Source organism: Solanum dulcamara, chromosome 5 (genome assembly GCF_947179165.1).
Source record: "Solanum dulcamara chromosome 5, daSolDulc1.2, whole genome shotgun sequence".
NCBI lineage: Eukaryota > Viridiplantae > Streptophyta > Magnoliopsida > Solanales > Solanaceae > Solanum > Solanum dulcamara.
Genome location: NC_077241.1, coordinates 71,743,470 through 71,815,558, shown reverse-complemented (window position 1 = coordinate 71,815,558; position 72,089 = coordinate 71,743,470). Strand labels below are relative to the sequence as shown.

The following is a 72,089-nucleotide window of genomic DNA, read 5'->3' as shown; positions in this document are numbered from 1 at the left end:
TCTATATTAAAACGTTAAGCACTATGATTAAGCTATGGACAAGAATAAAATATACTCTATCGTTAGTAGGTTATTTCTATAAAAAAAAAATTGGACAGCACCTTCCCTATACCGCTCACTTTTCTTACTTTCAAACCAGCAATATAATTATCAAGCAACATCAACAATCCAAAATATTGACATAAAATAAGATTTATTATTGATAATAAGCCTAAAATGTTTCCACCCGACTCATGTTACCAAATCAGTAAATTCGCAAAGCCGAGTACCTCAAGTTGTATCTAAATTTTGAAAATGAAAACGGGAAAATTGGACTTTATGACCTTAATGAAACTTTTAGATATCTGTCTTAAGTTTCTAATGAAAAAGAAATCAACTCAAAACTCATTTTTTACAAAGAGATATCATTAAAACACTAACAGCTATACATGAGGGATTTTTCAATTCAGAATCTGGACAGAATTTGTCTTATGATTCATCCTCTATTTTCGACATAATAACAGCAGATATAGACTACAACGTAAACATAAGAGTTGTAGGTACGTGTATTAGCTTTTCAAAACATATTTAATATTTAAAATCAAAGGTCCACACAATGAGATATTCCAGAATTACCACCACCTACACAATCGCAAAAACGGATTTGAACACTCACAATCTTCATACACCTTATTCCTCCAAATTCAAGAACAACAACTAATCAACAACATCAAAACAATATCAAACATGTTGTAAAATAGACTAGATTAATAATTTAAGAAGGAAAAAATAATAACAAGAGAGATAATGAGGGAAAGAGGAAAAGAGAGGAGTAGTGCGTATTTTTCTGTATGTATTCACTCGTTCATTTGCACAGAATGTGCATATTATATAGGCATTACAAGGAGTCAATTTTCTTGCCTAACTTGCCCAACTATCCAAGTGGGCGGGTACCACTTGGATAGATACATCCATACATAACACTCCCCCTTGGATGTCCATGTGTAATGTGCCTCCATAGATGTTGTGTCTCGTTGAAACCTTACTAGTAAAAACCCATTGAAAAAAAATCTAGCGAAGGAAAAAGAGTACACATAACTGGTAATACGCCTTAAATGCTGCCTCATTAAAAACCTTACCAGGAAAACCCACTGGGACAAAACCTTGGTTAAGGAAAAAAGAGTGCAGTGCGTATTTACTCCCCCTGATGAAAGCTTCATTTGATATTTTGGAGATGGCGCATTCCAACCTTATACCTTAGCTTCTCAAAAGTTGATATTGGTAATGCCTTTGTGAATAAATCTGCAAGATTATCACTTGAACGAACTTGTTGTACATCAATTTCACCATTCTTCTGAAGATCATGTGTGAAGAATAATTTTGGTGAAATGTGTTTCGTTCTGTCTCCTTTTATGAAGTCACCTTTCAATTGAGCTATGCACGCGGCATTGTCTTCGAATATAATTGTGGGTATTTTAATATTATTTATTAGACCACATCTTTCTTTGATGAACTGTATCAGCGATCTCAATCACACACATTCTCTACTTGCTTCATGAATTGCTATTATTTCAGCATGATTTGAAGAAGTAGCAACAATGGACTGTTTTGTAGATCGCCATGATATAGCAGTCCCTCCATGTGTAAACAGATAACTTGTCTGAGATCGAGCTTTATGTGGGTCTGATAAATAACCTGCATCTGCATAACCAATAAGGTCTGCGCAACCTTTGTTAGTATAAAACAAACCTATATCAATGGTACCCTTTAGGTATCGCAAAATATACTTAATACTGTTCCAATGTCTTCGCGTTGGAGATGAACTATACCTTACTAGCAAATTAACAGAAAATGTTATATCAGGCCTGGTTGCATTAGCAAGATACATAAGTGCACCAATATCATTGAGATATGGTACTTCGGGACCAAGAAGTTCTTCATTCTCTTCTTGAGGTCGAAATGGATCTTTATCCACTTCAAGTGATCGAACAACCATTCGAGTACTTAATGAATGTGCTTTGTCTATGTAAAATCGTTTTAAGATTTTTCTCAATGTAGGGTGATTGGTGGACAAAGACCCCGTCTGCTAAATGTTTAATTTGCGGACTCAGACAAAGTTTTGTCTTTCCAAGATCTTTCATCTCAATTTTTTTTTAGTTATTCAATTGCCTTTTGTACCTCTTCAGGGGTTCCAATGAGATTTATGTCATCAACATAAACGGCGAGTATAATAAACTCTGATTCTGTTTTCTTAATAAAAACACATGGACAAATAACATCATTAATATAACCTTCATTTATTAAGTACTCACTTAGGCGATTATACCACATACGCCCTAATTGTTTCAGACCATATAATGATCTTTGCAGTTTTATTGAGTATATCTCCCGAGACTTATTACATGCTTCAGGCAATTTTAATCCATCTAGAATTTTCATGTAAATTTCATTATCAAGTGAACCATAAAGGTAAGCTGTAACTGCATCCATTAGATGTATTTCAAGATTTTTATGTACAGCTAAACTGATGAGATATCGAAATGTTATTCCATCCATAACCGGTGAATATGTTTCTTCATAGTTGACTCTGGGTCTTTGAGAGAATCCTTGTGCAACAAGGCGTGCCTTATATCTTACAATTTCATTTCTCTCATTTCGTTTTCTAACAAAAACCCATTTATAACCAACTGGTTTTACACCTTCAGGGGTTTGGACTACATGTCCAAAAACCTCACGTTTAGCAAGTGAGTCTAATTCTGATTGAATTGCCTTTTGCCATTCTAGCCAATCACATCTACGTCGACAATCTTTGACGGATTTAGGTTCAAGACTTTCACTATCTTGCATGAGGTTAATTGCAACATTATATGCAAAAATATTATCCATCATAATTTTTGATCGATCTAAATTTATCTCATCACCGGTAGAACTTATTGAAAGTTCTTCATTCACTTGAGTCTCGGGTTCACTGATTTCTTCAGGAATATTAGGATTACTCAAACCTTGACCTTCTTCAGAAAGTTCGTGTGTAGTATCATCTTTATTATTTGTTACGCTTCTTTTTCTAGGATTTTTATCTTTTGAACCCAACGGTCTACCACGCTTCTGGCGTGTTTGGGATTCAGAAGCTATGATACTTGTAGATGGTCCTTTTGGGACATCAATTCGGATAGGTACATTCACTGCAGGGATATGTGACTTAGTTATCCGTTTCAAATCAGTAAATGCATCTGACATTTGATTTGCTATTTTCTGTAAGTGGATGATCTTCTGGACCTCCTGCTCACATGTGCGGGTGCGTGGATCAAAATGTGATAGTGATGAAACTTTCCACGCAATTTCTTTTTCTTTTTCGGGTTCTTTTTTCTCTCCCCCTAATGGCGGGAAAATTGTTTCATCAAACCGACAATCTGCAAATCGAGCAGTGAATAAATCTCCAGTCCACGGTTCAAGGTATCGAATTATGGAGGGTGAGTCAAACCCAACATATATGCCCAACCTTCGTTGAGGGCCCATTTTTGTACGTTGTGGTGGTGCTACAGGCACGTATACTGCACAACCAAAAATTCTTAAATGGGCTATATTTGGTTCATGACCAAATACTAATTGTGATGGAGAGTATTTATTATAATGTGTCGGTCTTAGACGTACAAGTGCTGCATCATGTAAAATAGCATGACCCCAAACAGTAATTGGCAATTTTGTTTTCATTACTAGAGGTCTTGCTATCAATTGTAAGCGCTTTATAAATGACTCTGCAAGGCCATTTTGAGTATGAATATGAGCAACAGGATGTTCAATTTTTATCCCAATTGATAAGCAATAATCATTAAATGCTTGGGATGTAAATTCTCCAGCATTATCAAGGCGAATGGCCTTAATTGGATAATCTGGTAATTGCGCTCTCAATCTTATTATTTGTGCTAACAACTTCGCAAACGCCAGGTTGCGAGATGATAACAGGCACACATGAGACCATCTAGATGATGCATCTATTAGGACCATAAAATATCTAAACAATCCACTTGATGGATGAATAGGTCCACATATATCTCCATGTATATGCTCTAAAAATCCAAGAGATTCGATGCCAACCTTCAGGGTCGATGGCCTGGCAATTAATTTGCCTTGATAACAAGCAGCACATGAAAATTCATCATTCGTAAGAATCTTCTGGTTCTTTAACGGATGTCCAGTTGAATTTTCAAGAATTTGTCTCATCATTATTGATCCAGGATGACCTATTCAATCATGCCATAGCACAAATGTATTTGGATCAGTAAACTTCTGGTTTACGATCATATTTGCTTCAATTGCACTAATTTTTGCATAATATAGGCCAGATGACAAAGTTGGTAATTTTTTCAAAATATATTTCTGGCCTGAGACACTCTTGGTTATACCAAAATATTCAATATTTATTTCATTTAATGTCTCAACATGATATCCATTTCTGCGGATATCTTTAAAACTTAACAAGTTTCTTGGGGATTTAGAAGAAAATAGTGCATCTTCTATAACAATTTTTGTCCCTTTAGGCAGAATTATAGTAGCTCTTCCGGAGCCTTCAATCATTTTGGACTTGCCAGATATCGTAGTAACATTAGCTTTTCTTCTAAGCAAGTTGGAAAAATATTTCTCGTCTTTAAAAATAGCATGAGTTGTTCCACTATCAATTACACAAATATCTTCTTGATTTATCATTGATCCAAATAAGATTTGAGGCATTTTCATATTTTCTTCACAAAGAAAGAAAGTAAATATTATAATTAATACATAATTTATTATATAAAATTTTATTTTATTACATGGATCTAGAAAAATATAAACATAATATTTAATACATACAACAACAAAGATAATTGTTTAAATATTATCGGGCTTATCAACATTCATATTTACTTCTGGAAAAATTAAAGAAATCAGCTACATCTAGATGCATGGGCTCAATATTGTCCTCAGAGATAAAATTTGTCTCTGGATTATTTTCTGCCCTCTTTAACGATGCCTGATATAGCTGAACCAAGCGTTTTGATGACCGGCAAATTCGCGACCAGTGCCCCACACCTCCACATCTATGACATATTATTTCTGAATTATTCTTCGGTAAAGCTTCTAGCTTTTTACCCTGCCTTTTATATTGCTGATTATTTCTCGGTGTCAGCCGAGCATCATGATTAAAATTTCTTCTTTGACTACGACCACGACCACGACTGGGGCCATGGCCTCTTTCTCGTTGGTTAGAATTTGCCTGATTCACTTCAGGGAGTGGCAAATAACCAACTGGCCGACTATCATGATTTTCATTAATAGTTCATTATGTCTTTCAGCAATAAGAAGGTGAGAAAATAATTCAGAATATTTTTTAAAGCCTTTTTCGCGATATTGCTGCTGCAGGAACATATTCGCGGGTGGAAATGTGGAATATGTTTTTTTCAACTTTATCTTATTCCGTGATTTCATCTCCGCATAAAATTAACTGAGCTATAATTCTAAATAAAGCAGAATTATATTCAGTTATATTTTTAAATTCCATCAGTCTCAGATTTAACCAGTCATAACGTGCTTGTAGAAGCATGACCAACTTCAGGTGGTCATACCTTTCTTTTAAATTTTTCCACAATTTCAAGGGATCTTTTAATGTAAGATATTGTAATTTAAGACCCTCGTCAAGATGGTGGCGGAGGAAAATCATAGCTTTTGCACGTTTTGACTAGATGCCGTGTTATCATCTTTGATGGTGTTTGCCAGATCCATCGATTCAAGATGAATTTCGGCATTTAGTGCCCATGAGGAGTAATCTTTTCGAGAGATATCCAAAGCAACAAATTCAATTTTGGAAATATTTGCCATTTTATAAAAATAAAATTAAATAAAACTCTTACCACTTTTGTTACCTTAAAAATTAGCCGGAGCCTCGTGCTGATAACGTGTTGTAAAATAGACTAGATTAATAATTTAAGAAGGAAAAAATAATAACAAGAGAGATAATGAGGGAAAGAGGAAAAGAGAAGAGTTGTGCGTGTTTTTCTGTATGTATTCACTCATTCATTTGCACAGAATGTGCATATTATATAGGCATTACAAGGAGTCAATTTTCTTGCCTAACTTGCCCAACTATCCAAGTGGGTGGGTACCACTTGGATAGTTACATCCATACATAACAAAACATTATTATACATCATCACTAAGCAAATTTCATCCATTTAAGCTACATAAAACAACCCTTTAACCCATAAATCTCAACAAATCATCAAATAAGTTTATAACGCTGTTTTCTCCGTTCTAATCCGTTAAAACTCTAACTAAACTTGTTAACAATGAAAAAAAGACTTTAATACTACCTTAAATGTGCAACAAACACATTAAATCTTCTCCTTATTGGTTGATTTTTAGCTCAAATTGAAGGCAACACGACGTACAACACTTTTCTCTTCAAGAGCTTTGAGATTCAGGGCCTTAATTGTGGTACATGTTGGTGTTTCTCTCTAGGTTTCTCTTCTCTTACTCTCTCTGGAAATTTCCAGATATGTCTTGGTCTAAAATATGAAGGAAGAGATAAAAAACTTAGATTTAATTTTGTGGGCATTGGGCTTGACTCGAGTTAGAATTGGGTTGGGCCGAATCCACTATTTAGTTTGGACTGTCAGACTTAAAACATCTATATCTTATTATTTCGGTATCACATTTCGTCCAATGACCTATGATTGAAAAGATATTTCAATTATCTACAATTTTTATTTTGAGAGTTTTCTCAAATTTCCAAATTCTAAAGAGGTTATGGCCTCCCGAAGTTAGCTTACCCGAAAACGTGACTTTAATGAAAAAAAATATTGGATGACTTCTACTTTGATTTGGCTCAAGGGTCTTTCTTGAGATGTATTTTAATTCACATAAATTATCCATATAACTTGACATCTACAACAAATCATGTTATTTTAAAATTCAAAATTAAAAGTCATTGAATTTATAACCGTTAGCTTACGAATAATCCAAGATACAAAAATACGGACTGTAACAGTTTACATATGGTATCAGAGCCTAAATATTCGAATAATTAATTTTCATAAATAAATTATATATATTACTAGATATTGAAGTCAATGCTAGCACGAGTCTAATATATGTTATTTATTTCGTATTAATTTGTGTAACAAAAATGAAATTGGCGAGTCATTTTTTTTAATGTTTTTTAGAAATATTTGAATTTATTAATTATTTTGATTTATAATAATTATCAGAGAAACTTATATAAATAGCTACATTTAAGGGGTTGTTGAAATTGAATAGTTATAAGTATCATATTTACTAATAATGACTATACTTTCTATCAAGAAATGGCTGAATGTGTGTGTGTATATATATATATATATATATATATATATTCGTTCATTTATACATTCATACAATCATTAATATTTTATAAATTAAATGAGGTAATATCAGTTATAATAACTAACTTTGGTTTCATATGGATCATGCCAAAAGAAGAAAATGTTAACTTTATATACCTTTAGCGTTTATACGTATATAATGTCCAATATTATCTCAATCTATATTAAAACGTTAGGCACTATGATTAAGCTATGGACAAGAATAAAACCTACTCTATCGTTAGTAGGTTATTTCTAAAAAAAATTGGACAGCACCTCCCCTATACCGCTCACTTTTCTTACTTTCAAACCAGCCATATAATTATCAAGCAACATCAACAATCCAAAATATTGACATAAAATAAGATTTATTATTGATAATAAGCCTAAAATGTTTTCACCCGACTCATGTTACCAAATCAGTAAATTCACAAAGCCGAGTACCTCAAGTTGTATCTAAATTTTGAAAATGAAAACGGGAAAATTGGACTTTATGACCTTAATGAAACTTTTAGATCTCTGTCTTAAGTTTCTAATGAAAAATAAATCAACTCAAAACTCATTTTTTACAAAGAGATATCATTAAAACACTAACAGCTATACATGAGGGATTTTTCAATTCAGAATTTGGATAGAATTTGTCTTATGATTCATCCTCTATTTTCGACATAATAACAGCAGATATAGACTACAACGTAAACATAAGAGTTGTAGGTACGTGTATTAGCTTTTCAAAACATATTTAATATTTAAAATCAAAGGTCCACACAATGAGATATTCCAGAATTACCACCACCTACACAATCCCAAAAATGGATTTGAACACTCACAATCTTTATACACATTATTCCTCCAAATTCAAGAACAACAACTAATCAACAACATCAAAACAATATCAAACATTATTATACATCATCACTAAGCAAATTCCATCCATTTAAGCTACATAAAACAACTCTTTAACCCATAAATCTCAACAAATCATCAAATAAGTTTATAACGCTGTTTTCTCCGTTCTAATCCGTTAAAACTCTAACTAAACTTGTTAACAATGAAAAAAAGACTTTAATATTATCTTAAATGTGCAGCAAACACATTAAATCTTCTCCGTATTGGTTGATTTTTAGCTCAAATTGAAGGCAACACGACGTACAACACTTTTTTCTTCAAGAGCTTTGAGATTCAGGGCCTTAATTGTGGTACATGTTGGTGTTTCTCTCTAGGTTTCTCTTCTCTTACTCTCTCTGGAAATTTCCAGATATGTCTTGGTCTAAAATATGAAGGAAGAGATAAAAAACTTAGATTTAATTTTGTGGGCATTGGGCTTGACTCGAGTTAGAATTGGATTGGGCCGAATCCACTATTTAGTTTGGCCTGTCAGACTTAAAACATCTATATCTTATTATTTCGATATCACATTTCGTCCAACGACTTATGATTGAAAAGATACTTCAATTATCTACAACTTTTATTTTGAGAGTTTTCCCAAATTTCCAAATTCTAAAGAGGTTATGGCCTCCCGAAGTTAGTTTACCCGAAAACGTGACTTTAAGGAAAAAAAATATTGGATGGCTTCTACTTTGATTTGGCTTAAGGGTCTTTCTTGAGATGTATTTTACTTCACATAAATTATCCATATAACTTGACATCTACAACAAATCATGTTATTTAAAAATTCAAAATTAAAAGTTATTGAATTTATAACCGTTAGCTTACGAATAATCCAAGATGCAAAAATATGGACTGTAACAGTTTACATATGATATCAGAGCCTAAATATTCGAATAATTAATTTTCATAAATAAATTATATATATATTACTAGATATTGAAGTCAATGCTAGCACGAGTCTAATATATGATATTCGTTTCGTATCAATTTGTGTGACACAAATGAAATTGGCGAGTCATTTTTTTAAATATTTTTTAGAAATATTTGAATTTATTAATTATTTTAATTTATAATAATTATCAGAGAAACTTATATAAATAGCTACATTTAAGGGGTTGTTGAAATTAAATAGTTATAAGTATCATATTTACTAATAATGACTATACTTTCTATCAAGAAATGGCCGAGTGTGTGTGTGTGTGTATATATATATATTTTCGTTCATTTATACATTCATACAATCATTAATATTTTATAAATTAAATGAGGTAATATCAGTTATAATAACCGTCTTTCCTATAATTATGACCCTAAATCTCTCAACTTTCAATTGTTAATAACAACTACAAATTTAGAAAAATACGTCATATCCCATTAGATTTAAAATCAGATGTCACGATTCAATCCACCGAGCTGTGCAGGCACCTACTCTAACACCTAGATAGGAGATTCCTTATAGAAATAACATGCGAAAGTTTAACAAAATATCAATGATAGTCTTAAGAGTCAGAAATACATCACAATTGAATTATCAAAATTCTAGAGTTTATTATAAAACACTTTAGCACCCCAAGGATACTAGTCTAAACAGGTACAAGAGCTTCTAAAGATACAGAGTATAAATAAAAAATAAGACACAACTTTCACTATAAGGAATGAAGAGTAGAACCTGTCGGAGACACATCTTCGTCTTCACATATGAAACATCATTGACCATGTAACAGACTATGCCAAGTGGCATAGCAAAAGTAGTATCAGTACAAACAACACGTACTGCTATGCATCATCGGTCACTACTATCAGAATCAACATTATTGACCTTTCTTTTTTTTCGAGATTATTTTGCATGTCTAAAGGATTTGAATCTTCTTTCCTCTTTGTGGATTTTGCCGGTTTAGTTTCATCCATAATATTCAAGGGTATAGGATCATTAGCTTTCTTTGTTCTTTTTTCATTCTCCAAATAAATGTACACCTCTTGTAACTCTCTTAGAAGAGTTGATTTCCGCCATTTTCATGAATACAACAGTGGTTGAATCAAAATCCCAAAATCTTATAAAACTAGAAGAAACATGAATATGTATACAATAATAAGCTTGGTAAAAACTAGCAGAAATCAGGATTAGAATATATCTACAGAATCAGAAGATACCTGATGAATATGAATCACTAAAATCACTCCTAAATTTGTGCACGAGAATCCTAACGATTTGGAGAAAAATCTAAAGAAGATCGGAGTTAAGTTTCTCTATTCTATTCTGAAAGGCGAGAGAGAAAGCATTAAAAAGAGTATAGCCAACATAGGGAACAACATGCGTGTAAAAAGGAAGAATAATTATTAGGCGTGTAAATAACTACATTTTTATTTTAATATTTAATTATCAATATATAAAATTAAAATAAAAAGTTATTATTGAATATTAATTAGTTTTGCTATTTATATTATAAATGTATCCATATAATTTTAAAAGGTAAACTATAGCTATTTAATTTAAATATGTTTTAAGGTTTGTTGGATCTTGTAGTTTTTCCTAATTTTTACGTTATTTTCAAAAATTATATGTTAGTCCTTTTGTTTCAATTTATATGGCATATATGGAATTTGGAGAGCCAACCAAACTTTTTATATGATTTGTTTTTAGATTTTTATTATTATGATTTATAGTACTTGCTACATAACCTCTAAATAATATTTGTTCTCTCTGTCCCAATTTATGTGGTACTGATAGAATTTATAGAGTCGATAATTTATATATATATATATTTATATATATTAAATTATTAATTATTATGATTTATAATATTTCTTACATAATTTTTAAATATATAACTAAATATTTAAAGTTGTTAATTATTGTGATTTATAATATTTTAAATGTAATTTTTAAATATATAACATATTAAGAAAAAAAGTATGACAACAAAATTAAAACGACGAAGAGAGTATTAAAGTGGGCTCCATACTTTTAGCTACAAGCACACAACTCAAGCACATGCATCATCTCTTAATTCAACGCTTGTAGCCTCTTATTTTATATAGCAATAATTATGTGTTAGTTGCAACGGAAGAATGATGTAAAAATTTCAATATATTTCCCCTTTACATAATATAAAAATGGAATACATAATTTACTTTTAAAAACTTGAGACCAAATTAAAATGACATATCCGTGTACTCCGAATAAATTTTTGTACACTCAATTTTTTAAAATGTATCTAACACATTCATTTTTTCAAACACATGCATAATATCAAAAGCCTATAAAATCATGATACCTGTCATCAACATAAAAATATATCAAAAAACAACACTTAAAAAATACAACAATTTTTTCTAATTACCCAAAAAATTAACTAATTTCTCAATCGTATTCATCTTTTTTCCTTCCCCAACCCCAATCCCCACCCCAAATAATTTATATATTTATAATTTTTAAAATCAAAATTCAATTTTTTTGATAAATGATTTGACATGAATATTATGAAGATGAAGATTTTGATGAAAAAAGGTGTTGTTGGATTGACACATTGAAGTATAGAGCCCGTTTGGATTGACTTTAAGTTGGTCAAAATCAACTTAAAGCCTCTTTTTAGCTTTTGGACGTGTTTGTCTAATGCTGACTTTAAGCCATAAAATTCTTAAAGTCAGTCAAAAATGAAAAGTTAGGATTCCTAACTTTTTTTTCCAAAGTGCTTAAAGTCATTTTCTTTGACCATGGAAATTACTTTTATATCCCTTATATTTTAACTAAATTCTCAAACTACCTTTTTTTTATTCTTTTAACCCTAAAATTCACATCATAAGCACTTTTATCAAAACACTCAACTGCTTATTTATAAAAAATAACTTTCAGCACTTCAAAGTATTAAAAACACTTCATACATAAAAACTATTTTTTTTAAGCGCATCCAAACGGGCTCATAGATTGATAAGGAATGATTATGCCAGAATGAGCAATGCTGCAATAGTGTTTTTTGAATCTTACACAATTAAATGATGATAATAAAGATCAATATCAATAATGAAATAAATTAAAAAATTAATTAATATATATATAGCTGCATTCTAATGAACGATAGCAGAACTACAGTAAGGTAGTGAAAAATAATAAAAAATAAAAAATAATTAAAATGAAACAAATAACAAAATAAAAATAATTTAGGCCATCAAAACAGTTTTATCAAATCCAAATCATTATATAAAGCTATAAATATATATATTTATACCTTTTCACATATTTATTAAACTTTTAAAACACACACTAGCCAAATAAATAAAATAGTATATTTTCTTACATGTGTTGTGCCAACAAAAAAGTGAAAAGGACCATATCTGTTAACCTATATATACACCAAGGACCATAATGAACCAAACCCCAATAACTTAGGGACCATTTTGATCAGTTTTCTGATTGTAATTTCACTAAAAATCAGAGGTGAATTTGGGAAAACTGGAAATAGCGAATATCTATAAATAGAACATCCATTTGTTTCCTTAAACCTTAGGGTTTTGCGAATTCGCCATAGATTGAGCAGCCATGGTAGCAAAGCAGTTAGATGACGAACCACAAACCCTCACCAATTCAGCAAACTATGAATCCAAATCTCATAAGAAACATAAGAGAAAGCTTGAAGACCCTGAGGCTGAAGAAGTTGTTGTAGAGTCGAAAAAAGAGAAAAAGAAGAAGAAGAAGCAGAAACAGAAGCAAGAACAAGAAGGGTCTAATGGGAATACAGAAACTCTTAATGGTTCAGATGGAAACGCTGAAATATTTGATGGGTCAGCTGAGTTATATGAAAAGAAGGAGAAGGAGAAGAAGATGAGGGAGAACACGGTAGAGGAACAGAGTTTGAATAATGGGTCTGTTGTTAATGGGGAGGTTAAAGAAAGTAGTACAAATGTGGTGGTTACTGGTAAAGGTGCTAATGAGTCAAAGTACAAAGCTTTAACAAAGTTTGTGGAGTCAGGGCTTCCAAGTGAGGTATTGGAATGTTGCAAGAATTTCGAGAAACCATCACCAATTCAATCTCATTCATGGCCTTTTCTTTTAGATGGGCGTGATTTCATTGGAATTGCTAAAACTGGATCAGGTATAACATTTGAATTGAGGTTTTTTAGTGCAATCGTGGGCTATGGTTTGTGGGTTTTTTAGTTTTATTATATTTTTGTATGATCAGGTAAGACATTGGCTTTTGGTATTCCGGCTATTATGCACATCATGAGTAAGCGGAAGAGTAAAAAGTCTAAGAATCCTGTTTGCCTTGTACTTTCGCCTACAAGGGAGCTAGCTCAACAAGTATGTTCCTGAAATCTACACCTGGAGTGTATAAACTTGTTTACTTTCTTGCATTATTGGTATTTTTGCTGATTCCGTTGTGTGAAGTTGGTTTCACTTGAACTAATGCTTCAGTTACTGAATAATGTTGTCACTCATCAAAGCTTGAGCCTGTAGTTCTTTTTCTATTTAGCATGGCAAAAGGCAAATGAATGTGTTGTTTCAAGCTTTCCATACTTGTTAAGAATGTTCCATAATTGAGTAAACTAGTGATCTTCTACTGAGGCATCATGGGTATTTACTTTTCAGGAAATGATAGGAAACTAATCTTTTAAGAGTGTATGTCCCAACCATCTTCCTTTCCAAAATAAAGTTTTCTACCACCACATATTATAATGGAATGTGTTCTTAGAATATATTCACTAAGTTCCTGATATATTCTGTTACCAATTGCGTACGAATGCATTGGTGTTCATGTGTTCCAAGAATTTTCCATCTTGTACTTCTCTATAATCTAGTGCCTCCTCAACCCGGTGCACTAAAGTTCCCGCTATGCGCAGGGTCCGGGGAAGGGCCCGACCACAAGGGTCTATTGTACGCAGTCTTACCTTACATTACATTTCTGCTAGAGGCTGTTTCCAAGCTTGAACCCGTGATCTCCTGGTCATATGACAACAACTTTATCAGTTACTCCAAGGCTTCCCTTCCAATTCAGTGCCTCCTCATCCTCATTGTAAAATCTCCACAGCCATTTCAAGCCACAAAATATTCCTCTTAAATTTGTTGAAATGGAGACATAGTATAAGTAGGGGGTGCATCCAAAACACTATTGATTAGAAACCTTCTTACCTAGGACAAGTGCATTTGTTAGTCTCTTTTCACACTTTCAGTCATTCCTTTCAAGTATTTTTCTGTGATTGACATCCAAAGGTTATACCTAAATATTTAGTTGGTAATCGTCCCACATTGGATCCTAGTGAATCTACCAACTGTTGAATGTTGGAAACCTTGTCACAGAAAAAATATGTCTCTTAGCATAATTTATGTTTATACCTAATGTTTACTGCTTCAAAGAGCAATATAAAAGCAAGAAAACTGTCTTCAGATATTTGTTCTCCGCTTGCATTGCTCATATGATAGTTTCATATGCGTAAAGCAAGTGAGATCATCATTGCTCCCTGTCCTCTGACTTCTGCACGCTGTGCATCCTTCTTAATCATTCTATTAGACATTCCTTGATAGAAAATAAAATAAAAAGTGAGATACGAGGTCACCTTGCCTTATAATACTCCTTTGAGGAGGAACCCATTTATCAAGATAGAGCCTTATACTGTGCATAATGAAGGTGCAAATTGTAAAAGGCTAATTTATGTGGATTTTAGTTCTAGATGTCTTGTAGTATCTGTCCTCAAATGTCTTCTAAATCCTTTTGTTTTCTTTTATAAAATCAATATGCATGTTTTGCCTTGTGTTCTCAAATACAAAATGCCAATGCGGATTTTATGCTTTATTGATAAATCTTTCTCATTCTAATAGATATCAGATGTTCTCTGTGAGGCTGGGAAGCCTACTGGTGTGCAGTCAGTTTGTCTATATGGCGGAGTTGATAAGCACCATCAAAAGGCTTCTCTTAGATCTGGTGTGGTAAGATTCTTTTTGTTACTCGTTCTGTATTTATTATTGCAACAAGTCTTGACTGATGATATTCTCGGTATCATATAATTAATATCTAAGTCAATTTAAGGTCTTGTGGTTGCTTTCTTGGACTTTTTAATGGATGTTACACGTGCTTCACACTTGTCATACTTTAAGTTAGAGTTTCTTGTCAGTACCTGAGATCATATCCTCTGCTGGCAGGATATTGTTATTGGAACCCCAGGTCGTTTGCAAGATATGATGGAAATGGGAGCTTGCAACCTAAAAGAGGTTTCTTTTGTGGTGAGTGCTTTTGTGCCTTTCATTATGTTTGCACTTTTAGGATCTTTGATGAAGTCTGAGTAAGCATGATGTCATGGAAGTTTGTTTGGTCAATAATTATAGTTAGTTTGGATGCTTTTGTTCTGTATTTGTGGTCATCGAATGTGTATAAGCACTATTTTGATTTTATTTTATTACTAGAATTTAGGAGTAGTGTTTTTTTCCTGTGATCTCTTTTCAAGTTGCTGAACATGGATTTTGTGAGGTATGCAAATGTAGGTCTTGTTTGAAATACAAGCTGTAAATATGCTTGCGAATCATTTTTTGTTGTTTAACATTCTATTTAGCATCTATGTACTATCACTTGACTATTTGTGGAGTTTATCCATGGGGTTACTGAAATGTTATGGTGGTTGATGCTAGAAGTTTTACAGATGTACATATTTCTGTAGCCAACTTACAAATGATATGGTTCTCATGGCCCAATGCTTTGCCATTCTTATTCTGGATTGTCATAAACTACACCAATTTCCTTTATTTTCAGTTTATTCAGAGACAAAGTGGCACTTGATAAGAGCCTTCAAATTAGCTCCATGTAATAGATCTTGCAAAGTTACCATAAGTGAGTGATTATTGTAATGCAACTGAAGCAAACAAAGAGATTGTATTATTCTTTAATTTTAGTAATGTGATCAGAAATTAAGAAATAGAACTGTTTCCATTTCTCTTAGTTTCCCTGACATGATCACGAGATAACTTCTTAAATATGATTCAATTGTTTTTTTCCTGTAGTATGAACTTAATATAAATGGGGTGCACGTGAACTGTCACGCTCCGTTGACTGATATTACTAATATTGCTATAGGTGCTAGATGAAGCTGATCGCATGCTTGATTTAGGTTTTGAACCAGCAGTCCGTGCCATATTGAGCCAAACATGCTCTGGTATGAATATTGCTCTCTGCATTTGATTCCATCACTTGAATTCCTAGAGCTGGAGCTTTGAGGGACATCTCATTAGATTGATTTAGCCTGATGAATAGCTATTTCTTTTCTTTATAATGAAATGTTTGCATCTGAATGCCTTCAGCTTATTGTATTTGCTCCATGTACCATTTTTTCCCTCTGTCAAAATATGCACGTCCCAACGAGACAATTTGTGATTCCATTTTTTATCCCCTTTTCAAATGAAGTACAGCCATATGTTAAAGTTTATTTTTGGTTTCATTTTATCAGTATATAGTTAAGACCAAAAAAGGGATTTTGAAAATGGGAAAAAGCATAAATTCCCCTCTGAAATGGTACCGAAAAGTCAGTTACACACATAAACTATCATGGCGACCTATTACACACCTAAACTATCTAAAAGTGAAACTATTACCCCCCTACAACTGACGTGGCAAAAAAAAGCGTGTCAGATTCTATAAAGTAAAAAAAATTAAAAAAACAAAATCACCCCACATCCCTTCTTCTTCACACCCACTTACCCTCTTCTTCTTCACACTCACCTCCATTTACTCCCATTTTGAATCTTGATTTTTTTTTTCAAAACCCATTAAAGTAAAAAAAATTAAAAAACAAAATCACCCCACCCCCACATCCTTTCTTCTTTCACACCCACGTACCCTCTTCTTCTTTACACCCACCTCTATTTATTTCCCATTTTGAAACTTGATTTTTTTTCTTTCAAAATCCATTAAGAAGAAGAAGAATTCTTCTTCCCATTTTGGTGGAGAAGACGATTGGGGTTTGGAGGGATGGGTGGTTAATAATTAATTAGGAGTTAATTAGTATAAAATATAATTAATAAACGAAAAGTTAATTAATAAAGAAAAGAAAAGAAAAGAAATATAAAAAATCGGATGGGTAGTTAATAATTAATTAGGAATTAATTAGTATAAAATATAGTCAATAAAAGAAAAGTTAATTAATAAAGAAAAGAAATATAAAAAATCGGATGGATGGTTAATAATTGATGGGTAGTTAATAATTAATTAGGATTTAATTAGTATAAAATATAGTTAATTAATAAAGAAAACAAAAGAAAAATATAAAAAATCAGATGGGTGGTTAATAATTAATTAGGAGCTAATTAGTAGAAAATATAGTTAATAAAAGAAAAGTTAATTAATAAAGAAAAGAAAAGAAAAAAAATAGAAAAAATTATAATTTCTGATGTGGCGATGATGTGGCACTGACACGTGGCAGCGAGTGTAATACACCACATATTATGAATGGTGTTATGCGTTCAGGTGTGTAATAGTTTCACTTTAAGGTAGTTTAGGTGTGTAATAGGTCGCCATGATAGTTTAAGTGTGTAACTGACTTTTCGATACAATTTTTGGAGGGAATTTATGCCTTTTCCCTTTTGAAAATTGAATCTTGTAAATATTTAAAACCTTGTATTTTTTTGATTCATATCCTCGTCCTCCCATGTTACATGGTAGGCCTTTGCTCCTCATTTTTTTCACTTCAGATATAGCTAGATGAAGTTTAAATTTTGTGAACATGTATTTAATTATCCACCATTCAAGTCCCATCAAATTGTGCAGTTCGGCAGATGGTTATGTTCAGTGCTACATGGCCTCCGGCTGTTCATCAATTAGCTCAAGAATTCATGGATCCCAATCCAATCAAGGTCTGTATTACCATTCAGAATATATTCTCAAATTTGTGGTGGTTCCTGTCTTGGCTTAAAACTGAAGTCTATTCAGGTAGTTGTAGGTTCCGAAGATTTGGCTGCCAACCATGATGTCATGCAAATTGTTGAGGTAACTCCGTTATAGAAATTCTAAAGACTAATTAGATGTGCAGTTTTATTTATATTTTTCCAGCTTTTTCATATGAGTAACTTATTGTTACTTTCCTTCCTAGCCAATTGACCAATAGAGAGAGCCAAAAACTAAAATTAAATAGGATAAGATTTACAAGTTCATCTCCATTTTCCTACTGAATTGCTTGTTCACTTCCTTTTACATTATAGGTCTTGGAGGATCGAGCACGTGATGAGCGTTTACAATGCTTGCTGGAAAAATACCACAAGTCTAGAAGGTATCTTAGTAGAAATCTCTTCTGACACATTTCTGATCTCATTTCCAGCTCCCAAGCCTGCATTCGTTGTATCTTAGTAGAAATCTTTACTGACATTTCTGATCTCATTTCCATCTCTCAAGCCTGCATTTAGTGCCTCTTGCTGACATTGATAAATCCCACTATATTATAGTATATTAATAATGATATTCATGTATTAAGTCTTTGCGTGTAATTTTAATATCCTGATTTCTTCCCTGTGTACAAAATAGGCTTGATATTCTCTTGTACTTGTAGGAATTAAATGGATTGCTTCCTTCCTGTTAAGCTAACTAGAAGAGTTCTCCTTATTTTTAAATCACTCTAAAGTGCAAAAAGACCAGACCAGCACCGCCTTTGTGCTCTGATGTTTAATATAATGTTACCTTTCTCATAAAAAGTTTGAAATGATTAATCTGCCCATGTGTGATTGCTAATTTAGATTGGTTGCTAATGTTTTCTAAATACAGTTGTCTGGTGTCACCCTCTGTTTATTTTTAGATGGTTGACCAAGTGAAGGGGGTATCCTAAAAGTAGTGATTCCATTTTTGTACCATGAGGTAGTGAGTACTTTCCCCCATGCCTCATGGGGGAAAGTGCATCTCTCTCTCTCTCTCACATGCACACACTATTATCTCCTTTTTTTTTTCAAAAAATAATAATTGTGGATGAGTTCATTGTACTTCCCCTGTGGATTTTTGTTGTCGTATCATTCTTCTATAGTTCTTTATCCACTGTCCAGCACAATTGTTCTTCGTGGCAATTTTTTTAGACATTCCTCAATCATCAGTTAATGTGGATAGTGTTTGCATTATTTGTATCCTTTTTTTGTGTTTAACCTGGGTATTGGATTTTTTAATCTCTCTTTATAATGGAGATGCTTACAAGAGGTTGCAAACTTTGAACAGGAATAGAGTATTGGTTTTTGTTTTATACAAGAAGGAAGCATCTCGTGTTGAAATGATGCTACAGAAAAGGTAATTTTATCGACTTTTCTGTTTAGTTGTGAGAAAAACATTAGATTCCTATGCCTAGCTTCCAATTACCTGCTGATAATACGTCTCAAACTTATTTCACCCTGGCAACATTGATAGTATGCACCATGCTCATTGTATTGTGCTGCAGACATCTCCAATATCTCATCTGGTTTACATTTTGTTTGAATCTTTGATGTGTCTTTGCCTCAGGGGTTGGAAAGCTGTGTCCATTAGTGGTGACAAGCAACAACATGCTCGTACTAAGGCGCTGTCACTCTTCAAGGACGGAAGCTGTCCTCTTATGGTACACACTGTTTTGCCAATTGTCGTCTTTGTTTCCACTTCCAGTGATGTTTATTTGATAGGTAAATAACTAATGGGATAACATCCCAAGAGGATTGCAAACCATATACGGCCAACTAATCAAGTCTATAAGAACCAAAGAGAATGTGCTTTAAGTAAGAAGAACCTCAGATGTGTTTAATACTCTTGACTAAAACCACTGATACAAATTCTTAATCAAGGTAGGAAGCAGAATCGCTGTATTTCTGGTTTTCTTTAATCATCCTAATTAACGTCAGTTTTACTCCCTCTTTATCTTAACTTCTAATGGTAGGTTTGCTCCAATTGTTATTGTACAAATTTGTTGTTTTAACATTGTGGTTAACTCACCTTTTCTCTTCATTATCACATATATTCAAGCCAAGAATCCTTGATGCTTTGGAATACTTAATTGTAAATCCAACATTTGATATTTGATCTATCGTTCTGTTTATCTGTGCCATTGTATGAGGTATGATGGCATTCCACATCTGGCAACATTTTTGCAAGCACCACCGGTGTTGATTATACAGACTCTGCATTAGAGTCACGGTTCAGATATAGGTGGCTCATCTTTTGGAGCATCCTTGTGAAATTGTTTTTGTTTATCTGATTTTTCCATGTTGGTTGATTCATTGATGACCTTTTGATAATGCAAGGACTTCATGGTAGTTTGACTTACCAGCTAGGATTCCTCCGCTGAATCTTGGAGTACGGGTTTCTAGCCAATCCTCTTCCGTCCAAGAGCAATAGGATGCTTAATTTTTTTTTCACATCAAAATGCCTTGCCATATTGTAGTTCTTCCTCATTCCTGCAAGATCGATTTCCCATACTTTCTGTGACTTCTAGTTGTGTTGCTCTGGTGCTGGGTGAGAATTGTGTTGCGATGTCCAGTTGAATTTGAATTGACTGTTCATGAATGATCTTGCTGTGTTTGGTTGGTTTTCTTTGTGAATGTTGAAACATGCTAAAGCCTCATTAACATAATTGTTTATGCTTCTGCAGATAGCTACTGATGTAGCTGCTCGAGGACTGGATATACCTGATGTTGAAGTTGTGATAAATTATAGTTTCCCTTTGACAACAGAGGATTATGTTCACAGAATAGGAAGAACTGGAAGGGCTGGTAAAAAAGGTGTAGCTCATACATTCTTCACTAAGGATAACAAGGTACTGTTTGACTGATCCTTTTAATGGAGATCTCACTTTTATTTTTTCTTGTACTATTGTCTGCTTTGCTAGTTTGATTCTTACGTTGAGCTTGTATATCACAGGGGCTTTCTGGGGAGTTGATAAATGTCCTCAGAGAAGCTGGACAGACTGTTCCAGCTGCCCTTCTTAACTTTGGAACCCATGTAAAGAAAAAGGTAAGCTTTTTGTTTGCATATTGCGAGTATGTGACCTTTTACCTAATGGCACCATTGATGATGTGCGCTTGTGGGGTAGTCAAGCGTGCCCAGAAGGGATTGTGCAGGCTTAGTTGCTAGCAATACATGCTTGTGGAGTTTTAGGCATGTTCATAGGGACACTGGTGTGAGGTCAAGCTGTAGAGGCTTAAGTTGTAGCTTGCTTCCTGCCACTGACACCCTTTTTGGATTGGATGGCCGTGGCTTAGGAGGACTTTGAGCAAGATTGTCTTCTCCATGGGGATATATAGAGATGATGCAAACGTCAGATGGCAGAGTATGTTATTGCTATGGGGACAGTTAGAGGAAGTACTCAGATCTTCTTCCCATAGGTTTCGAATAGCCTTTTTTTACACGGACCCGGGATGTGTGGAGTTGGTGGAAGTCCATGATAGTAGTAATGCTGAGGGCGCCTCAAACCCTTTGATGTGACAAGGGCTCTTCATCTGTTCATCAGTATGCTGGCTTATGATTTGAAATGCAAATGTATTAGTCTCCTAAATTTCAGTATCTCATTTTGGAAAAAATTATTGTGCCCCACACAACTGACACTTGTTTTGTGAGGCTCCTTTTTGTGAGATAAAAAAGTAGACCTAGAATTTGTGGGCCCAAAAGTGTAAGATGTGGGTCCACTTGTTTGTTCTTACAAAAGGAGCCTCACACAACTAACGTCAGTTGTGTCAGGCACATAGTAGAAGTTTTCCTCAATCTGTGGTACACTTGGTAACTCTGTCCTATCCACTAATTATTTCCTCACTTTGACACGGAGTGCCTTGTGCGCTTCATGCCTTATTAGGCATTGGTGATGGGTCCAATACAAGTATTGGGTGGTTCTGCCTCCCAAGTCTGAGGATTTGAATCTTGGTCCCCGTGGTGGCATGTAGGATTCAGAACTTTTAAGAGTAGAATGTATATTTATGTTGGGAAATATGCTACATAAGAAATCTTTGATGCTTCTTCGGATTAAGCCAAAAAAGAGGACGAGCTTTCATGAGTTGAGGTTTTGTATCTGGGGAACAAAACGGAAACTATTTTAATGAAAATTGTTTCCAGGGAGTGGAAGGGCGATAGCAGTGTATTTTGTGCTGGATGAACTTGAGAACCCTCTCTCTGATTTTGACCAAGGAGCTTGAAAACACAAGATGTTGCCTAGTTATTGATATACTAGTAACTGCATATGTGTTTACTTACCGTGCTCACAGTGTAAATAGAATCTGTTAAAAACGAAGAATCATTGTTTGACTTGGCCCAAATTAAGAAAACAAAGAATCATGTTGTGTTATGTTCTTGGGAAGGAAGTCAGGATCTTATGTTATTATCGACTGCTTGTGCATAGTCTTAACAACATAGTATCTATGGTCCATAGGGGTGTCAAATAAATGGGTCAAAATGAGTTGTTAATAAATGTGACTCGCCCAAGATTTACATGGGCTGAAATGAGTTGGGCAGGAATGGGCTATAAACCATTTCCATTAACTCGTACAAAAGTAACTTGGGCTGAATGAGTTGGGCTGAAATGGACTAACAAACGAATCTTGACCCAATCCGCCTATTTCTTACCAAGTTCTAGTCTATTTGTTTAAGTACCTAACAGAATTTGTCTTTATTATGGCTAATTGGCTATATATAACGTATCAAACATAATATTTTTTTTTAAAAAAACACTTTCACAAGATTCCTTATTGATCAATCAACACCTACATATCAACCCAATTTTTAGATGGACCGAATTGGGCTGGTCAAAATCGTCCGAGTTAATAAATGGTCTGGTAAAAAATTGAGCGAGTTGAGGAGTCATGTTTTCTTGGGCTAATTTTGCCACCCCTACCCTTAGGAAGATTACAATATCAACTTGAGAAGATGGTGAAGCAACAATGTTTTGTTAAGAGTTATACTTTGTGATCGCCTGTTTTCTTGCTTGCCTAATTAGTTTGATTGAGAAGTGATGAATAGATAGATACACATGCCTTTCTGTTAGTAATTGCCAACTGAATCTTGTTTCTCCACCCTTCCCTTGCTACAGCATTGCTAGTTTCTATCTCTGCACATGTTCTCTGTTACATCATTGAGTTGCTATTTGCAGGAGTCCAAGCTCTATGGTGCTCATTTTAGAGAAATTGATGCAAATGCTCCCAAGGCTACCAAAATAAAATTTGGCGATTCTGATAACGAAGATTGAGAAACCAATATCAATGGTGTCAATTTCTCATCGAGTTGTAGCAGCACAGCTTCTTTGAATTGGTTCCCAAGTGTTAACATCCTGACACTATATAATCATTTGTTGGATACATCGAGAAGTGGATCATTGTGAGAAGAATGCAAGAGATGATGTCTCACGGCTATCCGCACATGTATGTGAACGGATGCCTAATTGTATCGTGCTGCAATGTCATAGATAATAGTGTTTTAGAATCTTAATATTCTTTTATGTAATTTGTTTCATTTCCAGGATGCAAATGTAACTCTTAAATAATGCTGACTGATTGTTAATTTTCTCTTTGTGATATTTGATTGTACTTTACAAATGCTGGAGATGGGATTCCGTGCTATAAGTATAATATTTTAGATATGTTATTTGGAGAAACATGTCTGGATAATTAATTACCTTATATTCTACTCTAAAAAAAATAGCTGGAGAAGTAAAACCCCAACTTGTTTTAATTTCCAATGATGCACGTTCCAGAATTTAGTGGATAATAGACTCCCACCCCTCTATTCACTAAATTGCCAAACTTGTCTGCAACTGCGTTCAAACTTACGAGGAAGATAATACTAAAGGGGGTTAATGGCCAATGCCAGTAGCAAGATCTGTAGTAACATTGTTCTCACTTTTGACAATCAAAGGCAAAATTCAGCCACATTTCTGCTTCCAGCAGAGACCATTGTATTCCAATTCAATCTTAATCCATCAGGAAAATTGCATCCTGCAAGATATCCTTTTGAGGGGGGGATGAGAAGAACCAAGCTGATCTGGGTATGTGTTTGCACCATAAAGAAAGATCAAATAATTTAGTATGCCACTAGTTGGATATGACTCATGGAAAGACTGCTCCATCTCTCCGAAGCCCGAACATTGTACATTTAATGCGATTGCTAACATTATTCTTCAGCCACTGACAAAACATACATTAATAATATCTACAGTAAAAAAAAAACGATACAACTACACCACCTTATACATCAGGGTGATCAGAAATGCAGCTTTTGCTGAAAATCTATTCAAAAGGATCTCAGCACAGAAGCTGCAACATTGCTCCATGCCCATTCCTGTCAAATATCATAACTCGATAGCTCCATGGGCAGTTCTCTTCAAGCATGTATGCACTTCTTGGAACAACGAGGTTTTCATGCTTCTTTCATTGGTTGCTACCTCCAAGAAACGTGAAGACTCTTCTTCTCAACACCTGAGCTAAATCTATGATTTCGGATTCCCTAATCTGCCGAGTCATGCTAACATCCTGCCAAAAGAACGTGCGCTTACTGGATAATCTGCTTGTTACATCAACAGTCAAAGTGGCCTTCTCTCGATTGTTTGTTAATGCGCGCAGAGCGTGGCTGGAGTACTTGGGATGTGAAACTAGTCTATTCAAGAGTATGAGTACCTCTCGAATCAGCAAGGTCCTGGCAATTAAAACATATAGAAAAGATTGAGAAAATGAAATTTCAATACAATCAAATTGAAAAATTACTTGGGAAACGCAAAGGTCTTTTCCCAAGAAAAAAAAGACAACAAAAAGGACAGCTAATAATGAGAAACTTCATGAATTAAGGAGGACTCACACTCAACGTGGTGAACAAATGGGTTGTCAAACTAAAAAGTATAAAAATAAAGGCATTGTGATGTTCAATTCTAGATAATTATTGTACTTCAGCGCATGGAAACTCAAATAAACTAATTCCATTTCATGCATAAGTTTGGAAGACTAAAATACACCTCAAACACATCTAAGCGCCCAAAGATACCTCTCTTTGAATACTTCAGGCTGCTGAGCAGTATCCGATTCTTCTAGATCCAAATCACATACCAAGCTTTGCAAAATAATTGCAGGAAAATCCTTTCCTTTTGGAAGCCCATAATTTAATAGAATTTCAACACCACATTTTCCGGATGATGCGAAGAAAGCTAGCAAAATAATAGTGTGCCTCCGAAGCTGTAGTTCCTGAATAATTAGAGAATGAAGGGTAACAAAAAGCAGGAAGGGGCTGATTCCATTCTTGGAAAATTCAAGGCAAAATCAGTGTAAATACAATAGCAATAATTCAGAGGAGTTTCGAAGGACAAATTGAAAATACGAAATGAGGAAAGGTGAGAAGATATGATAATTGAAGTTAAATACTAGGCTTACCTCGGCGTTACTTCCAGTGCAGGTGATACACTCTGCCAAACTCTCAAAGATCATACTGATTACGGCAAAAGTTGAACTTTTATTAGAATTGGTATCAACCACGCCACTGCCATCTCCCTCCATGAAACAGCTGCAGAATGAGGCCATTACTCTTGGACCTTTATTGAATAGTATAGTCAGGAAAACCATTACACAAAGCAAAAACAAACTGATAGTGATTCGGAGATGGATTTGATCTCAGCAATAACCTTTACATCTTCAGAGTATATCTTACAATTAGCAGCAATCTACCACAACTACCACTGTGGTGCATGAGTAAAATACAGTAAAATTTAATGAAGTATTCTTCCTTCATAATAAACTGAAGGTGCATCAATCTTTAACTTGGATCAGAAAGAATATATTGGCTAATTCTCCATAAGATAGTATAGACATAGTTGGAAGAGAAAATATGATATAAATAACTAGACGTGGTAGTCCAAGTAGTAAAAGCTACATATTGAACATTGAGGTGCAGTAAGCTAGTACAAGAACAAACTTCCAGGAGACAGATAACATCAAATTGATATATGAACATGTACCCAACACGTGACCAAACAGATATGCGTGCTTACAATTTAGTAGCATATGAAGAAGACGCACAGCTTTCTTCTTTACATGCAAGCGGGCTCCCTTCTTCAATAATTTTACAATGCTTTGGAATAGTATATCTGTTCCATATCTATATAAAAGAGGAAATAGCATAAGCACATTACAGAGCTCTAAAAATATTCGTGAACTAATTAGAAAAGGATATGAACTTACTTGTCCCTCTCCAAGTAGGCATTACTTCTTGCAACAATCAAATTCATGACTGAAACTGCTTCGAGTCTTACATGTTCTATGTCATGAATCATGACAATTTCGCACATTAATTCAAACAGAGGAATGTAGTTGAAACAAGATGATATCAAACAGCTCGATCCATAATTGATAAATCCTATTCTGGTGCAACTTTCAAGAGTATCCAGTCTCAGGCCATCAGCATGATCTTGATCAAATATCTTCTCAGCATGGACATGGGGCAATCCTCTATTTCCAGGATATCCAAATTCATACAATTCTGACGCATTCTTCCAACAAACAGCTCCGCCAACCACAATATTGTCCCTAGTAGAGCACACTGGGAAGATCAAATCAAAGCATATAAGGAAATTACTGGATCAGATGATAGGGACCATTTTTTCTCCTTTTCCTTTCCTTTATTTATTTGTTTTAGCCTATTGAGGTTATGGAAGCATAGATTTGACCCCACTAAGGAAATAAACAACTAGCGCTAGCAAGAGAATAACAAAGCGCCTGAAGATCTATCTTGAAATGTGAAGAATAGAAGACCGGAGAGACTAGTTTGCATGATAATCAGTAGGTTCTAACTCTTGCTTCTGTTTTTTACTTGAGCTTTCTTATGAATCCAGACGAATGCAAGCTTCTTACACAAAGGGAATGGTTAAACAGTTGTCAAACACTTAATCGAATAATTCTTCTCCATTGATACTAAAAGAATCCACGACAATAGCTCAGAAACAGAATAGAGAAAGAAGAGCATGCATTTGAGTAAGTAATATATACCTTTTACCAAATTTTCTTTCCATATTGAAAGTGAAAATCAAAACCTCTTGCAGTATATGCAAAGACCTATGAATAATAGAAACCTGTATGGAATGAATAACGTTATGAAGCAAGTGACAAGAAACTTCTATGGAATGATATAAAAATGAAGCCTTTATGAATCCCCTTTTACTTCAACATAACATACAGGAATCATTCAAAAGAATTATATAGCCGACCCCAACTTGATTGGAATTGAGACATAGTTGTTGTAATCATTCAAAGGAATTATAAAAATAAAACCAAAAAAAAGTACTTTTATTAAGGAAAAGCCTTAGTACTTAATTAATTTTTATAAAGGTAGTATATGGAAAACCTTAGTAATTGATGCATGCTTATATTTATATACTTCCCTTATTCTTAGGATTTTTGTTGTTTGCATAGTTTTCTGCTCCTTGGCCAATCAGTCACCTCCCATCCTACTCTGATTTCCGTAGTACTCTCTTGGTCTTGCCACAGGTCACTTGTTATGTGGAAATTTTGGGGAAGGGCTTGAACCTCAATTCTAGATTATCAAGTTCTAACTTTTTTATGGAAGGCAGGGTGAGGATCTTCATGGTGGGGGGGATCTTACCCAAATCGCCCTTATCTATCCTCTTGTGGAGGGTAGGGTTCTGTCGGTATGTAGCAGTCGCATAGAGAGCAGGTGCAAAATGAAGATTAGAATTGAAGTGATAGAACAAAGAAGGTGAACTCCAACGGACCAGTCTGCCAATTGATGCAAACCGGTATAATAGGTGTGCAAGGCATATTTCAATGTGAAAAATGGGCCCAACAAGGATGTCCTTATCTTTCACTTGAAAGAAGAAAAGCAAATAGGCATAGTACCGGAAAGTATGGATTTGGGGTTCATCCTCAATCAAGAGCTACTTGAAAGTAAGTTAGATTTCACACACCTAGTACGCTAAGGATCACGTCACATACTAACAAGATTTTCAGAAATATTCACATAACTTTCAAAAATTAAACGAAGATTTTTCACTTTTTAAGTTCACAAGGAAATTGTGTATATTGAAAAACGATTTTCAAAATCATTGCTAGAACTGTTGGCCTTCAATCAATAATTCCTAAATCCAAAGTTCATCAGAGTACTTAGTAAGATACCAGCTTTCCCAACTTTCTCCTTTTCTTTTCAGGAATATGAGATGGATACAGCTTTGAAGGACTAGACACTTTTTTTCTTTGAGAATGGTAACAATATCATTTATCATCAGCACAAAGGCTATGCTCGAAGCCATATTTACCATTCAAAAAGGTCTATCCTTGCTCTTATTACAAAAGTCTGCACTATTAATCTGGACATTTTACTTACATAAATGGATATTGCCATTATAAAGTTTTACATGTTTAGAAATGTAAATTCCACATTAACAACTAAAACAGAAGGAAAAATGGTAAATATCTAAGCTTACAATCGCACATTTTTAAGTCTGCAAAGACCAACCAACGCTTCTAACAAATCTTCGAATCTCACCATTTCATCATTAATCTACAAGATACAAGACCACAGATTATGAGAGTTCAACCCTACTAAGAGTCTAAGACAAACTAAGGTAAACAAGACATGCATAGTATTTACAAAATAAAGAAACGTGGGGCAGATCAAGTAGTGTTATCAAAGGCAAAAAGTGCAAAAAAGCCCTAAGGTCCATTGGGGCTTTAAGCGCAAAGCGCAAATAAAGTGTGGGCTTTAATTAAAAATAGGCGCAAAGGGAGAAAAGATACAAATATATATGTTTAGTCCAAAACTAATAATTATAAACATGAATGACAACTATATGAACAAAGAAATTGAAAAAAATCTATGAGTGAAATATCAATTGTCTAGTGTCACTCCTTTAATTGAGGCTCATTGGCAAGGATAAGTATGCCTAATTGACGACACTGAAGCGCACACAAAGTGAGGCGAAGCGCTCAACACGTTGAGTCTCGCTTTAGGGATTAAGCGTGCCTTTGAAAACACTAAAATCAAGTGTAGGAAAAGCCTTTTTTAATGAAGTAAAGGTAATAGGTAAAGCCTTTACTTAACTCATTTTATTGTAATTTTGTTGGAATTTATGCAAAGTGAGAAAACAAGAACATAATGGAAGCAAAAGATCCATATATGCGATACTTAATAGTGAGGATTAAGGTTTAGTCAGGTGCGCTTACATTAGCGTCCAATTTTTACTTAGAGTCTGTTTAGTGATTTGTATGTCAGTAAAAAACGCAAAAAAATCTTATGTTAGAGAACCTTAAACTATTGAATATTGGAATGAGACGAGTTCAAGTGGAGCACAATGGGTAGTGAAAATTCACATAGTTAACCCCAGCTAGTGTCTTATATAAGCATAGTCACAAGAAGCAAAAGATCCATATATAGAATACCAACAAGTAAGGATTAAGGCTTAATCGGGCTGGTACTATTGTATATAGTAAGTCTTTAGTTGTTAAGAAATTTGTCGGTAGAAAATAAAAATACCCTCTAAGGTAAGTGAACACCAATTTATTAAATATTGTAAATGGGCCCAGATTCAGTGAAATGAATAGTGAGGATTCACCTATCCAAAACCAACTAGTTAGGGATTAAACCATACATGTTATTATTACTGATATTTTATATGTACATTATGAGAACAATACTCCAAATGTTAATTGGTACTCTTTCCATTTTTTCTACATTATAAAAGGAATTTATAAGAAGTTATTCTGCAAGATTCCAAGAATGAAAACCAAAACAATAAAATTAAAAAAGAAAGAACAAAATTGATATAAGATAAACTTTTTTGATAATCAAGTTATTGTTTAACAAAAAAAAAACTTGTTTGTAAATCTTTGGAACTCAAATATGTTAAACTAGTGAATTCAAAACTAACAAAAGTGCCACTTAAAATGCAAACTGGAAGGGTAAATAATTTGAATTGTCACTAAAACCAGAATTGCTAAATATGACTTGACAACTCATCCAGGTCAAATTTGTTGAAAGTTCATATCTGCAATGTACACATTTTAACTCATTTAGTCATTTATACTTTTGCTTTGATGTATTAGAGAAACACTTGATAGAAAGCATTCTTAATAAGCATAAGCATAACAGACCTTCACAAGTAATGGGAAGGTTTATGCTACTATGTTAGAATATTTCTTTATGATTTTAGGATATGGGGCCTGGGATAGTAGTGGGGATGCGAACAGTACGTGGGATAGGACGGCTAGTTGTATTAAGGTTGTAGCAAGGGAAGTGTTGGGAGTTTCGACAAGTATCCATGGTCGGCATCGAGGGGACTGGTGGTGGAATGGAGAAGTGCAAGGGAAGGTGGAAGCAAAGAAGATGGTGTATGCAAAGTTGTTCAAAAGCAAGGATGAGGTGGAGAAGTGGACGAATAGGGAACTTTATAAGATAGCGAGAAAGGAGGCGAAGTCGGCGGTTTCGACGGCAAAAATGGCAGCTTTTGAACGCCTTTATGCTGAACTAGAAAAGAAAGGCGGGGATAGAAAATTGTTCAGGCCAGGGCGCGGGAGAGAAGGGCACACGATGTGGATCAAGTGAAGTGCATTAAGGACGAACATGGAAAAGTATTGGTAGAGAAGACCCTCATTAAACAGAGATGGCAGTCATACTTCCATAAACTCTTGAATGAAAAAGGAGACAGAGAGATTGTGTTGGGAGATTTGGAACATACAGAGAGGCGTCACGATTTTGGGTGTTGCAAGAGTATTGCGGTCGAAGAGGTTAAGGGTGTTGTGCGTAGGATGCGCTGGGGAAGAGTGACCGGACCTGACGAGATTCTTGGGGAATTTTGGAAGAGCGCAAGCTCGGTAGGTTTGGAGTGGCTGACTAGGTTATTTAATGTCATCTTTAAGACGACAACGATGCCCGAAGAATGGAGGTCGAGCGTAATGATCCCTCTATACAAAAACAAGGGGGATATCCAGAGCTGCAACAACTATAGAGGTATTAAGCTTCTAAGCCATACTATGAAAGTGTGGGAAAGAGTGGTGGAGGTGAGGGTGAGGAGAGGCGTGTCTATTTCAGAGAACCAGTTCATATTTATGCCGGGCCGCTCAACTACAGAAGCCATCCATCTTATGAGGAGACTGGTGGAGCAGTATAGGGAGAGGAAGAGGGACTTGCATATGGTATTCATCGACCTAAAAAAGGCTTATGATAAAGTTCCACGAGAGATACTATGGAGATGTTTGGAGTCTAAAGGTGTACCTGTGGCGTACATTATGGTAATCAAGGACATGTATGAGGGTGCCAAAACCAGGGTAAGGACAGTAGGAAGGGACTAGGACTCAGAGCACTTCCCAATTGTGATGGGGTTGCATCAAGGATCAGCTCTTAGTCCGTTTTTATTTGCCTTGGTGATGGATAGATTGACGTGACAAACTCAAGGTAAGGTGTCATGGTGTATGCTTTTCGCGAACGACATAGTCCTGATCGATGAGACTCGTAGCGGAGTTAACGCTAAACTGAAGGATTGGAGACATACCTTGGAGTCTAAAGGGTTTAAGCTGAGTAGGACCAAGACTGAGTACTTAGAGTGCAAGTTCAGTGAGACACCTCAGGAGGTTGGCGCAGAAGTTAGGCTTGGTGACCAGGCCATCCAAAAGAAAAGTAGTTTCAAGTACCTTGGGTCTATCATTCAAGGCAGCGGGGAGATTGACGATGATGTCACACATCGTATTAGGACAGGGTGGATGAAATGGAGGCTCGCTTCCGATGTGCTACGTGACAAGAAGGTGCCACCACAACTTAAAGGCAAGTTCTACAAAGTGGTGATTAGACCGGCTATGTTATATAGGGCGAAGTGTTGGTCAGTTAAGGTCTCTCACGTTCAAAAGATGAAAGTTGCCGAGATGAGAATGTTGAAATGGATGTGTGGGCATACCAGGAGCGACAAGATTAAAAATAAGGCTATTCGGGACAAGGCAGGAGTGACCTTGGTGGAAGACAAGATGCGGAAAATGCGAGTGAGTTGGTTTGGGCATGTGAAGAGGAGAGACACTGATACCCTAGTGCGGAGGTGTGAGAGGTTGGCCATGGATGGTTTCAGAAGAGGTAGGGGTAGGCCGAAGAAATATTGGGGAGAGGTGACTAGACAGGACATGGCGCAGTTACAACTTACCGAGGACATAACCTTAGATAGGAAGGTGTGGAGGACTCATATTAGGGTAGAAGGCTAGTATATAGTCTCGTTATTCTTCCGTATTAGTAGGCGCATTAGCGCACTATAATTTCTTGTGCTCTGATTTCTATTATTATCTATTACTTTATGTACTTTGATTACTCTATTTTATCTATGTCGCTTTCGCTATTTGTTTTCCCATATCGCTTTAAATTTCTTAGCCTTATCTGACCTCTTTTTATGCTTCTATTGAGCCGAGAGTCTCTCGAAAATAGTCGTCCTACCTTGGTAGGAGTATGATCTACGTATACTTTACCCTCCTCAGACCCCACGTTGTAGGATTTCACTGGGTTGTTGTTGTTGTTGTACTATCCAGTTCATTATAAAAATGATAATTTTGTGCTAAACTTATGGGCATTTTTGATAGTTTCTAGAATTTATGGGTATAAGTCATGTTTCATGTTTTTCACAAAAAATAAAAAGTGAAATATCTTTCCAAAAACTATGGCCAAACACATTTTGAAACTTCAATCCATACTTCACCCAAATTTGGTTTCCTAAAAATATTTGGGAATCTATGGCCAAACGCTAGCTTAAGAGAGCAATTGTTTTGGTCAGCCACTAATGTTTGTATCAGGGTAGGCTATCTACATCACACCCTTTGGGTGCGGCTCTTCCCCCAACCCTGCTAACGCGGGAGACTTTATGCACTGGACTGCCCCCTTTTTCAAAGAGAGTAATTGCCTTTAATTTAAATGCATGACCAAAGCAAGTGTCAAGCAAACTATGAGGTGAAGAGTTCAAGCAAGTGAAAATAGGAAAATCTTAAATTCCAGTCACTTAACTTCCTTTTTCGTGGTTGAGTTGAAGGTAATTAGTGAATGAGCAACAAATATAAGGAATATCAATTCATACAAAAGAACAATCCGACACATTGAGAGAGATCTATCATCGGTTAATGATTGTTAGTATGCACATCTAGAGAAGCAAGAACCTGAAGGTGAAGTGCAGTCAAAGTGAAATAAGATTTCACTTAATGGATATACCTTGGTCAATACAGAGAAAAGATGAGACACTTTTGCACTCTCACCAGAATGAGTATACTGCAGATTGTCCTTCAAAGAAATACTTGACTCCATACTTGTCCTTAAGGGCAAACTTGCGTTCAGGTATCCAGAAAGGACACGGAAATCAACTTCACATGTTGCGTACAACTTTGAAATGAGAAGTCTTCCTAATCTTTGGCCACTAGACGAGTTCCATGCATCCAACAATTTGTTTCTACGGCAAAAAGTATCAGATAAATTGCTTTCAGCTGATAAACTGATAGATTCATCGGGTCTTTCAGTCTGGATCCCGACATCCTTAGAGGATAATGTACCTATGATTCAGCATGCAAGCTAGAATGGTTAAGAAGATCAGGAAAGAACTCATTTTCAGGAACCATAACATATAATTGATTTTATTTCCACATCCCAGTTTGAACTAACCAATTTTTGTGCTAGAGCCAATATGCTCATTCATAGAGCGTGTATTTTGGAATTCAGGGGATTTTATTTGGTCTCCTTGGATGTTGATGCCCGAATCTGTATTACTGTAAACACGGAGGAGACAGTAATTTTAAAATGAGATTAACCTCATTTGCAGTGCGAGACAGTTAAAACCTAATCATTCTCATTCCAGAAAAACATAGACGCACAAAAGTCAAATTAAATGGATAAGGAAATTAGCAATCAAAAATATATAACTCAAAAAAAGCATATTGGCAAAGATAAGAATTTCTTCAATGTTATGATGTCTTCAACTTTTACACACTGCAAGAAGAAACATTCACTAAAATTCTTCTATTTCCCTTTTAGGGTCCAACTGAGAAGGTTGAAGTTTCACCAAAAAGCATGAGAAAGAACATGATGTTGCATCACAAAGTTCCTCCATAAACACACAATATATGCATTTTTTCCTAAAATTTCAAAAGGACCAGCATATTTGGCAAAAGGTTTGGCACTTTGTCAACTAGCAGTAGAATGTACACGTGTGAGCATGGTTTATTACAAAGAAAAATCTTTGTACCAATTTTGATTTGAAAGAACCTTAGAGAAAGACATTACTAACTCTGATAAATAAATTTGATATATTTTCTTCCAGAACCTTCTTACTATTCTTCAAGAATTATTGTGCCCCTGATGTGTATGTTTCCTTGTACTTTAGCTCTTAGCATTTTTGTTGTTAAACTAAAATTTGGAGATAATATGTAAATTCCCACCCTCTAAAATATATACATGCATTACACTTCTTTGTCATGTACCACATCAATGTGGTAAAGAGATTGGAATAATGTCAAAATGAAAAGAGGTTCTTTTGCAGGACGAAAAGGGGAAAAGAAATGACAAAATTTCATTTTACGAAATTATAGAAGTTATTAAAACTAACTTCTTTTATAGTTTGAATTCACCTCCATTTAGGTACTATCTCAATTGTGCAGACTAACTAGGTACAATCAAAGTGAAATAGGAACAATCAAAAAGATAACATAACTTGCAACAAAAATGAGACTAAAAGGATAGAGCAACAACGCTATGAATAATATACGCTAGGGAATACTTAAAAGATTTTGCATGCAATTTTGACAGAGGGAAAAAAGGGAATCTTGTGCAGATTAGAGTTATTAAAAATGTGTGGTCAGATCAGGCTATCTCCTTATTATCTCATGTGGTACGCACCTTAATCAATAATAATTGTGATCAACTTTTATTATGCATAAAGTATAGGTTTTCCCTAGAAGAAGAGCACTACAACCAAAGTTTCCTGCAACTACCTGTCGAACACAAATTCCACTAGGCACTTACAGGTTCACAATCTTCGGAGGAGTAAACTTGAGTCTCTTCTCTTTCTTATCTCTTCCCTTTCTGAGCTTAATGCACTCTTGCTCCTGAAGTGGTGCAAAAGATCATTATCTACTGGGAATTTTCATCAGAAATGTATTGAAGACAACTTAAGTCATAAAACCACTACACTATGTATTCAGCATCTACTCAATGTCAATGTCATGCAAATAAGGATTATCCATCAAGGTAAACCAGCGTAAAGTATGCTAACTCAAGCGAGATGAATCATACATAATCCAAATAGAACCAGCTAAACAAATATTACAACACAATGTGGGGGCTTCAAATTAAAAAAGTTCCTTCAATGAGGTCATGCACTCAAGTTCAAAATTTTGCCTTGCTGCGTGAATCTGTTCGTTTATCTCCATAACATATAAAAGCAACTGCAACTCCATTACTGATCAAAATCAACTCAAACAGCAACCTAACGCCTCTTAAATCATACAGAAACCTTAGAAAGACATTTCAATTCCGGAACTCCAAAAATGCAACTTTTATACAGCATACATGTCGGGCTTGGTGGGTAGGGTATATGACATACCAGACGATTCCGCTGCTCTGAAATTCTATCAAGCTCCCTCTGCAATTTAAAAAAAAAACAGAATACCAATAACAAATTTAGTAAAAAAGATGAGTACTGAACCAATCCATTCAAAGAACATTTTAGAATACAAAATGTTCGGGCAAAAGTAAAGTAGACTAGTACCCAGCCAATTGATCAAGAATGACTACTTCATTTATTCATATTAATATTAATTACTACATTTTCTTACCTTCAAACTATCAATTTCTTCTTCTTTGGCATTGTGGGACCCGCCAGCAGGGAGAGAGGAGCGGCCAGCGGCAGCGGAGAAAATATCGACATCGGATGACTGATTGAAACCTTTAGGGAATTCTGGAACTCTCTGAGACAAATCCCGGGGAGGCGAATAACTCACTCCGACGTAGGACACCGCCGGATATGATTGCCGTTGCTGCGGCGGCGGCGGTGGCGGAGGAAGGGATTTCTGAGTGGCGATGGACAAGGCCTGCTCTTCAGCTTGGACAAGCTGGTCGACGAAATCTGCGTCCCATTCTTCGTCGAAACCCTCGTCCGCCATTGCTGCAAAGGTTTCTCTTTTTTCTTATTTTTTTTCAGTTTATATTTTTCATCTGCCCGATTTCTCCATTTTCGCGCGCTTCCCCCCTTTTGTCAGGGTAATATTCGAAAAGAGAGAGTAATTTAAGTGATATGCTAAAATGCTCCCAATATTTTTTTGGCATTACCTTTAATTTTCTATTCGACTATTACTACACGGTTGATACGGTTTTCGTCAAAATTATTTCTGAACTATTGAAATTGGTGTAATATTATTATTCATATATTTATTAGGTAAAAAATTTATTTGACGTCAAATTTTTAGCTCATCAATATTTTGATAAATTATTTTTGAATTTATATTTTTAAATTATGTGGCATCTTTCTGTAATTTATTTTAAAATAGTCCTTAATTAATTTTAAAAAAATCAAATGCATAACTCCATATTCAACTAAACGAATTATATTTGTTTTTAACTAAAAGATCCGTGTCTCTTCTTATAAAAATAAAATCAACGTATTTTTCTTCCTCTTCTCATTAGGATTCTACTTCTATGAATTTCACCATTTTTTGAATAATGGGCTTTTTAGGTTTTCTTTGTTAGTTAAATTTCTGTTTGTTTATTTTTGTTATCATATCGAAATCTTCTTATGTTTCTTTTTGTCATCAAGGATAGTCTTGTGTTGCGGATTGATTGACAATCATTTTACTAACATAATTTCTAAGAATGTTGGATGTTACTTCAACAAATGTTATGGCGCTGGATTTAGTTATTATGGTTATTGAGAATGGCTTGAAAAAAGAACTTCGACCTCATATGTCAATGATGACCTACAATTAAAAGGTTTCATCAAATATCAAATGTCATTCGTCATGAATAATGGTGTACGCATAATTTTTTATAATTGATGTCGATATTTAAAAACAAATAAATAAATAATATATCAATATAATATTAATAAAAAATATTTAAAGCATACTAATAAAACATAAATCAAGTAAATTACTGCAACATATTATTGTGTCCAATTCCGTTTTGGACAAGTAATTACATTTCTATAATAGGATGCAAATTGTATTCTGATTCAACAAGATTATTTATCCTAATTTGACTTTTCAAATCCCCATTACATTTACTTTTATCTCAAAAGGCCCCAAAAATAAAAAAATAAATTTAGGCTTGCTGAAGATCGAACTCGACCAGACTACTCAATCCCAAAAGCAAACGACCGAGCCAAGAAAGATCACTTGTTCAAATAATGTCACTAATATTTTTGTACTTAAATTCTGATTTTTTTCCCAATTATATATATAGTGGCGGACTCAGAATTTTAAATAAGGGGATTCAAAATCTAAATAAGTAGACACACGAGCTAGTCGAAGAGGGTTCGACGTCTACTTTATATACATAAAAAAATATTTTAACCATGTATAAATAGTATAATTTTCCGCCGAAGGGGTTCGGATGAACCCCCTCGGCACAAGGTGGGTCCGCCACTGTATATATATAAAATTAAAATTTTCAATAAAGCATTATCGATCGACATCCCTTGACATAGGGTGGATCCGACCCTGATCATGAAAGGAACAATTTAAAGATCGTGAATAATATAATTAATATTATTGATCCAGATTTAAATTAAAAAAAATGTATGTCTTGAAGAGATAACGCGTCGAATTTAAAGTTGAAAATGCATTGATTTTATTGTATTGGGCTACTTACCACGTGGGTGTCCAATGTATTGTGAGTATAAAGTTAAATATCAAGTGGAGTTCGTCTCTTAGGGACGGAGGGATTGGATAACTAGCTACCAAAATAGTGAGTGATATTTAAAGTATTGCGAGTAATAAGATTCTCATGTTAATAATAAATTATTTCATGTATGTGAATGGATTTTTATCTGAAGCTCTTGTTAAACCTTAAAAGGTATATCTCTTGATGCTATCAAGTCGCATAAATTATCTGTGTGTGAATTATGCGTGTTAGCCTGGTATTTATTTGGGTTTAGTCCATTATATGCGAAGTGAGAGATGTTGAATATTGAGTTTGAATCTTGGATCTCTCATATAGACTGATCTGACCCTCTTAGGAGAAATAATTAAACCTAAAGAAAGTTATTAAGAAGTTACCACATATACAATGTGTGTTCCACCCTATTCAATTTTCTTTTTCTCCATGATAGAGAAAAACACATTGGTTGTCTACATTTCCTGACAATTTTTTTAAGTTCTTAATTAATTTTTTTTTTAGAAAGATGAACTAATCATTATTTTATCCTAATCATAATTTTTTACTACATATAACAATCATAATTAGTCATTTTTTTTTGCAGTAGACCGATTCACTTGAAAAATTAAAATAAAAACAATTGTAACCATTCGTTTTTTGATATTACGAAACTTTGTATTTCTAATCATACCAGGTGAAATGTGTATGCTATTCATGCAATAGAAAGTGAAAAAATAATTTTATGTGTATTTGCAATACCTAAACAAGAGCACTATGTACATAATAACTAATGTTGCATCTTTTTGTAACTCTCAATCGAGGAAAATTTACAATTATTATTTTTTCGGCGTGTATTAGATAAACCCACTTCTATCATATATCAATAGCTTGCAAGTCATGTAGGAGATGTAAATCAAATTAGACAAATCTGATGCGATCAACATGACTGAGAATTGATCTATGTCCTCCTTTATGGATATACTGCACCAATTCAACCATCATTAGTGCCTAGAGTTTGATCTTGAAAATTCAAGGTGAAATTTAAATCATTAAATCAATATCTAATCTTGTGTTTAGGATATTTAAAATCAATATATATATACAAAAAAATCTAAAAAATTATATTACATATACAATATAATTTTTTTTATCGAGGAACTTCAAGTGAACATGTTTGAGTAAGGGGATTCCTTGCTAATTTCAGAGAAACCCTCTTCTTCAAGCATTAACTTAAGGAGTTTGTGTCCTACCTAAGCCTTACTTTCCGTCCGACTAGCATGGTGTCATATCACTCTTGAAAGAACACGAGATCTCGATCAATCAGAGCAATTTCCTGGGGAAAGGGGCAGAACCATCCCCACCTTATCAAGACAATTTGGTACCTGTTTTCACCTTCTAAATCCGCCCCTAATTATTATCATAGCATTTACATAACGTATTTCTATATTATAATCTGGTTTGTTCATGTGTCGAACAAGCAATCATGAAGAGTTTTATAAAAAGTTAATACTACTATTTATCATATAGTAATATACATAGAGATTGATGTCTCTTTAAAATTTTGGAATTTTTTAATTTTAAAAGTGCCATTTGTTGCATCGGGGATACGGCAGAGAAGTCGTTTTATTGAGATATTTAAGCAGAAAAGTGGTGGGCCTAAAGACAGCAAGAGGAGAAAATAGAGCCTGTTTGTATGGGCTTTAAATTGATTTTGATCAATTTAAATTTTTTTTTTAGTTTTTGAACGTGTTTGTCTAGTGCTAACTTTAAGTCTCTTAAAGTCAGTCAAAAATGAAAAAGTTAGGATTCCTAACTTTTTTTTCCTAAGTGCTTAAAGTCATTTTCTTTGACCATGAAAATTACTTTTATATCCCTTATATTTTAACTAAATTTCCAAACTATCCTTTTTATTCTTTTAACCCTAAAATTCACATTATTTTCCTCATTTAAGCACTTTTATCCAAATACTCAACTGCTTATTTATAAGAATAATTTTCAGCACTTCAAAGTTCTAAAAACACTTCATACACAAGAGTTACTTTTTTAAGTCCATCCAAACGGGCTCATGGACTGCATATCTAACTTCCAATAGTCTACCCCATTCCCACTGTGAAACAGTGAACATGAGAGCCACTTGCCATTTTTTAAAATTTTTTATATATACTTATTTGATTTATTTATATAATTTTGATTTAATATGAAATTTAAAAAAAATTAAAAGATTTTTCAATTTTATAATTGTACGTTAAAGATATATAAAACGTGTAAAAATATGCTTTTATCGTATAATCTTAAATACGCTAAGTGAAAAATTATAATTAAAAAATTATCAAAAAAAAAGAGACATTATTTTAGAAATGAACTAAAAAAGAAAGTAAAACAAATAGACTACTAATTACGTGTTCGGAGTGATTTGTACACATTAATCAAATTTTACAAAATAATTATCTTTCACCGCGTACAATAATTAATTTTACATGAAATTTTATACTCATCAGCACAGAATATACTTAATACTCCCTTTTATCAATACAATAACACAACTATTTTAATACTCACATTATATATGTTAAAGAAAAATTACAATGAAAATACACTACATTTTACCATACATATTATATAAAATAATTATATCTATATTTACTATCTCATATTAATATAAATATCAAATAATTATGTATCAATTTGCTATCTATCACCACCACGATCGTCACGTATAATTATGAACACACTCACATGGCACTTGCGTCTAATTTAAGTACTTGGCTTCGCCTCCAACCAATTGGATTTTTTAATTTGCCCTTTGTCTAATCAGTGAATCTTGACAAACCGTCCCTTTGTGTTTATTGGCACCTTTTCATTTCTATCACTTTCATCTTCCAAATAAATACCATTTCCTTCATCCAATTTGCAAATACAATAAGTTTTCAAAGTATTCTAGTCAAGTCTCTTTCTTTTATAAAAAAATTTAAAATAGATTTTTTTTTGATAATTTTCTCAGAGTTGTTTAATATGAAGAATAAAATAGATAAACTTATCTCATGAATTGAAATATTTTATCAAAGTAGTTATCTCATCATATATGATATAATTTATTTCATTATTATAGTATAAATGATGAAAATTGAAATAAATAATCTCATAGATTAATTAATACCTCTAATCAAATTCAAAATAAAATAATACTATATTTTATTCCAACATTATTATCATCCCTTAAGTTTTTCACCTAATGTATGTAAGACTACGAAAATAAAGAATATTTTGATATATTATACATATTTTTAATTTGAAATCTTAAATTTTAAATATCTTTTTTATTTTCTTAAATTTCATATCAGATGAAAATCAAACGAACAAATTCTAAATAGGGAATATACAATTTTTTATAATTTTCAGGAATTTAAATTATTTAAAATTAAATCGAATCCAGACAAAACCCATCAACGGAGGCGAACTTATCTTCCCTTTTCTTTCTTTGTTTCTCTCACTATATTCCTAGAAAGAGAAGCTGAATTTTTGTGTCGAAAAATAAGATCAGAAGACACCCTTTTGGGTGAAATTTTCTTCTGATAGTAGTAAAGAGCTTAATAATGGTGGGAATTTTTTCTAGATTTTCTGTCAGCAGAAACGGGCATCGTCGAGCTCAAAGTGCACTTGTGAGTTTTTTTTTGTTTTGAGTTCATTCTTGGTAAATTCTTTAACTTTTATGTAAATTGGGTTGTTTTTCGATCTGGGTATCAAGATTTTCTTCTTTAATCTCCTTTTTTATGTTAATTTGATAATGATATGAGTCATTTGATTCTTTTCATTTGAAAAGATATTAGCTTTAGATCGACTGATCATACATACTTAAAAGAAAAAGTTATGGACTTTAGATTGTTAATGGGTTAATCTTTTGTTTTTGTATGAATTTTCTTTTTGAATTTTGTAAAGTTAGGTCCTTTTTAGATTTTTGAAATGTGGGATTGACTAGTTCAATGGTGTGTAAGGTGTCTCTAAATTTGAGTTTGATTTAGACATTTTTCTGCTGACATGTTTGTGTTAGTGTTCTTAACTGTTAAAATCAACTATACTGACTTTATTTTAAGTAATTGTATCTGAGCTCTTTTCGGAAACAACCTCGTGTTAAAGATCTGCATACATTCTATCCTCCCCAGACCCCACTTAGTGGGATTCCACTGGGTATGTTGTCGTTGTTATTGTATCTGAGCTCTACCCTGCAAAGGTAGAGGTAAGGTAGAGGTAAAGTCTGTGTACATCTTGCCCCTCCTCAGACCCAGTTGTGGGATTACACTGGGTGTGTTGTTATTGTTGGTGTAAGTAATTGTATTGAAGTCATACTTATTTCACTCGAAACTATAGCATCTGGTTTTATTTATAGTGATTTCTGTTTTATATGAAAATGCAGGATGAAACGGAAGTGTTGCCCCCAAATACAGAGGCAATAGGTGCTGTTACTTTAGCTGGAGCTTCCTCTATCAACCCTCATGGTATTGAAATTGCAGTTGAGTTCAAACCAGTTGAACACCCGACTGAGCCTCTACATAACGATCGGCCAATTCAATGTCCATTACCAGAACCTTCAATATTGAATGTAAGTTTGCTATTATTCTGTATTATGAAGTTGTGTTGGATAGATATGCAAGTACACTATTATTTTTCCTATCAAACATGTTTATTTGATTGCATTATTGTATAGAGGTTACCCCCATCCCCTCTTTCCACATAAAATTTCTGTTACAGTAAGTTTGTGTATGTCGAATGGATTCAATATTCAATTGTGAGGATGTAAGAGATGAGATTCAATAACTTGCAAATGTTATAGTCTGCTGGCTTTTCAATCTACAAACATGTGAAGTATGATATACTTATGATATGTAAGCCAGTCATTCTACATGAAGTGAAAACTTTAGTGCTGTCTAATTTGGTGATTACCCAGTATAAAACTTCTGCAACCTGCAAGATGGTCCTGCCTATTCCTACTGTCAGCTTTAGAGATGATGGCTATATCTAGCATTTAACATATATTTTAACAATGGCATGCCGCCACTGAAACTCTACTTATGTGATTAGGAGTTAACTATATTGCATTAATACAGAGAGAAGTGATGACTCATGAAAGAATCAGCTCATTGTTTAATTCTTTATAGCTGCAAGCTGTTGACCCATTTCTAGCTTTCAAAAATTAATTGGATTTATTTGGTTCTTAGTATCTTTGCTCCAAGCCTCCATGTCCAGAAGTTAAGAATGTTAGCTGCAAGACATGAATTAACCATCTTAATTTGTAGGTTTTCCAAAAGTAAATGTGATTCCTTGTGATTGGTTACTGAATTCTGTTTATTGGATTTCACTGACAAATATTTCCTAGAGAATGAATATTTCATGCTCTTTTTCCTTTTGTGTGGGGAAATAAAATGACAAAACAAGAGATTAAGAAATCTATGAATGGAAAAGCAAGGAAAAGAAATGCCATCAACTTACTTGCACTCTTCTCTGGCTTCCATTCCTCTCAGGCTCTCACTTCATTATTTTTTCTTCTTACGTCCATCTAAACAAAAACAAACTGGTATTCACTATCAACCTTGCAATAGTTTTGTCAGATATCATGTTTTGAATTTATTTTTCTTGTTTCAGACTTTACATGTGTCAGAAAATTTCCAGTTGGAAAACATCTTTGCTTTTTTCTTTTTATTATTTCCTATATAAAACATTGTAACCAGTTTTCTTATCATTAAACATCTATAAACTAGTCTCTTTTTTGACTCTACCAGTGGAAATCTGTCATTGTGTTAAGGAAGGGTGATATCCCGATGGGAAATACAACCTCAGCATTCAAAGGAAGGGAACCCTTCCTTGATTCTGTATGGGAAATACAATCTCAATATGCGAAGAGAAGTCTTCCTTGATTTTTTCCTTGCTGCATGTCAAAATGAATAAGGAAATAAAGGTTCTATAAAAAAATGAATTAAGTAAAAGAAAGGGGCTTGTGCAATTGCTGAGAAGAAGAGGATACTTTTCTTGCGTGTGTACACAAATGATTTGAGAGATGGCAGAGTCATAAGACATGATTAGTCACTTTTTGAGTGATCTGAAGTTTGGTGACTAAAAGATACTGTTAATATATAATCTCATATGTATCTGCTTTGCTTGTGTTCTTCCTCTGTTGGTTGTAATAAGGTGTTTAAGTTCAACTGTTAGATATAATGGAATGGTTTGCCAAACCAATGAAGCTTTTAACTATCCTGTTTGAGAGAATAATGAGATTACTTCGTATTTCGCAAGAAATAATAGGGTCACTTTGTCTCTCCAGCTCTTCTATATACCTGTTTGTTCTACTTCTTCTGATTGCTAACTGGGAACATATGTATTTTGTCAATTGTCACTCACAGGATGGGAGAATATGGAAGGAGCGAGTGTCTGCAGTCCGAAGAAGGGCTGATATTCCAGTTATGCAGGAGGGAACAACTGCAGCGCCTGAGGCAGCTGGAACAAAATCTAGACCACCAATGAATCGGGTTATTCTTCCATCAATCAGTGCACCTGAACACAATATCCTCAAACTACTGGAGGAATCTGGAATCTAGCTGATGCTTTGCTGAACCTGTCTCAGAGTACATTTGTTATACCAGATAAACCTGATTTTCATACCTTACTTCTTTCCAAAGTTTCTCTTCTTGCTTTCAATGAAATGTTTGTAATTCTATTTTTATAGGTAACTTCGCACATTCGAATGTAAATATTTCTTTTCATACTGATTGAAATATAGTTTCCAATTGCTCACTATGGTTTTCATTAGGTGATTGAATCTTCTAAGCGTGTTTTATAATGATATCATCTGCGATAGATTTACTCATAAGACATGCCAAGGAAGTTATGTGGCGATTGGAATTAAAATATGCATGTCAAATCTCTAGAAAATTTGAAGCAGCCTCCAATGTTGCTTATGGTATTAGCTTTAGCTGTCTATGTACTCACCCTGAAGTATGAGCTTCTTTTAGGTATACAATGGATAACTGGGTTTGTAAATTTTGAGAGGATGTGATATTTAAAACTTTTGAACTCCATAATTTGTAGCTGAAGGGGATTGAAATGACATCTACATTGAGTAAAATGTAAATCCAGTGAAAGGAATGTTGAAAACCTTAGATATCTATCTGAGGTGAAATAGAGATCATGCATGTGAATTCTTAGATATCGAATTGATCGATACAGATGCAACCCTTCTAAATTCTTCTCCATTTGAACTAGTATGAGTTAGAATTGTGCACGTCTTTTGAGGAAGATGACATAGAATGTTCTTTCACTCTGCATTTTCACTCAAAAGTCAAAATTGTGGTTCTGTAGAAGAAATACTGTTGAGTTCTTCAATATGGAGTTGATCTTATTGTAAACTATCTTTTTCAGTGTAGACTATATATCATCTGATGGTATATTGTGGAGAAATAAATTATAGCATCTGAGTATCCAAGGGTGTGGCCTAATGATGAATGAAACATGATGACCATTAAGGTCAATGGCAGGTGATGAAAACTATGGAGATCAGGGTTAAGAAAACTCTAGGTGAATTATTCCATCTAAGGCTTGGTTGGTAGAGTTAACCGTTACATGTGCTGGTGAGAGGTAACAAATACTTGATAGAATAGTTGAGATTCACATCAGTTTGTTCAAACACCACCATTATCACAGGAAAAGAAAAAGAGAATTTTGCATCTGATGTTTTGCCGTTGCTAATAGAATTACATGTCAGTAAAAATTCATATCGTCATTGAGGCGTAACTTTATTGGTTATGCCCTTGCTCTGTGTGCATTCTCATATTATCCTTCTTGTTAAATTAGGTTTTAGACCTAACTTACACCCCAAAAGCTACCTCAAAGGGAAGAGGATTGTCCAAGCCTTATAAGGAGTCCATCCATCTCATTAACCACCGATGTGGGACTTTTGTAATTTTTCAACACCCCACCTCACGCCCAGTGCTTAGTATCTGGTGCGTGGGCAATTTTAACTTCGGGGGCTCAACATTGGGTGAGACAAGTCGTGCTCTGATACCATGTTAAATTAGGTCTTCGACTAGAAGAGGTATTCATTGACTTTTTTGTCATGTTTGATTTGAAAGTTTCATCTCTGAATACAGGAGTTGGTTAGAAAAGTCAATTCCTTCTACTTAGAGAAACCATGTGCTGGTATGATTTGTTACCAAGAATAGTGGGTCTTGCTTCTCAAATTAGCAAACATTAAGCTAGGATTTTACAACCTAGCTTAATGTGGAGATGTTCATTTTCTTGGAGAGATGGATAAGATAAACTGACTGGCAGTAAGGTAAGTGAAAGTAGTGGCTATACCATATATGTCCTCATTAGGAAAGAAGTTAAAGGAGGCCCTGTATGAGCTGTGTATACTAATGAGTTGGCATTGAAGGCATGAGCAAAAGTAAATAAAGGGGGGAGGGGAAGAGAGATCTTTTCACTGATGGAAATATACATGCATTTTACACTATGATATGTTGTTTCTTTCTATCTGCCTAAGCCTTGATGGTCAGCGTTATTCGGTACTTGTGCTAATGGGAGGTAACAGGATACTTGTGAAATAATAGAGATATACGCAAAATTGGAGCAGACACCACCATTATAAGAAAAAATACACACGACGTGATTCTTCTGCCAGTTGTTAAGAGCTTAGAGGTGACTTGGAAATTTAGAAGAGCTAAACGGGCAATTCGGGAACATTAAATGGATGCTTAGCTTTGGGATTCACAAGGTATTTTCGAGGTCCCCTGAAGCTTCCATGATTCATCCATGACCTCCATTGCCATCTTTGATGCATATCGTGGACATGACTCGCGCCAAGTTCCCCATGACCAACTCCTATATCAGTTGAATAAACTGATGCAGAAGAGCTGAAAATGAAGACAAGGAGGAGGAGGTAGAAAAAAGGCTTAAACTGCAGGACCATTATGTTGTCTTTTGTAACTGTTATACATTTCTTGGATAATTGGGGCTTCTTATAGAGGTAAAAAGGTGTTACTTTTTTCTTCACTTAAGAAAGATGTCACAAGCAATATCATTTTAGATCACACAATGAGTCACACTCTGACTATTGATTGCTTGTCTTAATTAGAGCCTGTGATTATTAGTGTTTTGTTTTGTTGTAAGGGTCATGAGACTTGTGTTGTTGCCATCATTCTGTTGGCGGATTTGTGTTGCTGAAATGAATGCATTTGGGATTGAATCATGACATTTGAGTGGGCAATTATCTTTTTCTTGTTTTATAAATGAGTTTAACTTCAACGCACCAATAAATGAGAGAATTTTAATATTAACAAAGCCACATAAAAGATTACTAAATGGCAACTGTTTGTAATAAAGTTGGATTAGTAACTAAAAGTAAGGAGGTAATAACCTACAACAGGTAAAAAAAACAGTGATACAATAAATAAATCTTTACACTAATACAATTATATCATTTTAGAAAAAAATTAGTGTAGTACTTAGTGTTAAACAGGCACTATTTGTGATGGAAAAGGTGAAAAAAATAAATTATTTCTACCTACCATTCCAAGGAAGAATCAAAGCATGGACGAGGAAATTTGGGATCAAGTTCCTTTTGTTTTAATTTTTTATTTTAATTTTCTTTTAAAGTATTACTCTCCAGGAAACAGCCGTCCTACCTTGATAGGAGTAAGGTCTGCGTACATTCTACCCTCCCCAGACCCCATGTTGTGGGATTTCACTGGGTTGTTGTTGTTGTTGTTTCTTTTAAAGTATTACATATTCAGAAAATTTTAGTTGGATCCTTTTTTAAAAAAAAATTATTTTGTAATGGAAAATCAATTGCAGTTAGTCCCTTATGTATAATGAGCGGTAAAGAACGTTTTATCATTAATCAGAAGTCGCAGATTTGAATTCTAGAATTTAAATCTTTGTGATAAGGAGAGCTTATCTAAAGCATTAGGGGTGGACATGTCTGCGGTATTAAAAATTTTAGTTCGGTAATTTTGATTTTGGGTATATATCACAATCATACCAAATTAATTCGGTATGATTTGATATATTTAAGTTCAGTTTCAGTATTTTGCGATATGGTAAATTGATAATCACAGTTTGTTTGACTTTGATTTTTCAAAAAACGTTTCAATTACAACATACTACCTTACACATAGAGAAATATTCAAAACAAAGTACAAGTATATTCCTTTCCTTAATTAATTACACAAAAATATATTGATAGAGTAGTCAAAGTCCCAACGTCTAAATAATTAATTTTGTACTATTACTAATTTATATATTTATTACTCTCATAATTATATATAATGAATTGTATATGTAAATATATACTTCGGTATGATATTCACTATTTATTTTCCAAAATCAAATGCCATACAAATACCAAATAAATTAAAATACATACCAAAAATTTGATAATACTAAAACTATGATATCAAAAATTTTAATTTCGATATAATAATCCATATCTACTGCACCATATCCACCTCTAACCGCGGGTACCGAAAACAGAATGGAAAGAAAAAAAAAAAATCTTTTTGAATCCAAAAATGAAAAATGAAGAAAAGAAATGCTATAAACTTGTGTGATCCTTTTCAGTGTCCTCTCCATTTTGTTTGACTTTTTCTTGTCCTTGATGTAGTATCCAAACAAAACCAAACCTCAAATTCAGAATCAACACTTGCAAATATCTTACGTATGTGTCGGTAAATAGTATCCAATAAGAGAGTTCATGCTTTAGTAAAAGTTTTCGAATTCGAGACTTGAAAAACGTGTTAATTTTGATATTTTGTCTTTAATAAAAAAAAGTCTAATAAAAACAATGTCATGAATGAGTGGTAGTCTTAATTTTTTGGCTTTGCTTAACGAATTGTTTAAAAAAAATAGAAGGATATTTTAAGATAGTAAACCTACTCAATTGATCAAAAATTATGTTTAATGAACAAAAATTAGAACTCGGGTACGTTGTCCATCAGGCATAGGTTTTAATTTTTTCCATCAAATATAAGTTCTAATTTACGTTAAAACTTATGTATGATGGACACATATATTTTTAAGGTATATTAACAAGTTATTTAAAGTGCCAATAATAATTAAGCATTTTAACTTTGAGTATGTATATTTCGAAATCTCAACTCGTTTTTATTATGTCAGTTGAACACTTTAACTTATCAAATGATCATCTAGACATTTTCAAAAAAAATTGTGTCACACCAATGTCGAGTGTCCGTGAGACACAGTTGAGATAAGTTGGGAGAATTAAGGTGTCAGCTAAAGTCAAATTTGAGTGATTGTTTATATATTATCCTCCGCTTCAACAAGAAGGGGGGAATAATTCATTTGCTTCCACTTTTGGCATGCCTATAGGAAGAAGCTTCACCTCTGAAACACACAAGATTTAAAAATTAGTATTGTTGACAACTACTTTTGAGATAAACCATGTGGTATTATCATAGTTATTGTTAAACAATGATTAATACTCTTGGTAAATGAACAACCTAAGTAGAGATAAATTACATGATGACCATTCTAGACGTTCAACTAGTTAGGTGATTTTTTTTTCAATCTGTCTAACATCTGTATAACATCTTTTTCGAGACAGGACATATAATGGAGATTTTCTATTTTTGCGGTTCCAATTTTGTCGTCAGAGTTATCTTGTATTTGTGATGGCAGAAGATAGCAAGTACTCGATTTAATCAGCTTTACTCGAATACATAACTAACTAATACACTTCAATTCCGACTTCTAAACAAGATAGGGTCGACTACATGATCGATCAACAGAAGAAAACATCGTCTTGATATGATATGGTACTTGAGATATGACCCAAAGAAAAGGAATAAAGATTCTACATTTATTCAAACATGCTTTAATACAAGACTTTGTAAATACAACAACATGTTTATCTATAAAAAGCCTAAAACTAACATCAAGATTCAAGATTGAGAAGAGCTAGCTAAAGGGGCAATTCTGGTATATCGAATCGATGAATAATCGTTGGATTAACGAGGTGTTTTCGAGGCCCTCTGTTGCTTCCATGATTCATCCATGGCTCCTTTTGCCATCTTTGATGGACTCCATGAACATGTCTTATGCCTTGTTTCCTATGAACAACAGTTGATGAATGAACTGTGGAACTTAAAAAAATGAAGACAAGAATAAGAAGCAAAGTGTAAAAAGGTCTCAACTTGGAGACCATTTTGTGTTATGTTTTTTAGATTGAATTCTTGTGAGAGTTAAAGGGGGTTTTTTATAGAGGAAAAAAGGGGTATCTTTACTTCAGTTAGAAGTCACTTTTATCTCACAAGTTTCACTCTTGTGTATTGATTGCTTTTTGTTGGATCATATTCGTGTCGGATTCTCCAAAATATACTATTTTAAAAAAATCAAATACCCATTTATTAATATTTTTGAAAAGTTCTAACAACATATAATTTATTGTTGTAGTTTTTTTCTTTTTCAATTTTGATTCCTTGTCAATAATTGTTGTAGTAGTTATTTGGTTATAGTTTTGTTGGTCATGATTTACTTGTGTTGCTGTCATCATTCTGTTGGTGAAGTTTATCTGCTAAATAAGTGCATTTGTGATTTAGTTGTGACACTCAAGTGGATAGCTATCTCTTACAATTTTTACTCCTTCCATTTCATATTATATGAAATATATTGACTGGTCACAAAATTTTAAAAATTAAAGAAGATTTTCTTTAACATGTAAGTCATGTATGAGTTTAAATTATATTACATAGTTGGTATAAAGATTTACAGATTGTAACAGTTAATTTATCTTAGTTTCAAGATTAGAAATTTCATATTTTGAAAATTTTTATGATGAATGAATGATTTATATATTGATGACGTATATAATTTAAACTCGTCAAATATGTACAAAATACAAAAAAATGTTAAAAGTAGGACAGATGTAATATATCTATTTGGTGATGGAGCTACATATAGTCAAAATCAAGAGAGGTGAATATCCACTAAGCTTAAGTGGTGGATTGGTCATTTCACAATCAATAACCTTATCAGATCCATTAATAAGCTTTTATCTGGTACACTTGTCAGTTTTCTTAGAATCAATAACCACCTAATATTCACAGCAGTTAGCCTTTTATAGCTGGTTTGGAGGGTTGGTTAGTTTAAATACGATATTTTGATTGTTACTTAAATTTTATTATATTGTATCATTAAATTTATCACTATATAAGGACAAAAAGATGACCAATTTGGAGTGACTTCTTATTTTGTTTTTGCTTGTTATTTAATAATTGTATTTTATCATTTACGATATTTCTTTACCCTACTTTTCTTTTTAGACTTATTCTTCAAGAGGTTTAATATCATTAACGACGAGAAATGATACAATTTATTCCTTCAGTAATATTTATAACCAATTCACTATCCCATATTACACTGGAGAGGAAAAAGAAGAAATACTTGATTTTTTTTTTGTGGAGTGTACTATGATTTTGGGTAGTAGGTAGAAATGAGCTACCCTTACCTAACGGGGTCAATTGATACTCCTTCGACAAAAAATTACCCTATATAGATAAGTTTTTTGTTGTGTAAAAGCATATTTGGCACCACAAAGTAATGATAGGGCTAAACTATTAATGAGAGGCAAGTGTCGTAAATTTTGCATACAGGACATTTTTTAAAAATCCTTTTCCCTATATATAATATTATGTTGAATCCCCTTATAAGGTGTAAATAATATTTTGACTCACTTTGGTGAAATTTTTTGCTCCGTCACTAAATTAATAGGAGGCATATCAATATACATTAGGATGTGTTTTCTCTATACTGTGTGATGCAAAATACTTGCATGAACAAATTGTTTACACCAAATAAAGCAAGTATTCTGCTCATATGCTCATGTCAATCAAAAGCAAAATCTACATTTACATTTACAACAGAAGGATGAGGTAAAATGCAAACAAGTATTTATTCTCAACCTCGAATTGTTATCCAAGATCCCTTTGAGGAGCATTAGAACATACACTAAAAATGGCACAAACTCCAGATATTCACTTGAAACAACACCACTGTCTGTAAAAACCATGAAAAGGCGATGGTGAAAAATATAAACTCAACTTATTTCCATATTACATCTCTCTCTCTCTCTCTCTCTCTCTCTCTCTCTCTCTCTCTCTCTCTCTCTCTCTATTTGTCCTAATCTACAATATCAACATATGTTTTAAGTTATTTCACTCCTGCTGGATGAATGGACACGAGCTAATATCGGTTGTACTATAAAATGAATCTTCTGCTCCAACATTGTAGGTCTCTTCTTTTTCCTCATCCCACTTCGCGACCTCCCTTATATACTTGAATGCCTCATCAACAGTTATTCGTTCCCTTGCCCGAGCTTGCCACACAAATAGTTTTCTACCTGTGAGGGAAGCATAGAGGCCTTTGAACTTCATTGCAACATAGTAATATGCTTGGTGAGCTAGTGACTGGCTATTGGTGTGAGGTCTCAGTGGACTGAAATCAGTGAACCATTCACAAGCGCCCAATGGCACACGGCTGACCTTTTCCTCGAGCAGGTCATACTTGTTCAAAACTAAGACAAATGGGGTCTCTTTGAAACAAGGAAGCCTGATCATTGTTTCGAAAAGTTCCCTGTTATGCATCATCTTGTTCTGAAGTAGTGCACCACTACCACTTTCCTCTGGAGCAACCCACATCTGATCATAATCACCAAGTGAAACACAGAATACTACGACACGGACATCTTCAAACATCTCAACCCACTTGCATCCTTCATTCATTCCCTTGGCATTTAGTCGAATTAGCTGATACCTGTTCAAAAGGACATAAAAGCATTATTACCAAAATCATGGCAAGCAAAGATAATCATAACTTGTATAAGTACACTCATATTGTTTTGAAGAGGCTATACTCTATTAAAATATTTCAATTGTAGTTCTGATGCTTAGTAGTAATTTAGTCTATGTCCCTAGACTATTAACATGTGAATGTATGTCGTCGGATTTATCTTTTAGCAAGTTTTCAGTGTCGACAAAAGACTGAGTTCCCTAACAATAAACACATGTTTGACTAAAGAACTGCTCTTCTTTTCAATGGAGAGGAACGAATGACCTCTTTGCTAGACCAACTGTCCCTTTTGGAGATCTTATGAACCTAACTAGCATATTTTAGCACAAGCACCTACTTAACACAAAGGGACATCCTAATTTAAGCTACAAGCCCTAACCTTCCGGACGGAACCTTTTTTTCCTTTACTTGAATTTTTGATCATATGATCATTCACTAGCTATATATAAGTGAAATACTGAACATCAGAAGTTAACAGCAACAGTAATTGCAGATGTATATAAATCATCATCAGGTGGCGTCTATATCAATACGAATAATTATGCTGCCCATCAAATTTGGATTATCATACAGTACATCCAGAAAATTCCAAAATTTTATAGAACAAAAGAAAACTACTGAATAGTAGCTTCACGGACAACAAATACAAATATCATCGTAGAGGGAGAATGGCTACCTGGTGAGAGGGGGAGGAGCTTCCAGATTGTCTCCATAGGTTTCAGACATTGGGCTACGATCATCCAATTGGAACTCCATAAAGGCCAACCCATTCCCTTGTGTAACTCCTTCTGCATACAGAATGTCTTGCTCCGAAGGTTCATACTCATTGCTTGATACCTCCACAGCCTAAAAAGAGACAAGTTAAATATCCATTTTTACCTTCCAAAATGATGAGCAAAATCAACTCTTTCAACAAAGTGTAATCAAGAATAAAGAAAAGTGGGGCTACATATTAACTTTAGTGCCTTGGGGAATGATCTGGATTCTACAACAATGGAAAGGAATGACCTTCTAGCACTCAAAACATTAGGCTGTCTATGAAGGTACCTCGGTACTCACCCCAAAAGTGAAAAAAATTAAAAAGATCAGGAACAAATAACTACAAACTTACTTATAAAAAGAATGGGTTAAAAGAATCTTTAGAGAAAAATCATGATATAGATCTTATTATAGCACACAACTGATATATGAAACTAGAATATGGTTAAAAGAAATTAGCAGGTGAAAAGTGTTAAATGCATGGTCCTCCACTGGAATCTATTAGATACTTCAATAATTCCTCCATAAACATCTGAGAGACTGCGACTGTTCGTAAATGTATGTTGGTGGATGAAACTAATTACAAACTTTATATTGGATAGGTTGGTTCAAGAAATGATTCATATGCAAAATACCTTGCTCAAGAAGTAATCCGCTACATCTGGAAGAAAATGAAGCTCATTTCTTCTCTTGTATGTTTCCTGTATAGCAGGATCCTTCCAGACCTCTTCAACCAACGGAGCATATTCACGTGTAGCTGCAGGGAAGAAAGCATCCAAATCTCCGGTGGCTATAATATCCAGTAGCCAATCAGAGAAATGCTTCAACCTTTGATTTAAGGAATACACACACTGGCTGTCTTCCACAGATTCAGGGTTACAACCTATAAAATTGAAATCAGTTAGTAAAATGCAGCCACTTGGTCCTTTGTCCATGCCATTGCCAGCTGCTAATAGTGGACAATGAAAAACAAACATCCCACCCTAGTTTATAGAAGGATATCTTAAACCTTAAGAAACTGGTATGCAGTATTTAATTTCCATATGATATTGGGGAAGACTGTTAGAGACATAACGGTCTTTGAATTTGATCGAAAGTGAATACGAGTATCAATAACTGAAGAAGTACCAGTTAGCTGCAGCAAGGAACAAGCACACAACAAAGGATCAATTTCAGTCATAGACAAGAAGAGGACCTAAGCTATCACATCTGAAATGCCAACTATGTAAGCTGCATTTACGGTGTAGCAAGGCAAGGTAAAATTATTCTCCCAGGTGATGACAACTTAAAACAGGTCCTGATAAATAATTTGCCTCCCAATAGTATGAATGTTTATGCAATTACAGCTAATTCCCTCAGCCCTTTCCGTAGAAGGGACATTCAGAGTAGTAGATCTGAGAGAAATGAAAGCATAAAATGGGGGTAGACTGACACATGAGTTTTTGAAGTCTGAAACCACTGAAACAAAAAACTTAATCCACAAGATACATATAAATCCAACTAAATTTCATTTTCGAGATTTTACAGAATAAAAATGCCGATTCTGTTGAGCAGATTTGACTATTGGTAGATGAAACTTGGTACATATAACATAGCTTCTCTTCTTCTGCAATTAGTTATGAGGGGGTAAGAGCTCCACTTTTGGCACAATTTGCCACTAGTGGAAATGGAGTTCAAAGGTAGGGTGGGTGGGTGGGGTTGGGGTTGGGGGGGGGGGAATGAGGGGAACCAAGCCAGCAAGTCCAGCTGATAACTGCCAGTCTACCGCATCTAGAGAAACTCTTTGTTAATTAGCACTGCACCTTTCTATCAATACTTTCACTATATATTTTAAAGTACCTTCCGCATTTATTCTTGCTAAAGCCTCCTCCTCAAAGCGCTCTCTTCCATCAAGGAGAATGCTCAGATACTTGTAAATATTGCTTTGAATCATCAACTTGATGTCTTGAATTTCTTTAGAGGTAAACGTGTTTCCATACAAAAATTTCGCCTACACAATAAGGTGATAAACAGAAGCAAATGAGTACACAAACGATAGACAGCAACGGAGCACCAACAAACACTTGAATGGTAAAGAAAGGCATTATGCAGCAAGCATTTCATTTCAAGTTCAGAATGCAATGATAAACTATACCAAATAGAAGGAAGGGAGCAAAGGACAAAATAACGGAGGAGAAGAAAAGGGAATAGCACTATAGAGACATGCAAATACATGATCAACCCCTAAATACAAGGTCATCAAACCTGACACTCCTTCCCTTCACACTAAGTAAGCATTTCTGCTTTCCTCTAGCCTCAAGAAATGTCTTTTTAGCTACAAGAAAAGATTAAGATTCTTCAGTTACCATTATCAAAAAAAAAAAAAAAAAGATTAAGATTCTTTCATACTACATCCAAATTTTCATGTATCCCACTTTTATACTTCTCAGTAAAGCCTCTTCAATCCAATATTTTTTCAATTATCAGTCCTGTTCAAGCACATAAAGAACTAAGTTTGGATTTGGCTGTACAAGCACTCTGTAGGAGCCGCCAGACTACTTTTGAGAAAACAATATCATATCTATGTTCAAAGCTAAAATTAAGAATAGCTTTTTGCTTCCATGCACTTGAATTTGAGGCTAAAATAGACGGTGTCCAGCAGTAGAACAAGATACCAGTGCTAAGGTCTTCAATCAGAGCTCAGGAACGCTATCAAACACAAATATGTGGGCCACTGGGCTCTTCAAAAGTTGTCTACTCAGCCCCTACTACTTATTGCTTTCACATCAACCCCCCACTCCAATGGTCAATCAAACCATTATATTCTATGGAATCAGAAAACAAAATGTTTTTTATTAATTAACATCCAGCTAATTTTTTTTAAAAAGAAGTAAATAACATCCAGTTGCTACTTAGTAAATTGGCCGGAGTAACCTATTAGCATTCTTCTTTAGATAGAAAATTTAAAACCACACTATTTGTATTTCTCTCTCTTTTCACCTTTACTAGCAACTACAACAACTAAACCATGTGCTGAATAGTTTCTCTCCATAACATGGTTGAATAGTTTCTCTCCATAAAGGGAGGAAGAGGCTCCATCTTCCAGTCACAGTTTCCACAATAAATGAAGGAATTCACTCATTCATTTTGAGCCTCAGCTTCTGGCCACAAGAGTGTTCAACTAATCAAGCATTAAATGATTACATTTTCTGGCTCGGCACATCTATCAGGGACGTTATAAGAGATCTATTCAACATTTGAACGTCTTGTACTCACATACGTATACAGAGTCGAGAATTGAATATATTATCAGCACATCATACAAAATATTTCTCAATACCATGGGTGAAACTAATATTCAAACAGAAAGGACATTGCTGATGCCACCGATCTACTGTGCAATGCTCCACGAGACGGTTTCTTCATCAATTGTGAAGGATTTGCTCGAGTCCAAGAAAACTGTTGGGGAAAATATGGATCTAGCACTCCAAGGATAGCACTGTATTATAGCTCAACATCCTATGTTTTAATACAATCAACTAAACATGACTGTATTTCAAAATCTACCTCATCCACATATTATTAAATCAACATATTACAAAATCTTTTTGTATGGTAAACGCTACCTCACCCTACCCAAAACCCCTTACCAAGGAGACGAACAGTGGTTTTCCCACTGATCTCCCTTGGCGACTCAAACCGAAGGATGGAGAGGGAGAACCTTACCACTATGCTAATTGCAATCTCTCTATTGTCAATTCTCATTTGACAATTTACCTCATTTAAATTTATGACCATCAAATGGCCCCAACCATCTGTACCTCGTTTATGATGGCTGACATCAACGGTGACGTTTAAAAGAATATAATAGGATACCAATGTTCTTGTTATAGTCAGTCATATAATTTGAGTCATAAGCAAAATAACTCAGCTGCAATATATCAATCAATCAATTAACCAAGCTTTGAATCCCAAACTGATTGGAGAATTGGGCTGCAATATGATGCTAGAAAAATTTCTGGCAGCAAAATGAAATATGTGGATGCTAGCAGATTCAAGTCAATAAAACAAATGAACAAATCAACAGGCAACTTAGCAAGCTATACTACAGATATTTGAAAACAGTTATCATTATGCAGAGAGAAGATAAAAATCTTAGATATTTGACCTATATATAGAAAGAAGCTTGAGTTCAATAATTAATCAAGAAAAATGTAACCCTTTTTCCTGAAAAAGGAATGCTGCATAAGGCCAATACCTGTTTGAAAATAGTGCTTGTGCCAGAACCTTCAAGCCCAAGTAGAAGTAGCTTTTGAACCCTTTTCTTCTCTAAGTAATTTGGAACAGTAGTATAATTGCTAGGCTCGTCTCTTTGTCCATAGGGTTGACCATGTGGTACAGGCAAGGAAAACAAAGAGCAAACAAACCGTGTTGTTGCCTACATGTCAATATAAAATATTAGATGTAAAATCAAAAGCTTCTAGTTGAAACCATACCCTACAATCAATTCAATGTGCTACCTTTTCCCATATGTTACCCCGAATGTTATTTTGTCCTTCTTCCTCGTAACGACCATCATCATATACCCAAAAGTGAGTGTCACGGGGACATTGCACTTTTGCAAACTGAAATGAAACTTATGTCAGGACTCATTGTACATAAAGGGATGAGGAAATAAATAAACATGCACAGAGTTTCATTCTAGGAAGAGAATCATTTGCAGAAAGACCAAGGGCCTTAAGTTAAATGCGATAACAACATATGCGCTAGTTTGAATCAGGCAGTCAAGTAACATCGACACTGGATCATCTTGAATTGAGCATCACTGAAATCTCTGGAACCAATGAAGTCTAAGTGCGGTGGACAGGTTTGATCGAAACTGCCAGCACTAGGCTTCAAAGAGTTGATTGAGAACTGGGCTATAAGAACATGGGAGATTATGACTATCTTCTCGATAGGTGGTTGCTACCGTTGTTTCAAACAGGCTGAAAAATAATGGTAATTAGGTTGTTCCATTGTTTTTTACATATATGGTGCATGGAGCTTTTCTGTGAGGTAACTATACTCTGGAGATACTTCTTTTAGATTCTGCGTACAATTATGACAAACCTGGCTGATTGATTATGTTGTGGGGATTGACAGAGAAAGGTTCATTTTGGGAAGTTCCATACTTTCAACATGATTCACCAGGATATTTGAGTTTCTATAGAAGTGCTTGAAAAAGGATAAAAGTCAGCCGGAACCCATTTGTTTCCTTTTGTGAGAAGGTACAAGGAAAATCTGTTTAGATCCAAAATTGAAGATTGTAGAATGACGATGAGTCAAATAACTAGCTTGGATAGTTAAAAGCAAAATACAAATTTAAAGATGTCAAAGTTACTTAATGCACTAGTTCTAGAAAACGACAATTAAAATCTACTAATATAAGGCAAAAAATGTTACTTTTCACGATCATCTAAGATGAAAGTAAAGATACTCAAAGCTACAAATGAATTTTTGGACGTGCATTATTAATTTCCAGTATCAGTGAAATCTTACAATAATTTGAGAGCTTAGGAGGACAGAGCAGAAACAAATGAATGTATCAATAAGAGATTGAGAAAGATGTTTAGATTGGGTGAACGAAAGTGTAAAAGTTATGGCATCTCCATATGCGACAAATTTAAGACAAGACGGAGGTATGACTCACCACTTTTAACCAGGAAAACTCATCTCATGAACAGATAAACAGGAAAGAATCTAAGACCTATAAATGATTATATGGACCGACGTTATTAATATCTACCATCAGTGAGATTCCCGTTTGGTATGCGAGATGGGACAAGCAAAGTATCCGGTGGCCCCCCTTCTATACCAGATAGTAACCTCACCATTTAGTACAAATGGTGGGATACAATAGTCAAAGGATTAGCTAATACCTCACACTAAACATAGGACAAAGTTAATCCCAAATATTATCCCCGGATTATTATCATTATCCCACGTACCAAACGACGACAGATTAGGAGGGACAGGACAAAACACATAATTGGAGCATAAATAGGGAAAGAAAAAAGTAATCCAGCATCAATCCTGGGTGGAAAAAAAGCGACAAAATTTATAGAATCTCAATAAATGACAATATTATATCAAAGAATGGAGAGGTATTCTTCACCAAATACAAATATACAAGCTGTCATGAACACATAACGACAAGTTAGTGAATCGAAGGTGGCCTTTAAAATGTGGATAACAACCGGTTCTAGAATTAAATATATTGCCTTACATATTTGTTTTGGCATATGTGCGATTAATTTGTAATAAAAAGAACAAACCTTCAGCACTCTGAGTTCACGTCTTGTTATCTCTCGTCCATTCATGTACACCTGAGTACTTCCATTGCTAGCATGAGCACTAAGTTTTCCCGTAAAATTTATGTTTGAACTAACAACTCTGTCTGGTTTTTCTCCTTCCTGTTTAATTAGTCAGAACTATATTAGCATCTTCTTTCTGACATAAGAAATAATTAAAAGAATTTGATATAACTCAACAGAAAAAATTACCTTTCCCCATAGTCCAGATTCCTTATCATACCAATACCTCCCAGGCTTCAACTTCCTAGGAGGTAAAGCGCACCCAAAGAGTTCTGCCATCTCATCTGGCTTCAAAGGAAATCCGTTCACAATCAGCTGCTCTGGCCGGAGCTGATTAGCAGCACATTCTTTTTCTGCTTTCATTATCTGTTTGACTTCCAAAGGACTAAGCAAACGTGATAATACCCTAGAATTTTTACCAAGTTTGGACCTCTTCGACTCATCAATTGGCTGACCAATGCAACTCACACATTTGCGCCCTTCAGGCATTGAACCCATTGCTCTAAGCACACAATTGCTACAATACTTTGCATCACAAACCAAGCAAGACTCTTTACTTTCCCACTTCCCTTTTCCACACCTATAACAAACTCTTGACTTCTTTTTCTTCTTCCTATCCTTAGAAACTCCAACATATTCTGGAAAGACTTGATTCTTAATTTCCCCCGTTTCTCTTTCAGATCTATCAACAAAGGTGACTACTGGGGCTCTTCTCCTCTGATGATTCAGCACTGAACCCGGGGAGGATGCTGATGGGGAACCTGAAGAAGAATCAGGGTTCTGCAAGACAGATACTTGGGACTCAGAACTATAAGATACCCTTGGACTCCGACTAGGGGGACTTGTTACACCAGCAATACGAGATACTGGCAACGGAATAGGTTCGATAACTGGGGCAACACCACTGCTCAATGATCTTCTTGATTCTGAAAGAGGTTCTGCTATTGGAATTGCACTAGAATTCACATCAAGAGGCTCTACTTTAGGAACCTCATATGATAACAAAGGACCAGTATACTCCATCGCTATTGAGTATTCTATATTTTCCCCATCAACTCCCTGAGGAAGCATTCTCTTCACCATCTCCCTCCAATGTTCTCCCTCTTTTTTCTCCATCTCTCTAACCCCCCCAAAAAATCAAACTTTTCCTGCTTTTAGACTCAGTTGCAGCCTCAATTTCACTACTTATTACAATTTCTTGATACTGCAAAAATCATCCATCTGGTACACAAAAACTTCTTAAAATAAACAAAAAAAACTTATAGATTGCAACAGAAGTCAATCCCTCTTCAAATAAATACCAAGATTTGGCCTTTTCAGCAAAGACCCTCAATTTGGAAAGATTCAATTAATTCAGCTGATCAAACCTTTGAAATCCTAAAATTCAAGAATCTAAGCACAAAGTTTTCAACCCAAAGAAATATAAAACCAAAGTTGGCAGCTTTGAAATGGGAATCAACAACTTTGAAGGTTGAAGTGTTCCAAAATTTAGTCAAACTTATTAAAAAAAGCTATTCCTAACTTCTCAACCCTTAAATACTTGGAGACACTTCAACTTTCAACAAAAGGACACAGAGATAAATTAATGTTAAAAAATGGTCTTTTTTAGAAATGTCAAGAAAAGAGTTTAGTAAAAGAAAGAAAAAAGTTTTAAACTTTGATAAGAAACACAAAGAAAAAGGAGAAAAGAAAAAAGAAAGAAAAGGGGTTGTACCTTAGAAAATGACAAGCAAAGCTGTGAACATGAATCTGGGTAAAGGGTAAAAGATGGTTAAAAATTTGGCTTCACCTTTTTTCAAGCTCCAAAGCTCTCTGAAAAAAAAGTAGTAAAAGTAAAAAAGAAACAAAACCAAAAAGACTAATGTTTTGGGGGAATCTACCAAGAAGAAGAAGGTGCTAAAAGATAGATATACATAATACATGTACAATGTAAATAAAAGCTGTATATTGATGTGCTGGAGATTACAAAGAGTAGGATACGTGAGTGGGTTAGTGGGTCCATAAGAAGGTGTACATGGTTGGGGAATTTTTTTTTTTTTTTTTTTTTTTTAACATGGAGGATAGTTTTAGAGTAATATAAAGTTATTTCGATATGATCTATAGATCATATATTCAACCCTTAAAAATAATTACTTACATTAGGATAAATTGTTTATGTTATATTTTTTGGGATACAATTTTTTCCTGAATTCTGCTAATACAAAATTCTTTGTGCTTCAAACAACTTAATTTACATGGTGTCTAACTATATTAAATTTATGTTGAAAATATATATTAACAATAATAATAATAATATATCTAATATAATTTTATAAAATATAGTCTGACGAGATAAATGTATGCCGATCTTACACATATCTTGAAGAAAGAGAGACTTATGTCAAAATATATATTAAAAGTAAATTTCTTTATTAAAAATAATTTTATATTCAAAACTCAATAATTCTAATTAAATATTAAAAATTAATTATTATTTCATAAAATGAAAAATACTAATTACTTTATCTTATTGCGATCATAAAAAAGAGGAATTTTTTTTATTTTTAATTTTTACTGGATTAAATTTGAATTCGCATAGAGAAGTCAATAAAGGCGAACAAATAATTGTAATAGATGCGCGTGATGCACGCGTTTCCGGAAGCGAGTGGAAGATTGGTGCATAGTAAAACGTAAAGGAAGATTTTCCTTTGCAAGTGGCAAAGATTTTTTAACCTGAACCACATGATCTTGTTAGCGCGTGTCAAACACCCTCTTCTATTCAAAGTACGACCTTGTGAGTCTGTGACTTATTTGATGGGACCCATATGCTGAGTTGGTATTATGTCAACGTTGTACCCATGTCTGCTCAATTTTTTTATTTTAATTTTTATAATTAAACATTTTTTTTTTGGTAATAAAGGATTTATTTAATAAACATACTTAAGAGTCATTACAAAAGGAGGTTAGTCTAGGCAATATAGTGCCCGTCTTGTCTCTATCAAATATAGGAATAGTAAAAGCGGAGTATAAGGTACATCATTAAGCTTCCAAAAATATCTAATTCGCATCATTTTTTTGCTACTTGATCCGCTACTCTGTTAGCTTATCTGAAAACATGCTTGATTGATACCTTTCTTGCCTTAGTTAGTAGGTACCTGCAATCATCAATCAAATTTTGGTGAGAGCAATATTTGTTAGATAGAATGTTAATAAGCTCTTTGCAATCAGTTTCGATGATTAAAGGTATTAAGTTTTTTCGTAGAGCAATTTTTAGCCAATGAGATAGTGCTAATGCTTCCATATATATGTTCCTAGCAATGTACATACCTATGTTGAAGCGTGTTATCCATTCTTTGTTCCTGTCTCTGAATATCCCCCCTCCTTCAATTCCTCCTTTACCTGGGTTGGAGGTGCGTGTACCATCAATATTAATTGAAGATTTTCTTGAATTTTTCTAAACTATAGAATATATTATTTTTTTATATTATTAATTGAATGATGATTTTCATGACTTGAATGACTAAATAGTTATATTTCATATTGTTGACTACAAATGAATTTTTGTATATAAATTTATATGTATTGATGGTGTTCTTGAGTTGAGTTTTGTTGAGAGTATGGATTCATGTATTCATTCACATGAACCCAAGATGAGATTTCTTTTGGTCATAATTTGTCTTGAGTTTGAGATGGATGGTATGTGTATGTGTATTGATTGGAATGAAAAGAATTAAATGGAATAGTTATGATGTGATGATGATACTTGATGATGATGCGATGATGATGTTTGACGATGATGTGAACGAAGAGGTTTTGTTGATGAGGATGTTGTGTGATGAAGTAGATTGGAGTCTAATGTGTTTATGTGATATGTGATTTGCATAATTTGATTTGGTTGGAGTCTTATGAATATTTTGAAAATAAACGATCTTTGAGAAGGAGTTTTAAATAAATAATTATGAACATTTTGCATAAACTATTTATACACTATTTTTGAGTTTAAAGAATGATTATTTTTCATCTATGATTTAAAAATAGTTTAAGCACGAATTGAGTTTGAGAAGTCTTTTAATTATTTCTGAATATGAGTATTTTGAGTATAAATGAGTTAAGTATTTCTTTTATAAAAATGTTTATTTTGAGTTTGAGTTGAGGAGTTGAAATTAGGTTCTAAATGCATCTAATATTTTCTACATCCATTGAGTTGAAATGGTATCAAATTTGAAGAGAAGAGTTTGATGATTGAGAAGAGTTTGATGATTGAAAGAAGGTCCAATGAGACCAGATTGATTGAGTTTTGAAAAGAGTCCAATGAGACTAAATGAGTTGATTTGAAATTAAGTCCTAAGAGACTAAATGAGTATTTTGAATATTTTACTCACTTGATAGATATGTGCGTATTGAGTCTTGGGAGGAATATTGACCACCGAATTTGGTAAGAGTATAGTCCATACTCGAATCCCATAAACTACGCCACCAACGTAGGAAGGGATTGTACCGTGTCGGATGTTTCCCTATTTCATTGTCCTGAAATAATAGGACTTGATTGATTGATGGATCCATGATTGGTTTGAGTCGTTCATACCTTGGCAAGTATGAACGGACGTGGCAACGATGTGACTCATTGTGCATCACCTATATATAGGTGGTGGGATTGTTGTCGGTTAGAAAAACACCCAAATTGAGTGGTTTGTGCATGATATGATTGGTTCGATTGAGATTGCTTGATGATTGAGTTGGATTGTATAACATTACTAAGTTCTAAGTTGCATATTTATTGAGTTGAGTCCTTTGACTTGATTGTTGAGTTGTTTGTTGAGTTGACTGTATATGATTGAATTGGATTGGATGACATATGATTGGATTGGAATAAGTGATATGTGGTGGAATAGATTAAATGATATGTGACCAGATAGTGTATGATTGGAATGGGTCGTATGGTATATGATCAGTCTTGGTCTAAAACTGTATCCTTACTTTAGCCTTATGACACTTTGATTGAGTCTCTCTTATCTTTCTGAATTAAAATATTCGAACCAACGTTATTCTTCCTTGAGGTATGTTTCATTCTGCCATATTACATACTCGTACATTTCATGTATTGATGTCCATTTGGACCTGCATCGTTTAATGATGCAGAGACAGGCTTAAGAGATCGTCAATAGGAGCACCATTGGGGATCTATATACACTCAGCATATTAGTGAGTCCTCCCCTACATTCGGAGGACATGGCGCTGCAGTGGGGCATCGCGCCACTATCGCATCAAAAACATGCCGCAGTAGTTTGCATCATGGCGCGTCGCGCCACTAAAGTATATGCAGGTTTTGGCGCTGCAGTGGCGCATCGCGCTACTATAGCGCCAGGACCATTTTTCCTACCTTTTGCTTTGCAAAATCCCTGCATATGTTGGAACCCATACCTTATTTCACACTTGCTTGATATTCATCCAAAACACGTCATTTGGCTTCAATTACTTCTCAGAATGCCACACAACAATGGCCAAACATAGTGCATGGGCTTATACATGCGCCCAAGATCACCACCCCCCACTTAGACTTTTGTTCGTCCTCGAACAAACACCTGAATTGAGCGTAGACGTTGATCCTAGCATGAACATAAGGCAATCTGTCTTAGATATACCTTAAGCACCTGGCTACACATGTTCAATCATCTTAATTAGTTCAACACCTCTTAAACTCAAGAATTGACTCCATAATACAGCAAACTCATATGCATCATTTAATTGGACATTCTATAGATTATCAAATCCTTACAATTCAACATGTGCATCTCACTCACTCAAACGATTTCATGTGCTACACAAGGATTTCCATAGGCTTGCCCTCCGTGTTTTGCTCTATCAATACAAGAATGCAATAGTTTTAGGATTGCATAGATCTTCATAAGTTGTAATTTAAACTGGTGGGACGGTAAGAATCAGTATTTGGTACCTTTCTTAAACACTTCAATACATCACCCTTTTCACCATTTTTTTTACATCAAAATGAGGCTCGGAATAAGAGAGTATTGAAAGCTTGGGTTTAGTATAAAGCAAGGGAAAATAATCAAGGCTATTTAAGAAATGCCTAGTTTCTTTCCTAAACTAACCAATCTTTATTTTGTTTCGCATGCACCCCGGGCAAGTTCTAGCTCTCGATATGTCTGCACTGAATACATACAATCCCCACTCCCACATAGCACATGTACAATTTAAGGATGATAACTATTGAATGCCAACTACATAATCATATGAAAGCATGCATCACCTGAGTCAAATACAAGAATTTAAGTGTCTTAAACTAGTCATTTTATTTCATAACATCCATTCCCTCACATGCATAACCTAATCAGATTTTTTTTGTACGGTTCAAAAGGGACTATCCTTGGCTAAAGAACCGAAAACAACTACCAAGAAACCCAAAATAAAAAATGCACTAGAATGCACTAAAGTAAAGTTTCTACAAAGGTACAATCAATTCTCACACTCTCACCCCACACCTAAACAAAGCACCGTCCCCAGTGCTCTATAACAATGCATAGTTTTAAGAGTGAAAGAAAGAACTCCCTGCATAGCTCAGTCATCATCTCCTCCAATTATGGTGGCTGTGTTATCTACCACCATAAGAGCAGTGGTAGCCGTATCCTCTGGTTCTTCATCTTCCTCGTCTTCTCCCACCTCTTCCATGGTGGGTTCATCATCATCCAGAGGCTCTTGAAAATCCGGCCCTACCCTGCACATATGCATAGCACTATCCGTCAGAGGATAGCGCTCTACCAATTCTGTCATCTCTTCGGCCGTTGCCGGACGTCCACCAGTACGCAATTGTAATTCTGCCATTCCAAACATGTGACCCATCCAACTTTCGTCGCGAGCTTGTCGTTCTACAGCCGATAACATTTGTCCCTGTGCTGCATCATGACTTCTTGTTTTGGTAACGTCAACCACCTTACAAATTAAATACGGCACCCTTGGTGCACTTAGATCGTGACTTTCTTCCTCAACTCCTTGAGCCCTCAACATTCGGGTTATTATGCTTCCATAACAGAAACGCCACCTCTTATTGTTTCTGAATTTCAGCATATTGCGACGGATCACCGATCCGGCATTTACCTGCAACCTCTTCATCAACCGGTAAACTAGGACAACCCTTTCTCTAGTCACTTCTGACACATGCTTACATGGCAACAAGACACTGCACACGATTTTCAACCACACCTTGGCTTCACTATTCAAATGTGAATAATGCAGCGTACTGTGCCTACCGGTGTTTTTTGCCCTCTCCCATCGGGCAACGGAGTTAGTACCACAAAGAGTATGACGAATATCTCTGTATGGTGGCTGTTCTTTCATATCTATAAATTCATTAAAATCACAATGTGGTGTCCCCAAAAACTCATTCAAACTTCTAGTTGAAAAACGGATAACTTTACCCCGAACCTCTACCTTATTGGTACTTGACTGATCAGTGTTCCAATTTGCATAAAATTCACGGACAAGAGTTAAATTACACTCACCTTGGTCTTCAAAAATAAATTGAAGACCCAGATTGTAGACCATCTCGTGAACTCGGGGGAACTCCGTCTGTAGCTTTCCTTTATTCACATATTCATCTCCCATGTATTTAGCTTCTTTCTGGGAGTCAAACCAATCTAATCCATACTGCTCCACTGCTTGTCTACCAAATCGACGCAGTGGTATCCCTGAGCTTATTTGTCCAGTGGTTGAAGAAGTCCCAGTTTTTCGGGACCTCTTGTTGCCAACTCCTTGGGCCACTTGTTTTCTTTTGGATGCCATTAAAAAGGAGAAGGGTAATTAAAATCGGATGCTTGGTAATGTGGTTGTTTGGAAAAGTTCAAAGAGGAGAGGAAGGAGATTTAGGGATGATTTGGTGAGGTGAATGTTCTTTGGTAGAATATGTGTGTGAAGGAAGGTGATTTATAGTAGAGATTAGAGTGGAAGTGGAAGGGGGAAAGTTTTGGGAGTTTTAGAAATTAGAGGGGAAGTTGAAGAGGGAAGGGTTTTGGGAGTTTTAGGGTCGGATAATGGAGGAGATAATGGAGGCAATTGAGGGAATGGAGGGTTTTGGGGGTTTTGGTCTGTTTTAAACCTGATATTTAGGCTTTTGGCCCGACCCTGCTTATGGCGCTGTAGTGGCGCATCGCGCCATTATCGCGCTCAGAGTATTTCTGAAGACTTTCACTTGGCGCTGCAGTGGCGCATCGCGCCACTATCGCGCCCAAAACATGCCTCAGTAGTTTGCCTCCTGGCGCGTCGCGCCACTAGAATCTGTGTAGGTTTTGGCGCTGTAGTGGCGCATCGCGCCAGTGTAGCGCCAAGAGCCAATGCTTCTCCAAACTCCAGCTTGTTCTACACTGCTACCTGTTGTTCTGCACATGAAATTTTCACAATTATATAAACAACTGGGTGGGTTGCCTCCCACCTAGAACCTTATTTTTGGTTGTGGCTCGACGAAAAAAATATATATATATACATAAAATCACAACATCAAACTCTATTTTTAAAGAAAAATAAAATTACAAGCTATAAGTCCTAAGTTACGATATACATCACGGGTTGCCTCCCGTGCAGCGCCTTATTTTCCGTCGTGGCACGACCCAGCTGTTGCCTCACTCATTTTCCAGTTCGATGGCTTTCTCTTCCCGGTTAACATCTTCACCAAAGTAATTTTTTACTCTTTGTCCATTTACCAAGAATGTAGACGTTTTCATTGTATTTCACAATTCCACAGCTCCATGTGACGTTGTACGCACCACCTCAAAAGGTCCACTCTATTTGGATCGCAATTTTCCAGGGAAGAGCTTGAGTCTAGAATTGAAGAGGAGTACCTTTTGCCCAGGTTCGAAAGTGCGGGTGATGATGTGCTTGTCATGCCATCGCTTTGTTTTTTCCTTGTAGAGATTAACATTTTCATAAGCATGGAGCCTAAACTCTTCCATCTCGTGCAATTGATTCAACCTTTTCCATCCTGCTAGCTCTGGATTCAAATTAAGCTTATTGATTGCCCAGTACGCTTGATGTTCTAACTGCACTGGTAGGTGACACGCCTTACCGAATACCATTTGGTATGGGGAGGTTCCAATGGGTGTTTTGTATGCTGTTCGGTATGCCCAAAGAGCTTCATCTAATTTTTCTGACCAATCTTTCCTTTGCGCATTCACAGTCTTTTGTAATATCTGTTTAACCTCTCTGTTGGATACCTCCACTTGCCCACTGGTTTGAGGATGATATGATGTAGCAACTTTATGCCTCACCCCATACTTATCCAAGAGATTCTTTACTGTTTGATTTATGAAGTGTGACCCTCCATCATTGATAATTGCCTTGGGAGTGCCAAATCGAGTGAAGATGTGCTTTTTCACAAACTTGCTCACCATTTTCGAATCATTTGTAGGAAGGGCCACGGCTTCAACCCATTTGGACACGTAATCCACTGCCACTAATATATATTGATTTCCACATGAGGAAGGAAAAGGACCCATGAAGTCCATTCCCCATACATCGAAGATTTCAACCTCTAGAATGTTGTTCAAAGGCATTTCATGTCTTCGTGATATGGTGCCCGTTCTTTGACATTGGTCACAGTTCTTCACATAACCTGCAGCGTCCTTAAACAACGTAGTCCAAAAGAAACCCGATTGAAGTACCTTATGTGCAGTGCGCTCTCCTCCATGATGGCCGCCATATGGTGATGAGTGGCATGCAACCAATACTTGGTGTACCTCTGCTTCTGGCACACATCTCCTCACCATTCGATCAACACCTCGCTTGAATAAATAAGGCTCGTCCCATATATAGAGGCGAACATCATGCATAAGCTTCTTCTTTTGTTGTGAGGTAGCATCAGGAGGGAACACTCCACTAACAAGGTAGTTCACGATATCTGCGTACCATGGGAGATCTTGTACCTCTATTTCCAGCAGTTGCTCATCCGGAAATTCCTCCTTTATCGGCTCCTGCTCAGCCACATGGGGCGAACCCTCTAATCTTGATAGATGGTCTGCTATTTGATTTTCGCATCCCCTCCTATCTTTGATTTCGATATCGAATTCTTGTAACAACAGAATCCATCTGATGAGCCTTGGCTTGGCATCCTTCTTGTTGAATAGGTACCTAAGAGCTGCATGGTCAGTAAAAACAATCACTTTTGTACCTACCAAGTAAGAGCGGAATTTATCAAACGCATAGACCAACGCCAGCATTTCTTTCTCCGTGACCGTGTAATTTGCCTGAGCAGAATCAAGAGTTTTGCTTGCATAATAAATGGAATGAAAAATTTTCTCCTTCCTTTGTCCCAGAACTGCACCCACGGCTGTATCGCTTGCGTCACACATCAGCACAAAAGGTAACTCCCAGTTAGGAGCTAGTAGGATAGGGGCTTCAATCAGCTTTTTCTTCAAGAGTTCAAATGCCTACAAACATTCATCATCAAAAACAAATTTTACCTCTTTTTCGAGCAACCCACACATTGGTTTGGTTATCTTGGAAAAATCTTTGATGAAACGCCGGTAGAATCCGGCATGACCTAAAAAACTTCGAACTCCTTTTACTGAGATTGGTGGCGGAAGTTTCTCAATCACTTCAATTTTTGCTTTGTCCACTTCCAACCCATCTTTTGACACTTTATGTCCCAACACAATACCCTCTTTTACCAAGAAATGACACTTCTCCCAGTTTAAGACAAGGTTTGTTTCTTCACACCTTGCAAGTACTTTCTCTAGATTTTTCAAGCAAAGATCAAAAGACTCTCCGAAAACTGAAAAGTCATCCATGAAAACCTCTACAAAGTCTTCCACCATATCATGAAATATTGCAATCATACACCTCTGAAAAGTGGCAGGAGCATTGCAAAGGCCAAACGGCATACGCTTGAATGCGTAAGTTCCGTAAGGGCATGTGAATGTTGTCTTTTCTTGATCCTCTGGTGCAATGGTGATTTGATTGTAACCTGAATATCCATCTAAGAAACAGTAGTATTCTTGGCCTGCTAACCTATCAAGCATTTGGTCAATGAACGGCACAGGATAGTGATCTTTTCTTGTTGCATCATTCAACTTTCTGTAGTCCATGCATATGCGCCACCCAGTCACTATTCTTGTAGGTATTAACTCGTTTTTTTCATTGGTTATCACAGTCATTCCCCCTTTCTTTGGTACACACTGAACTGGGCTTACCCACTTACTGTCAGAAATTGGGTATATTATGCCTGTATCTAGCCATTTAATTATCTCTTTCTTCACAACCTCTTTCATGATGGGGTTCAACCGGCGTTGTGGTTGTGCACTAGCCTTATGTCCTTCTTCCATGAAAATTTTGTGCATCCATAAAGCGGGGCTGATGCCATGAAGATCAGCCATTTGCCACCCAATGGCCTTTTTGTGCCTCTTTAGTACCTCCAGTGCTGCTAGGACCTGTGCCTCAGACAAAGCAGATGAAAGGATTATAGGTAAAGTGTTATTTATTCCAAGAAAAACATACCTGAGATGTGCTGGCAGTTTTTTTAACTCCAATTTAGGGGTTCCTCGAGAGAAGGCTTGGGTGAAGGACCCAATTCTCTGTTTAAGGGTTCTACATTCTTCTTCCACATGTTAATATTTGGCATATCGAGTACACTTGCTAGCTCTTTAGCTTCCATGTCCTCTGCAATATCTTGACCCATTACGACTTTCGCCAATGGGTCATTTGAGGTAGTACATTGAGCTGATATTTCCTCGTCAATGATGGTTACCGCAGACACCTCCTCATAAATTGCAGGCAATTTCAGTGCATGATATACATCGAACACTTCCACTTTATCATGTGCTCTCATAGTCAATCTACCCGCAGCCACATCAATTAGTGCCCCTCCTGTTGCTAAGAACTGGCGTCCTAAGATAAAAGGAACATCGGGGTCCGGCTCAAAATCTAAAACGACAAAATCAACAGGGAAGATAAGGGATCCTACTTGTACCAAAACATCTTCAATGATACCATCAGGTCTAGCTACAGAACGATCAGCCAACTGTAGCAAAATAGTTGTTGCTTTAAGTTCCCCCAGGCCTAATTTCTTAAGCATGGATCTAGGCATTAAGTTGATACTAGCACCCAGATCACAGAGACCTCTTGCATTACTATATTTACCGATTGTTACCTGCACCGTGAAACTA

At 35.0% G+C, this 72,089-nt stretch overlaps 4 protein-coding genes across 6 annotated transcripts; 2 read left to right on the top strand and 2 right to left on the bottom strand.

The window, feature by feature from the left end:
• Positions 1–12,732: 12,732 nt before the first annotated feature.
• Positions 12,733–23,740, top strand: LOC129889632 (DEAD-box ATP-dependent RNA helicase 5). Its single transcript, XM_055965022.1, has 13 exons — positions 12,733–13,333; positions 13,421–13,539; positions 15,055–15,162; positions 15,376–15,456; positions 16,301–16,379; positions 17,987–18,072; positions 18,149–18,205; positions 18,418–18,485; positions 19,412–19,480; positions 19,691–19,784; positions 20,808–20,972; positions 21,077–21,169; positions 23,292–23,740. The coding sequence occupies exons 1-13, from the start codon at positions 12,781–12,783 to the stop codon at positions 23,385–23,387; spliced, it is 1,668 nt and encodes a 555-aa protein (XP_055820997.1). The 5' UTR covers positions 12,733–12,780; the 3' UTR covers positions 23,388–23,740.
• A 318-nt stretch (positions 23,741–24,058) lies between these two features.
• On the bottom strand, positions 24,059–36,382 carry LOC129889630 (protein SENSITIVE TO UV 2). Of its 2 annotated transcripts, XM_055965020.1 has the most exons (12): positions 35,971–36,382; positions 35,739–35,777; positions 35,159–35,241; positions 33,803–33,906; positions 33,359–33,693; positions 28,622–28,690; positions 27,163–27,245; positions 26,359–26,703; positions 26,169–26,275; positions 25,555–25,712; positions 25,172–25,368; positions 24,059–24,829 (listed from the first exon to the last, which is right to left on the bottom strand). In XM_055965020.1, exons 1-12 carry the CDS (start codon positions 36,295–36,297, stop codon positions 24,565–24,567), a joined length of 2,112 nt encoding a protein of 703 aa, XP_055820995.1. In that variant the 5' UTR covers positions 36,298–36,382; the 3' UTR covers positions 24,059–24,564. The 2 variants fall into 2 exon arrangements, with proteins under 2 accessions (XP_055820995.1, XP_055820996.1); XM_055965021.1 differs by lacking the exon at positions 28,622–28,690.
• Positions 36,383–41,441: 5,059 nt separating this feature from the next.
• LOC129889629 (uncharacterized) lies at positions 41,442–44,803 on the top strand. Its single transcript, XM_055965019.1, has 3 exons — positions 41,442–41,664; positions 42,417–42,602; positions 44,398–44,803. The coding sequence occupies exons 1-3, from the start codon at positions 41,599–41,601 to the stop codon at positions 44,590–44,592; spliced, it is 447 nt and encodes a 148-aa protein (XP_055820994.1). The 5' UTR covers positions 41,442–41,598; the 3' UTR covers positions 44,593–44,803.
• A 7,134-nt stretch (positions 44,804–51,937) lies between these two features.
• LOC129889628 (extra-large guanine nucleotide-binding protein 3-like) lies at positions 51,938–61,756 on the bottom strand. 2 transcript variants are annotated; one of them, XM_055965018.1, is made up of 9 exons: positions 61,658–61,756; positions 60,133–61,164; positions 59,905–60,042; positions 58,111–58,215; positions 57,849–58,028; positions 55,451–55,601; positions 54,247–54,494; positions 53,529–53,698; positions 51,938–52,816 (listed from the first exon to the last, which is right to left on the bottom strand). In XM_055965018.1, exons 2-9 carry the CDS (start codon positions 61,057–61,059, stop codon positions 52,219–52,221), a joined length of 2,517 nt encoding a protein of 838 aa, XP_055820993.1. In that variant the 5' UTR covers positions 61,060–61,164; positions 61,658–61,756; the 3' UTR covers positions 51,938–52,218. The 2 variants fall into 2 exon arrangements, with proteins under 2 accessions (XP_055820993.1, XP_055820992.1); XM_055965017.1 differs by lacking the exon at positions 61,658–61,756 and having other exon boundaries at positions 60,133–61,556.
• Between the last annotated feature and the right edge of the window lie 10,333 nt (positions 61,757–72,089).

Bases quoted from the DNA above. Each gene is read 5' to 3' on its own strand.
- LOC129889629 (XM_055965019.1), top strand. From the start codon at position 41,599: ATGGTGGGAATTTTTTCTAGATTTTCTGTCAGCAGAAACGGGCATCGT. The intron at 41,665-42,416 runs GTGAGTTTTTTT...ATGAAAATGCAG, and splicing joins GTCGAGCTCAAAGTGCACTT to GATGAAACGGAAGTGTTGCC. The intron at 42,603-44,397 runs GTAAGTTTGCTA...TGTCACTCACAG, and splicing joins CAGAACCTTCAATATTGAAT to GATGGGAGAATATGGAAGGA.
- LOC129889630 (XM_055965020.1), bottom strand. From the start codon at position 36,297: ATGGCGGACGAGGGTTTCGACGAAGAATGGGACGCAGATTTCGTCGAC. The intron at 33,694-33,802 runs GTTAGTTCAAAC...GCTGAATCATAG, and splicing joins TGGCTCTAGCACAAAAATTG to GTACATTATCCTCTAAGGAT. The intron at 27,246-28,621 runs GTGCGATTGTAA...CATTCCATACAG, and splicing joins GTCTTTGCAGACTTAAAAAT to GTTTCTATTATTCATAGGTC.
- LOC129889632 (XM_055965022.1), top strand. From the start codon at position 12,781: ATGGTAGCAAAGCAGTTAGATGACGAACCACAAACCCTCACCAATTCA. The intron at 13,540-15,054 runs GTATGTTCCTGA...TCATTCTAATAG, and splicing joins CAAGGGAGCTAGCTCAACAA to ATATCAGATGTTCTCTGTGA. The intron at 19,785-20,807 runs GTACACACTGTT...ATGCTTCTGCAG, and splicing joins ACGGAAGCTGTCCTCTTATG to ATAGCTACTGATGTAGCTGC.
- LOC129889628 (XM_055965018.1), bottom strand. From the start codon at position 61,059: ATGGAGAAAAAAGAGGGAGAACATTGGAGGGAGATGGTGAAGAGAATG. The intron at 58,029-58,110 runs GTAGCACATTGA...ATTGACATGTAG, and splicing joins GGGGTAACATATGGGAAAAG to GCAACAACACGGTTTGTTTG. The intron at 52,817-53,528 runs GTAGCCATTCTC...CCTTTTGAACAG, and splicing joins GCTCCTCCCCCTCTCACCAG to GTATCAGCTAATTCGACTAA.